We start from the raw sequence: 52315 nt of genomic DNA on the forward strand, positions 1-52315 counted from the left end.
GGTAAAGCAGTCACAAATAATGTTTCTCTAAGTAACAGCATAACCTCACAAGTTAGTTTCGTCCTAAAACTGGTTATGAGAGTTGGTCTTTTGGCTCCCAAAAAGGACCAGTTTGGGTTTTTAATGTGTATTAAATAACAAAAATGGAAGAGAGGTTCATATGAAAAGTATTTTTATTGCACAGGCTTGTTCATGAACAACACATCATTACTTGGTTGCTTACCCGACAGGGTTTTCTAATTGAGAAGACATCAATGTTTCAATGAAAATCATATTTATGACAAAACAAGGAGAAAATCTGTTTAAGAGACACAGCTAGCCTCTTAGCTCAGACTCCCATAGACTCTTGTCCCCCTTCATCTGACTAGATGTGTAGCAGGAGGTTGGAAGGACGAATGTTTGATATTGATTGCCTCTAAACCAGCTACATTGACTAACCCGTAGGAAACATTGCCTTGTTTTCTAAGTGTAAGAATCAAGTTTTATGTATGTGAAAATTTTGTAGATAATTGCAGCATGCAGGTCTACCTAGAGCTTTAACATGCCAACTGTCCTCCATTCCCCTTGATTCAAGAACCACTGTTCTTTACTTCCTGTCCATGTCATCAGGATAACTACCTATAAAAAGTCCCCACTTCTTATGTTGGTAGAGACTTTTATTTTAAAGAAGCAATATCAGGAAATGAGTGTACACTGCAGCAATTTGACGTGTGTTATGTTGCTTCTAATGTTGGTTTGGGACTCAAACACTGGACAGATCCATCGGAGTAGTCCTCCTGTTGTAGCATTTGTCCGTAGTTTAGTGGATTACCTTCTACTGCACCCTAAATGGATATTACTTTCTTGACTACTGTGGATACTATATTACACTACTATTTTTTCATGATTTTAAAAGTTAGTCTTATATACTTGTTCTGTTGTTCACTTAAATTCAGACTGGTGGGTAACAACACAGCCTTCTGTTATACAAAAAACCTAAAATACATATTTTTATTGCTTCACAGGGACTTTTTACTGACTACCAACGCCCTGTCACTTCTCTTCAAGGGAGAACCCAACAAGTTTGCACCAGTCTGGAGGATCCTATCAAAACCAGTTTAACTGAAACTTTGTATCTTGATTTTAATGGCACCTGCTTGTCTCTTCTCTTTCACTCATTTCACGGTACGGGTTGGAACAGGCCACCTGCTCCAACATCTAAGTCCAGTGACTGTTTCTTTAGGAAGCAGTGATGAAACAGTTAACCTCCCTATTGCTACAGTAGAGGTTGAAGGAATGCCGGTGCACCTGTCAGACTGAATTTACAAGACGGCTTGTTATCTGCACAGCTCGCTTTCATATGGGAGGCTCCAAGCTGCAACAATTTCCTTTTGAGTTGAAAGAAAATCAGAAGTCTGCGTACTTGTTACCGTCTAAAAAGTAGGCCAGAAAAAGGCAATCAAATCACTTGTTCAAAAGTTAGAATGGCTTTATTTGATCTTTGACTTAAAGACTTTTTATGAAAGGTTAACAGTCAAATCAATAAAGAACCTGAGCTTAAGTTTCTTTATTACATGGACGTTGGAAAAGTGGTTGATCATTTTGTTTTTTATACATCATCTCACACCAAAGACCAGAGAACATCATATGGTACCATTCAGTGAATTTATTCAGCGTCTGTGTGATTCAGATCTTATTGAAGGCAGCCACATCCACAGACTGAACATATTCCTCAAAGGCGGTGATGGCCTCCTCCAGCAGGTCTGTTCCCACTTTATCATCCTCCACAACGCATCCTATCTGCAGCTTCTTGATACCATAGCCCACCGGGACCAGCTTGGACTGCCCCCACAGCAGCCCATCCATGCTGACGCTTCGGACGCACTCCTCCAGCTTGCCCATGTCTGTTTCGTCGTCCCAAGGCTTGACGTCAAGCAGGATGGAGGACTTGGCAATGAGAGCCGGCTTTTTAGACTTCTTGGCGGCGTACTCTGCCAGGCGCTGCTCCTTGATTCTAGCAGCTTCTGCGCTCTCTTCCTCATCATCTGAGCCAAATAGGTCAATGTCGTCGTCGCTGGTGTTGTTTGTGGAGGCTGGGGGAGTAGCTGGTAGCACAAACTGACTCTTAGCTGAAGGAAGTCTGCTTCGTTCTCTCTGGAAGGACTTGATGTGGTTATACCAGCGCAGGAGGTGGCAGAAGGTCGGCGAGGGAGCAGAAGGGATGGCATCAAATACTGCAATGTCTGCCTGAGATGCCACAAAGCCCTCTATGTAGCTTTTATCTGCCAGAAAGTCATTAAGAGCTTTAAGGCCGGTGGGTGTGAGCATGTCACCAAACACAGTTTTTGTGGACGTCAGGCAGGAGGATGGGACCTGAGAGGAATCTTCTTGCGTGGGGAACTTGTGCTTGAGGACTTCCTGCAGGGGGACGTCATGTGTGAGGGTGGTTTCAGCAGTGTGGCCACTGGAAGAACCAAGGCAACAAAGCAACAGGTAATGAGTCACTGAGTTTAATTACCATGCTTCAACCCCAAGGCACAAGAAAGCTAAATTAAGAACAGGCATGCATGTACAAGCCCCCACACAGATGTACACCATTCACTTCAGGAACACAAAGAAGTCTTGTTAATCTTTAATTATTCAAACTTCAGCAAAAACAGCTTCTGATTTATAAAACACAAAATGTTTGCAATATTTAAGCTTAAATTTGTTTTTTCAATTTTTTCATGCACCAGCTAAATTAAAGCTTATCAACGTTTTTATCTTTTATTTTCTTGTTGACTCTTACTGACTCTCGGTTTATCTATAAAATAAGTATTTTTGAGTTAGGGTTTAAGTTCAAGAAGATGAAATCACAGGAAGGGCTCGATGTCTATCTCCAGGGCCGAGCAGGGCATGGTCAGCTCAAAGCGTGTTATGACGTCTGGGTGGAGGACCCCAAGACGACCCACACTTTTACCACAGACGAAGATCTCTGCACAGCGACCAGGGAAATAGGTGGAATCTGGAAGGAAAAAGAACAACAGATATAAATGATTACTGAATAAATTGCACATTAAAATATTACTTTGCTAAAGTATTTAACAATGTGCAACAGGTAGATCCAACTAAGTACTCTGATTGGACAAGAGGCCTTCCATTAGTAAATGGACATGCCAAACAGACTGTTTCATATATCTCCCATCCATCCATCCAGGCAACTGCTCATATTCTGTTTTTGAAGGGCAGAACCACTGAAAAAATCTTGGAGGATGAAAGTTCTGTCTGTCTTATTCATTAGAGCGACAAATTACATAGTGGGCACAGCTCCAAAGTCTGAACCTGACGCAGTATCCACTATTGTTGTCATCTGTTAGTTAGTGAGGCCAGTTGTTAAGACTATCTCCCACTAAAGCCAGTTGGGAGAAACACAAAAACATCTATTCTACCAAGAAAAGCTTCAGTGTAGTTCTTTACTCAAGAAATGCTGCCATTTCATGTAAAAACTGCCGCTATAGCTACATCCAGGCCAATAGCTACACCAGTCGCCTTTGTCAGATTGCAGCTCAACAAAACTCTGTCCATTGCTACCCCCTCTTTCTTGAACACTTCTGATTTGTCCAGCAGTAACAATAAACAGTACTTGTATTATGAGCAAGAGTCACATGTTGGTCATGTTTAACTGCAGTGTAAAAGTAGCCTTACATGCTTCTGGGTCATTTCCCTTAGTTAAGAATCAAAAGGACTATTTGATTCATCCACTTATATTTCATTTTCAGAGGAAATTTGTTGTAATTTCCAGCATTAGTTTTCTTTAAATCATTTCAAAGTGGAATAATACCATGACTAACAGTTCTGTTAATGAATGAGCTTCCTATGGTGCACCAGAATAGCAGATTAGAGGAGAAACAGCAAGAGGAAACATAACAAACACAAGAGTTGTTGAACTCTGCATTAGCCTGAGTGTCTTCTTCAACCTGACACATGGATTGTTCTGCTGTTGGCTGTTACAATCTAAGGGGACGTTTGCCATATTATAGGTGAGTTAAATGAGTGTTTTGGTTAGCTCCCGTCTCAAGGGGGTCTGAACTTGCGCCATGAGGAGGCAGAGGCATGGGGTCTACCTATATACAGTACATACAGTTAATGAGCATTATGCTCGAGTGGTTTTTGCATATTGTTCCACTGATTATGAGTCAGTCACAGAGAGTGGGCAGCACCAAGCTGCCTCTCTTGTTTCTGGATTTTCTTTTGACAGTCATTTATTCACCCACACTGGAATAAACGGATCATTGTGAACTAAACAAACCCTAAAATGGAACCATGTCCTGTTTGCCACAAGCATTTTTCCCAGGAAGTGAATAAAAATCAAAAGCTCTAATGGTCAGGGAATAAGCTCTCTCTCTATTGTTTAATATCAATCATTGGTAGAGCTGCTTGGTTTATGTGAAAATGTCACAGGTCATTACTCTTGAGCGACTACCTCCGCAGGCCATTTGGCTATAATTAGATCTTATGTATCCATCAATTTCAGACACACACTTCCTCTATTAAAATCTGATGCTCCACTGTGTCAGTGTCATAAGAATTTAAGGTCACTCCAGTCCAGAGGGAAGACGACGCTCCGACGACAAAACGCTTGTCATTGTCAGAGCTGTTTTGCTCACTATGTTCAAAATCACTGACAGGCAGAGAGACAGACTTCATAGAGATCTAACAAGATACAGAGGTTGCCGTGACAACAGCCCCACACATGCACAGACATGGCATTCTCCCATAGTGCAACGCTTCTTCCCACGCTGCTTTGCTAATGGCTTCCAGAGCCCACTGCCTGGATGTTCACTCATCACATTGTATGAAGGCTTACAGCACACATGGGCTGTACTTTGTGTGGGCTCCTAAGCAGGGATATTCTACCACTTAATTTGGTTGCCTCTTCTGTCTCCATCAGGGGAATTAAATCAACAACAATGAGCTCGTCTCCAACCACATCATCTAAATGTACCATGAGCGTGGTGTCATGGAGACCATATAAATAGCTCACTGGTATATCCTCAATAACCAATCAGTCAATGAAAATGCAACACTTGAGCCAGGCCACTTTTCGCCCACTCTTGTCCAACTTTGAGCTTTCAGAGCAGTTGGAGAGTTACATGGTTGTATCAGGTAACCCATTTAGCCGGCTGATATTGCCATAGCAGCCAAGTGGTTGGCAGAGGAAGCAAGCAGGAAACAATACAGAGTACATCACGTTCAGTCTGTTCCTTTTTCTGCATTATGAAATGATAATAATTGACTCCCCTTGTGTTTTTTGTTTGAAGAAGTGACTTTTTAAATGTGAAAACGACATTGGATAAACACACGGCCTCCAAAGAAGCTGTTAGTGTTTTAACTCAGTGAGCTGGTAGACCTTCAGGATCTGTACTGAACAGAGTTAAACATTGTGGTTATCTGGGATTTTATACTTCAGGGAATATTTCAGTGTTTTTCAAGTTGGGTTGTGTAAGGCACTCATTCCCAAAGTCTGGGTTGGGATCCATGGCTTGGTTGTGGGAGATTTTTTTGGGGTCGCCAAATGAGTTTTCAGAATTTCTTTGCTACAGTATTTGACGAAAGATTTATATCCGCAGCATACATTGTAGCCACATAGGCGACACTACCCTTTAACACTCTGCAGCATAATAAAACAGAAAACAAGGCTCTACCAGCCACTGGGTGGCAAAAGAGATAAAGTCACAGTTATGGATGCTTGATTAAAAAAAAAAAAGAAAGTCATTGTTCCAGACTGGACCGCCACTGAAAGCCCAAGAGGACAAGAATTCAAAGAAAGCCATGTGACGGAGTAGTAAAGCAAATTGAACTAGACGTTTCAATCCCCTCGGATAGTTGGCGCTCTCGATGTTAGCCGTCGGACTTGCGTGGTGAAAGGGAGGGTAGGTATATCATTGGGGTCATCAGGTGGGCACCCTGCTTCATCGATGTTGCGTTAATTTAAGCCACGACGTCTCCAGAGGGCTTAACGGTGTACCCAGCATCCCAGGTACACCCCCCTCCATGCCATACCCTCAAAGTCACTCGATGGACTTTGCATGGCAGGGGTGTCCTTTTCCCTGAGCCAGGTGTACACCTGGCTGCATACTGCCTGTTTCTACTTTTTTCCCAGGCGTTGTCATTCCGCCTTATCCAGAGCCAATTGCTGCTTTTTTTTGGCAGCACTTGATAAGGCTTTGATAGCCTGTTGGAGGCTATTTTTCTCAACAGACAGGTGGTGGATGTAGCAACAAAGCCCCTGCACCCCACCTCTACTGGGAAGATGACTGTTTTCCAGCTGTTCTGAGATGCTTCTGCTGCTAGGTCAGAATATTTGTTTTTCTTCCTCTCAAAAGCTTCTTCAACACCGTCTTCCCATGGTACCGTCAGCTCCAAGACATAAGCCAGCTTTGCTGTTTGAGACCACAGGACCATGTCTGTGGAGTGCTGTTGTCACTATCTCTGGGGGAAACACAAGTTTTTTTTATTCAAGTCCACTTCCAATCTCGAGCCGCCTGCAGAATGCTTGCATCCTTTGGTGATGTTTGGTGCTCTTGAGGATGGCCTGCTGGTATAAACTGTCTGAAGTGGACCTTGTCTGATGTTTGTGGGAGAGCATTTATGGTGGTTCACTTCTCTTCCAGTGTTGACGCCAACTCTGAGTACTTGGTTATGTCGCCAAGTGTAGCGCCCTTGGGTGAGACTGGTAGTGCACCCTGATAGAATGTGCCTTAGGGATGCTGGTGCTTGACACAGAACAGGTGGGATCTTCTCCATACCACAGTTTCAGATTTGGGGGGAAAGGTAGCAGGTCGTACATGGCCCTGATGATAAAGGAAAGTAAAGTGGCCCCCTCTAGGCTCATAAAAATGGAAAGCGCCATGTCAGGACCAGACTGAGCCCAGAATTAATGTTATTCAAGCTAGCACTAGCCATCAGCTCAACCAACCAGCCAAGGATGGTTCAGGAGGCAGACTTGATAAGCAATAACATACAGAAAACTACATTGTTGGGTCACGATGGCTTGTGCCTTCTAAAAAGTGGATAAACGGAAAAAAAAAAAGTTCAGGAAACACTGGTATGAGGCACCTGGCAACAGTAGTGGCAATCAGGGGTGGAAAGCACTCTGGGTCATAAAAGCATCTACAGTAAGTGGCATGTCATCACCACTCAAGTTGAAATAGATCATTTTTAGATTTGCTTTATTTAAGTTTATTGTTTTCTTCATCAATGCCACAGACCCATACAGCTGATCAGGGGATGACTTTGCCCTGTAGCAGGAGAGCACATATCTGACAATTGCCTCACAAAATACTGTCAAAACATTCAGTTCTTCGAAGGCTTTCCACGAGATTTTTGGAGTGTTTTGCTGTGGTTTCAATGGGGTTGAGATAGGGGTTTTGTGTGGGCCAGTGAAGTTCTTCCACAACTCATCAAACCATTTCTTTACAGACCTTGCTTTGTGCATAGGCGTGCAGCTATGTTGGAACAGGAAAGAGCCTTTCTTAAACTGTTGCCACAAAGTTGGAAGCGTAGCCTTGTCCGAAATGTTTTGGTATGCTAAGCATTAAGGTTATCCTTCACTGCAGATAAGGGGGCCTAGCCCAAACCATGAAAACAGTCCCATGCCATTATCTCTCCTTTGCCAAACTTCACAGTTGGCACAATGCAATCAGGCAGGTAGCATTCTCCAGTCATTTGCTGAACCCAGATTCACCTATCTGATTACTAAACAGAGAAGGGTCATTCGTCACTCTACAGAACACATTTCCACTGCTCTACAGTCCAGTGTAAGTATGCTTTAGACCACTCCATCCGATGTTTGGCATTGGACTTGGTGATGCGAGGCTTGCATGCAGCTGCTTGGCCATGGGAAGGGGAACTTCAGCTATGGAATCAGCAGAGTGTTATCATCTTTTACGCACCACGCACTTTAGCAGTCGTTGACCCAACTCTGAGATTTTACACGGTCTTCCATGGCTGAATCGCTGTTGTTCCTAAATGCTTCCATTTTCTAATTATATCACTTACAGCTGACTGTGGAATATCCAGCTGGGATAAAGTTTCACGAACCATCTTACTGCAGAAGTGGCATCCATCACAGTACAACACTTGAAGTCACTGAACTCTTCAGAACAACCCACTCTGTATCACAAATGGAGACTGCATGGCTAGGTGCTTGATTTATACACCTGTGGCAACAGGTCAGATCAAAAACACGTGACTGTAACTACATGGCCAAATACTTTTGTCCATATAATGTAGACTCTGCAGGACTGCCATGGCACAGGAGAACACAGATGTGACAACACTCTCACATGCTGCAATAAAATCATTTAAAATATAACCAGTCCAGTCTTGCATCCCACCAGTTATTTGAGGTTGTATTAAACATCAGTACTCCTCTTAAAAAACACTTATGAGGTGGAACACTTGATGTCAGTTATTGAACAAATGACCACATATGAACTTCAGGTCTCTTTTGTAACAAAGGCTATCTGGGCCAAGACTTTACATTGGACACAGTTGTTAAGTGAAACACAGGCATCTGTCTCTTAAGTGGTTTCTACTTCCACTTCTGATCCCCTGACTCGTTATTTCATCCTCTTCTCCCGCTGAGTGGAGGAAACTCGGCTAACGTGTATTCCCTTGGCCACTCTCACTCTGTAACGGTGAGTTAGTCATAGTGCTGATGGACACATCCTGCGGTGTTTGAGTCTGCTTCAGGTGAGCTCTCAGGCTGGGGTCATGGCCTTGTAATGGGGTTAAGGACACGCTGACATATGTGGGGAGGGGGGGGTCAGGCTAATGGTGCATAAAGTGTGGAAAAAATAGAAGTGAAGGTAGACTGAGTGGGGGTGCGTGTCCAGTGAGTTGTGCATTAGAGCAGGCACACAGCCCATTTTAGCTCCCTTTTAGGTGTTTGTGTGTCAGATGGACAGTCTAAGCACCCGTGGGTGGTGTTGTATGTGCCAGCCTGTCTTGCTGCTCAGCACTGCAGTGTGTGACGTGACTCCCATGGACTCGTCCACACTGCAGATTTTACACGCTCTTGTAGCTCTTTCCTGCTTACACCTCCAGCCGTCACCCTGTCTCTCCCCACACATCCTCCCCAGTCTCATCCCTTCTTCCTCTCCACTTTCCGTCTCCCCCCTCTCCTCACTGCCCTCTTCCACTGATACTTGAGCCCATTGATTTGCAGTCAGAGTGGGCCAGCAGTGGATATCCTGAGGCGTGACCTTGGAACATGCAAGCCAAGGAGAGAGAGAGAGCGAGAGGAAATGCAGAAAGTGGAAGGACTGAGCAAAATCCAAGACTGGAATAATGTATGAAAGTCTCTCTGGGAGTGTGAGAGTCAAAACGCATACAGATCGACCTGAGCGACGCTTCAGAACATTTCTGGATTTCACAGCAGATCAGATGCATCACAGAGATAAAATTGAGTCTAGGCCTTTGAAGAGTAACGAAACAGCCAGACAACCTATTTCAAGCTTATACCCAAGGGTATTTAGTGCTAGACCTATGCCGTAATACCAGAGTTAACTTCAGTGGTAGTAGTCCACTTTCAGGGGAAAAGTAAACATTTTTATGGCAAAAGCAAGCTCCACCAATCAGAGATGTAGATGTGCTATTGCAGGATTGTGGCTGAATTAGTTTTTTTCCCATCATGTCACACTCAGGTAGCTCATGGCTAACCTGCAAATTCCAAATTGCCCATTTTCTGGGCACATAGCAATTTGCTCGCCTATTGGATGCATTTCTAGAGTAATGCGTAAATGTGGCTTTTTTATTGAAGTATCGTAACCCTTGGTTAAATTTATAAAATACTGGCGCACAGATGGTGGAGTGGTTTAAAGTGCGCACCACGTACATGGGCAGCCCAGGTTCGAATCTGGCCTGTGGCCCTTTACCGCATGTCTAACCACACTCTCTTCCCTGTTTCCAAGTCTATCCACTGTCCTCCTCTTTCTAGTAAAGGTACGAAAAGGCCCAAAACTAAATCTTAAAAAAAATTTACAAAATATCTTGGCACATTTTGGCATTGCTGTGACAAATAAGCTAACAAATGCACTCCAAAAAATATAAAGTCTATTTTTTCCTGCAGTTAAATTATAAAGTAAAACTGTCATATATTTTAGATTCAACACAAAGTAAAATATTTCAAGAGTTTCTGGGGTTTAATCTGGATGATTACAACTTACAGCCCACGAAAATCAATAATCCACCTTCTCAAAAAGGACAATATTACAAAACAATCCAAAAGGATTTATAAAACAGAAAGGTTTACCTTAAGAGAAAATTCTGCTCTGCACTCAGTTCTTGGTCTTTGTTTACCCAGATTACATGATGTCAAGCCAATCAGTATGTGGCACTGCTGGTGTGTTTTGAAGCCCAGGTTGCTTTGATAGTAGCCTTCAGCTCATCTTTATTGTTCAGTCTGGTGTCTCTCATCTACCTCTTGCCATTTCCCAAGAGATTCTCAATGGGGTTCAGGTCAGACTAATTGGCTGGTCAATCAAGTACAGTAATACCATAGTCAGCAAACCAGTTTCTGGTAGTTTTGACTTCACTGTGGACAGGTGCCAAATCCTGCTAGAAAAGGACATCAGTTTCTCAGCAGATGGAAGGATGAGGTGCTCTAAAATCTCCTGACAGATGGCCGACAGCATTGACTTTGGAATTGAAAAGGCACAGGGCTCAAACATGCAAGCAGATGGAACGACACCCCAAACCATCACGCCATGGAAACTGAAAACACTTGACTTCAAGCACCTGGGATTTTGTGCCTCCAAGATCCTTCAGACTCTGGAACCTTGACTTGCGACGGCCCAGTTCTTTCTCCTTAGCCAAAGTGAGACAACGAAGCTTTCCTAAGTTCTGGAATCTGCGTTGTTTGACAATCCTCAGAAGGCTGTGCTCATTCATCCCTGTTGCCTGTAGGCCTTTTCTTAGCACACTTTCCCCTTCAAGTCAACTTTCCATGAATGATTGTGGCTGTGTGAACTGAACCAGAGTGAAAGAATGAAGGCTCAGGAAACCTTTGCAGGTTTCTTGAGATCTCAGGTCGACTAGAGCTCTTCTCAAGACTGAAATAACTGATAAAAACTTAGACTTTTCCACCATATTCTACTATTCTGAGATACTTTTCTTTGATTCTAGTGATCTATAAACCGTAATCAGGATTACAACTTCACTTTGGGTGTCTAGAATACATGCAAATTCACTCTCTAAATTAAGTTACTGGGAAAAAAAAAACTTTTTTCTAACATTTTTAGATGCACCTATATACTTACATCTGTAATAAGCCAGTATCATGCTTAACAATACAGTTTAACATTATATCAATAAAATCAAATGCATCACAAAGTAATGCATCTAATTTGTGTCTCAGCCACTCAAATCTTTCCACAGCTCTTAATCAAACTGACTTTGGACGCTGTGTCTAAATCTGAGTAAAAGAGAGAGTCGGTATGTCAGACGATGAACAAAACTGCGTAAGATGCTCCAGTAATAACCAAACCCAAGAATGCAAATGCTGCTCATCACAGACAGGATTTACATAATCTCAATGAAACCAGCCCTTCAACCTCTCGTGACCCAGACTCATTCATTTCACCAGCATGGTGTGTAAAAGAGATGTTCAAAGTTAAATCTGCCCTGGGATTTTCCAGATGCTGTATTAATCCAGTCTTAAGATATTTACTAGTAGAGCAAGCTTCTGGATGTATACTACTTCAGATGTTATTGTTGGTTTCCATGCTCTTACCCTCTGCTGCCTGGATGTGGTATCCTTCACCGTTGGCTGGCTGCACCTCCAGCAGCTGCATGGTTCTGTCCAGCAGGCCGTGGATTACCTCGAAGCCCGGGCTCTTGTTGTAGTAAACGGCACAGAAACGCCGGCTGTTCCTTGCTCCCACATCTGGTCATTGGGATGAAGAGGAAGGAGAGTGGGTGTTCAGAACAAAGCTACACCAGTGACTGATAAAAGATCTGATCTTCATAGCCCATCTGTGTTAAAATAGTCATCCTGATTTGGGGCTGGGAATTTTATCAAGTCCAAGATTCATCCATGCATTTATAATTGAGAAAGAGGACAAGACAGTATTGTTTATATATACACATATATATGTATAGATAGAGGAGAGAGTTTTATATAATATTTAGTAAAAGAGTCTGTCTGTCTTGATATTGTTTAGTAGATAATCTATTGAAAATTGATTTGAATGCAAAATAATCATTCAATTTATTGTATGTAATAAAGGAAGCACATACATTGTTAGTAAAAATCTAATGATATTGATAACTCATTGATATCATGGCATCATATCAAAGTCCCAGACACTCAATATTGTTATTTCTTAGTATCAGGTAAAATCCTGCATAATGTCTAAATTGCACAAATATGTTGGAAACATTTGGAAAACTGGCAATGAGCAAAAGGATCACCAGTTCCCTCCATTTTTCCAGATGTTTCCAACCTATTTGTGCATGTTTTTATACAGTGCTCCTTCTCTTTTTTGGTTACAAATCTGATTGAAAATCATAAGGTTTCTGTACTTTATGATACCAGTGATCATTAAAATAATTGGGATTAAATCACTTTGAAACACATGATATTTAAGAGAACAGAAAATTTAAAATCTCAATATGCCCAAGTGTATATTACATACACAGGCTTAATGCTTTAGACCTGTCTGATTCACCTCTTTGTCTCCAGGCTGATCAGGAGTTAGGCCTTTTATAAACACGTAGATGGCTATTTTAGAAAACAGTGCATTTTTTTCTGTTTTAATGTGGACAAAGATGTTTTTTAGGATGTAGCACGTGCAGACAGGATTATTTCTGTAAACGCTGGAGGACAAACTCCATTTTCAACAATACCAGTTTACATGTGGACTAGAACTTAGTTTGAGAGTGTTTTCAGTATATTGACAGCCATGGATTGGCTTTGAAATCCCCCTTCATGAACAACAAAGCCTGAGTGACCAAAAATGTCAGTCACCACTCTGGCTTCTTCATCTTATATTTTTCTAAAGTCCATGATCCTGGTCTACCCTACGTACATCATGCAAATGTTTGCCAAGTGTCATTCTGTTGCATTTTTCACATTATTGTAATTCTGAGAGGATTTAGATGTCAGTATCTTAATCAGTACAAATGATGGACATCCATCATATTTCTATGTAACTGTTTAAAATAAAGTCCGTCAAAGACAGAAAATTTTTGGTAAGCAGCCAGGTATGCTCCAAGCAGGCAGCACCCTGAGGTTCACCATGAGAGCATCAGAAATATCAGAAATATTCAGGCTTTTAAAACTACTCATAGTGCTCAATACTGGGATGAATTCCTTGATCTGTTTTTGACTGATAAAAACTGAAGAATCACCCTGCAGCCCCTCCTCAAACCCTTATTTTAACATGCAGCTGTTTACTGTTTTTACCTTACTTATCTAACCACATTTAAAGTTTCTAAGAGCATGTAGTAAATGTATTTCTAAGTTACAATTAAAAACTAATATTTGAAAACATATTGTCCTGATCTATAATAAAACATTTGATTTAGATGGTTCACAAGTTCATATGTTTATTATCTAGCAATGATTTACAGCTGTAGCATTCCTATACTGAACCAACTGTTTAAGGAACTACACATTATTTTATTACACTGTTATTAAGGTATTCACCTCTTAAATCAATGGATTATTAGTAGCATCTCTCCAGAGTATGAAACCATTGAAAAAGTTTGTTGGGAACAGTTTGGAGGCGTTATGTAAGACTGAATGATTTCCTCCTTCACTTCACACATGCAGACGCCCACCTTTGGTCTCATCCTTCAGCACCACATCAGAGATCTCGAACAGTTTGAGAGGAAGGGGCATCTTCCTGTTGGCAGCGATGGTTTTCAGCAGACCTGGGAGCAAGGAGGTGCGCGCCACCTGGTGGTGAAACAGAGCGGTCAGGCTGGATACTAAAGCTACAATCCTTTCCGAGAGGAAAAGAGCGCCTTCTGCAGGAACAATTGAAATATCACTCATCACTCAGGTGACATTTACAACATAGTTTCTCACTGGCTTATAATTCAAGCAATGTTCCTTACTAAAGCTCACATATAAAGAGGGTTTGTTTTTCAATCACCTCAGTCATTTTCAAATACAATCAAGTGTTTGCATGAGTTGCAACCTTTAGCTGTCATTAGAAAATATTTTTTAAAAAGCAGAATATTTTTGTTACAATATTTCATGTATGTTTTCTGGATTAAACATTTTCTTAAAGATTTTTTTGGGAGGGGCTTATGACTTATTGACAGAGGTGGACAGTGGACAGAATCAGAAACAAGGATGAGAGAGCTGGGGAGAGACATGTGGGAGAGTGCCACAGGTTGGATTCAAAGACCACTAGGCCACCTGCGCCCCAAAATATTTTAGCATTACAGGAAATATTACTACAAAGACAAACTTCAGACTCAGACTCCACTAAACAACAGAAACTTTAGTCTAGAAGGGATGGAGAAGGCTATCTAGATTACTCTTTTCCCAGAAACAAAGATTTTCTGACACACTGTCCTCATGCTGGGTGATTTTTTAAGTTGTTTTCCAATATATTAATATATTTTTAAATAGAGCATGTGGTAAAACAAATATCTATGAATATAATTTATACATTGATTTGAAAAGAAAAACAGATTCCAGGCCTAATCCTTACAGAAATGACTGGTTACTGTAAGTAGCACTAACAATAGTATGCTTATTGACCACAATATAAGAGGAACACGGAGGAGGAAGATCAGAGAGCATGGGTAGGTGTGAAGTTATGAAGGAGAACAGAGAGGCACAGGAGCGATAGGTTATGAAGAGCCTTAAGGCTAAGAGGAAACAAAGGTCTCAACTTGAAGCAAGAGAAACTGCCAAGTTGGCTGCTGTCGTGCACTTTTATTCATACAATAATACTTCTGCCTTCATGCAAACCAGAGAAATGAAATTTAAATCAGTTAAATTCCATGCAGCATTTCATTTTGGTTTCCCGTTTTAGCTTGCATGACCAGTGTGCATGAATGGCAATAAGGTAATGGGTTAGGAGTTTTTAGGTGTAATAACAACAGTGAGAGGGTTCTGAAACAATGCTAAAACCTCATGTGAATTAAAATCATCACAAGTTTAACCCATTAAAGCCTGAAAACACAAATTATAGCCAGAAAATTAAAATTTTTTAGAACTGAAATGTTTATTTCACTTTCTACTGAAATCCAAAAAAATCCAGATATCCATAAAATTTAACATATATAATTTTTTGTATCTCATTTGATACATTAGGTGATCTTGGTAACTGATAATCCACTTGAGGGCATTTTTATCATTTACCAGAATGTATTCAGAAGTCTTTTTTTGTAATTTGTGATCATATTGATTAGATAGAGATATCATAAAAGTATGTATCAAATATGATACAACAGGCTTTAATGCGTTAAAAAAAGACATTCGACAGAATCAAACACCATAATACAAATAAAGCCTTAAATATAAAAGCCCCAAAGAGCTTTGTTTGGTCTCATTTACCTGGAATTCAGCAGTTTTAGGGTTGGAGATATGAACAGCCTTGATGTCTGAGATCTTCTTCCCCAGCTTGTCTGCAATATCTTCTTTTGAACACTACCGGAAGAGAGAGAGGACACTTTGAGTTGAGAATATTTGGAGGAAAATCATTTAATTTCCTGCTGCTGCTAAGCATTAACCTGCCTTCAGAGGTGATGCATCAGTTGAGGAGTCATGTAAAAAGATTATCAGGTTGATTCTGAAATATTACATCCACCTAACTTTTAGCTATTATTAGTGGGACATGTTCATACAATGGTGTTTTCATGGGGGGTTACATGTTTACACATAAATGGACATTGTTTTCACTCCAATAATACTCAGTCTTTTTCCTGCAAGCCAACTGTAAATGCCCCAAGTTGGATGAACTTCGTGAGATCACAGCACGAAATATTCAAGAAAATTCACCAGGAGCAAGCATGAAGGAGGTTGCAATCCCACTAAAGCAGCTTCATACTTATCTCTGCCCACCAGCACATTTTAGTAATGACTTTTTAAAGATAAAGGCTTTTTAAGCCTTTATTTCTAGAGGGGGACAGTGGAAGGAATCAGAAACAAGGATGAGTGAGTAGGGGTGAGACATGCAGGAAGGGAGCCAGCTTGACTTGAACCTGGGCTGCCAGCTTACATGGAGCTTGGCCATCTGAGCTCCCCATTGCCAGCACATTCAACTCCACCTGTTTATTCATCCAGTGAATACACCCAGTTGAACCAAGTATTAATAATAAGGCCCATTGAAATGTCAGACTGTCACTTCATCTGCTGCTGTGACTTCTGCAGCATCTTTTTGACATTATGTCCTGCCTCCAAAGACTCCTTTCAGTCAACAGTGCAAGTTTTGGCTCAACTCAATTTTTCAAGAGTCAGGCTATAAGGACATTTTCTTAATATTCTCAGGAGTGCCGACTAGACAGAATAAGTCTGCAGCAGGTTTTGAGTTGAGCCATGGGGGATATTACTGCTCCGGAGTACACAGTAGGTTTTAATTTTCAAGCAAAGGATTGTTTCATTTCTTGCTTCAATGCAAGCACAGACCCACTAAAACTTTATTATTAGAGTAAGTCTCTACCCACCAGGGCAAAGTTGAGGGCCTCTGTGAATCCAGCAGCTGCCAGGTCTTGTCTCAACAGCTCTGTCAGTTTATTCAGAGGAAACTGTGGAAATAAAAATACATAAATATGATCGTACACCTCTATCAATGCCACACAACTACAACCATGCAGAAAACTCAGGTACCTGGTTGGCTATGGTGTAGGTGCGTGGTGTGGTGCGGGTGATGTTGTTGAATCCGTACGCCATGGCGGCGTCCTCCATGATGTCACAGGCATGGATAACATCAGAGCGTGTGGGCGGGATCTCAACCTCGATCTCATCACCGACACCGGTGGCCCGGGAGCGCAGGCACATCCTGGTGAGGAGCTGGGCAATGTTCTCCGTTGATTCACTGGCAGGAGAAACAAAACAAACACTCTTCATGAAAACAATGTCAGAGGCTGATCCGACTGTTAGCAGCTGTTTGGCATTAAGCCTGCGTAATATTCTCAAAAAGCTAAAACACTCACAAGTACATAAATTTACTTAATAATATGGAAATAGAGGAGTTAGTTTTTATCCAGAAGTAAAATAATAAAAGGAAAAAATTGATCTACCCCATCATGGATGGGTTAGGGTTAGGCTTAATCCAAGCTCTAAGGGAGATTTCTGGGTTTTCACAGCCAGCCTTAAGTGGACTCTTGGGAAACTGCATATTTCTGCACTTGATTGCTTCATAACCCAAAACTGTTTTGTTCCAAAAATAAATCTGAAAATGATTCTATTAAAAGTCACTTTAAATTTGTACAACTGAATTTGAGCTGACTCAAAGTTTATTAAAGGCCTGAATGACTTTAATTCTGTTCCCCTTTGTTTTCATAATGTTGACTGAGATACTTGGCCCAGATGGGGGGAAATTAATAACATTCATAATAACATCAGTAACCACAATTAATCTAAGAAAATCATCACAATCAGCTATTGGACAAATCTGTATTTTTTAGTCAGAAACAATATCAGCACTGATTTTTCAATGGGCAAATCCCAGGACAAAAGAAGAACACATGCACACATTTCAAACCAAACAAAATAAATTGCCTGTAGTTAAATTGTTACACAGAGTGGCTCGATATGACTTACTTTATGCCAACTTTTTTGTTGACGAATTCACTGGACAACCTCTCTGTCCTGTAAGCCAACTCCTAAAAGAGAAATCAAAAGAAAGTTGAAGAAATTCATGATAAATGAATGTAGGTGTTTTTTCCCTCAATCAGTTTATCTACAATTTGCCATAAAATAACACATGAAAGGACGAAAACTTTAAAAATTAAAAGCCTTCTCTTTTTTGGCACTATGTTTAGTTTCTACCACAGGAACTTTCCATAGGGGATGGAGATGTTTAAAAGAAAGTTTTTACAGCTTCACTGCAGAGACCAAAGTCTAAATTAAGTCTAAGTATCTTCATCTGACTCCTCAGAGATGTGTGTGCCTTGGGTGTGATCTAAATTTATATTCTGTCTCTGTAACAGTTTAGTTCAGTATTTCAGGGATGCACCAGCCATACAGAATAATAAATAATGACAAATGTTTTTATTAATGTAAGAAAATGGCAGTGAGCATTATACCGGGTATTTGCAGATCCTGCCATCTGGGTAGACCACTTCAGCTTCCTCAACCCTGCAAGAACACAAAAGAGGAAAAAATCTGACCTTCACTGAAATGCATATTCTTTAGAACACTGGCTCCCAACCTGGGGTCCAAACATCTCGGAGTAGGGGGCAGGGGGTCCGCTCAGAAGTTGTACACAAACATCTTTGGGTATGATAAACATAGAACTATCTTCTTACAGTTTTGGCCATGAAAAAATTATGAAAACTGATGTTGATTTTTGACAGCTTTCCAGTTATTTTTTATTTTGTATGGATCTGGGGGGGGGGGGGGGGGGGGGGCTCAGATTGGGTTAGATACAAGTAGAGGGGGCTCTAGGGGAAAAAGGATGTGAACCACTGCTTTAGAAGACTGTACAGCTCTTTAATTTTACTTAAAAATATATGTAGCATAGACATGGATGAATAATGTACCTTTGTATTTTAAGTTTTTAATTCATGTTTATTCCCAACAGTCAGAGTGCTGCTTATATTTGATTTGTATTATGGACTGATCTCTTTATCGCCTTCAAGAACAAAATACCAAGAAAGATTGTTTTCATGTGTAATTCTACTTGCAATAAACTTGATTCTAACTCTGACTGACTTACATTACTTAAAACATTTTAGTGTTTGAGTTTGGTATTGGGACAAGATTTAAAATTGTGAGAAAAAGTCAAATATTTCCTGAATGTCTTTTTCTGTTATTTAAAGAGTAACTAAATCTTTACAACAATAATTCAGCTAAAAACCTGTTCATATGGGTATTTGGTAGTGTTGTTCATCACTTAGGGTCTAGACCTAGACATGTGAGTGAAATGAATTTTAATTCTGCATTTTGTGTTAGAAATATGCATAGTGACTGCCCCCCACTGGTTGAAACCCAGCTATTACAACTGACTTTTTCTGTTGGCAGATTTTGTGGCGAGTGATGTTTCTGATGCCTGCTATCAAATAGCCAGCTTTATAGCTCACACTGCTGTTTACAGCTAACAGCAGGTTCCACTAAACAATGACATCACTGGAATACTCTAGGATTGTGGGTAGTGGGGCTGCTTGATTATGGCAAAAATCATTATCACAATTATTTATATCGGTATTGAGATCATGGTTATGAAACACAATTACGCGTGCATTTTACAACATCTGCATCCCATGTATTGATAGAACCTATAAACTTTTTTAACTTTGTTAAAAAAAAAAAATAATAATAATAAATGAAAATAAACAAGTGGAAAACTCAGATATATAAAAAATAATGCTATATAATAACAAAGAAGAAACAAACAAAAACTTTTGTGGCCAAAATATGACAACAAACACTGAAACATTTACCACCTGACAAAACCTGTGGACAAAACAAGTGTAACAAAAATATCATAATTATCTTCTTTTCATAATTGTGGGAAGCCAATGATTTAAATTGAAACTGGATTAATTGCCCAGCCCTAGTGAATAGCGTAGGGTATTTTCCCAGACATTACAAATAAGCCATGTTTTCACAAAACAAGGATGACGGCATATAAACTCCAAGTGCTGAGCAATTAATCCAGTTTCAATTTCAATCACACCTTTGGCATTCCACAATCAGGAAAAAGATAATTGTAAATAAAAGGTTACTGTGCCACGTGCTGTGTTATTATTTTGTCAATGTGGTGAAGGTTTCAGTGTTTGCTGATACTTTCGGCATGAAGGGGTTTTTTCAGTTTATTCATAGATATTGTGTATCAAAACTTTACATATTGTTTTTCTCCTATCTATATTTATTCATTGCTTGTTTAAGTTGTATGAATGCATGTGAATCAGAAAATGCACATCAGTGAGTTATCGAGTTTAATAATCCTGATCCCAATACAATCAAAATAATTGTGATTATAATTTTTGGTGTAATTAAGCTCGTGGTAAGTCTACTTTGGACTGTTGAGACATTATAAGTGACTATCAAGTGCACAGGAGCAGCTGATGAGACCAGTAGTCAGGAGTGAGCTGGCATGTCATATCCCTCCCAGCCCTGTCAATGATGTTCAAATAGTTTTAAATTCCAGCGTAGATGCACCTCAGCTGAAACTCTGGGGTGGTTTTACTCTTTAAAACTGATTAATGTTGGGAATTTACAGTGCACTCAGAAAGTATTCAGACCCCCTTCACTTTTTTCACTTTTCTTATGTGGCAGCCTGATGCTATGGTCCTTCATAAAAATAATTCCAAGATTGTGGTATCAGGCTGTGGCATGACAAAACAGAGAAAATGAAGAGGTCTGAATTCTTTCTAAATTTACTGTAAGTCTGTTATAGAAGTATACTGATGCAGACACAACCTCATCAGTGATGGCAAAATGAGACTGGATTCAGCTGGACAGAGCAAAGAGGAAGTTTATAAGTAAATAAGCAAATCTTTGAATCTGGAGGATGAAGCAAAACTGACAAATGATGGAAAACAGCTTCTGTGGATGGTTTTCTAACTGTAAAGATAAGCCAATAGTATACTGTGATTCACTGCTCAAATATTCCACAATGTGTAAGTTTTTATCTATGAGCAAAAACACATGTTTGACAGTTTAGACTATCACTCACATGTTTCTGTGATGTAAAATGTTGGATGTTGTGTTTTCTGAAGACACATTTCTCCAAACTTTCCCATGAGAGGTCTGGTTCACTTAATGTCATCATAAATCAGAAAGTTAAAATCTGAGTCTCCTCTGTAAAGACATCAGCTGGGGGCTGCTGGGAAGAGCTAACAGTGCATCTGCAAGTCTTCAAACCATCCTTAAGTCAAAGCAGTACATCCTAAAAAACCAAGATCTCACTGATTAACAGCTAATCAGTTTAAAAGTCAACAGACTGCAGCGGGTCTCATATCACTCTTAAAGGGGACATATTATGCAAAATACACTTTTTCAGGCTTTATAACAAAAATATGTGCGCCTGGCCTGTGCACAATCCCCCCAAGAATCAAATAAATTCACCCCCTCCCCCCTCTCTTTCTGCATCTTTCAGAAAATATGTGCTGAAACAAGCCGTCCTCAGATTTTCCCCTCATTATGTCATGTGGGGAGTAAGCCCCGCCCCCAGGTTTGAGTGGCCCTCCCAGCTTTGAAGAAAGTTCCGCCCTCCTTTCCTGATCAGGAGAGCTACATCCATTAAGCCACATCCATTTCCTGAGATGGCCGGAGTTAGGGGCGGAGTCAGACAGCTCATTAACAATTAAAGCCACAGAAACCGCTAATTCTGAACAGGACTGAAAAAGAGAGGTTCTTAGACATGCAAAAATCCAATACTGGATTGTTTTTTAAAGCAACAAACTTCACAGGCATGTTTTGGGGACCGCTGAGACCAAAATAAACTTGTCTTAAAGGGGTAAAACATGTGAACTTTAAGGGTTGGATAGATGCACTATGTATTCCAACAGAATGGTACCCAAAAAGTCTCTTAAATCAACATTTCTCCACCATTCTGATGCTTGGTTCAAGCTTTAGCATATCATCTGGGACAAGTATACTTAATGAAAAGGTTAATGAGTATATTTAAGGCTTACGTGAAAGGCTGTGCACAATACTCGCTGAACATGGTCACCATCATGTCCAACACAATCTTTGCCTGGAGAAAAAAAAAGGTGATTTTCAGGTCACTTTTTATCTCTTACACAGAATTATAAACATGAGTCCGTTTTCTGTCGTACCTTTGTCTGGTCCGTGGCTGTGCACTCAATGAAAACGTTCTTTGTGTTGAGGGTAATTTTTGAATGATTGCCTGAAGACATGCAAGAAACAAGGTTAAGTTATTAACAGAAATCTTTTATTGAAGGTTGGACCTTTATTTGTTTCAGTTTAAATAACAACACATTCATTTAGCATAACATGTCCTACATTAACACAAGTTGTACCATAAAAATCTTGCTGGAGCGATGGTGAAAATATTTATTTACTGTTATTTCAACCTTTAATTCTATCTGTGAAGCCAGAATAAACAGCCCTCTTCAGTCAAGTCACTGACTGACACACATTTCTTTAGCCTTCATCATGGTCAGCTCACTGTGATCCTGAAAAATGCCGCACATCCTATTAATTCATTGGCACAGTCATCTCCACCCTCTCTTTCTTTTATGGGGACCGATTTTGAAGCTCAGCTTTTGTTTTCCTCATATTTCTTAACATCAGAGACGTGTCACTGTTGATCATCCTGATGTTTGTTCTGTTGACAAACTTCCAAGTACTGATTTCTCTGCTAAGCCAAAATGATGCGAAGATGTAATGGGTGGGTGGCATTTGAGTAATAAAGTGATTTTACAGGCATTTATGTGCTCAGTACTTGGTTGGAGCTCTTTAGCACAAATGACTGTATCTTTGATGCAGCATGGCATGGAGCCAATCAGACTGTGGCACTGCTGGGGTGTTGTGAAGGCATGGAGCCAATCAGACTGTGGCACTGCTGGGGGGTTGCTCTGATAGCAGCCTCAGCTTTGACAATGCTCTGAAGGCTGAGCTCATCCCTGTTGCCTGTGCACCTTTTCCCCTCCAGTCACCTTTCCATGAATATGCTTTGATACAGCCTCTAAGAACAGCCTCCCTCTCAGCAGTGACCTTATGAGTCTTATCCTCCTTGTGAAGCGTGTCAGTGATTGTCCTCTGGACATTTGTCAAGTCAGCAGTCCTCCCCATGGTTGTGGTAATGTGTACTGAACCAGACTGAGAGAACGAAGGCTCAGGAAAACCTTTGCAAATTGGACTGCATTAGTGTTTATAACATTCTCCTTTGTGCACAGACAAGTGACTGCAGAAATGATCCCTGCATATGCCTCTGTTTGATTTTTCCCCAGTATATTAAAATATACTCAACATATATGAATCAAACAAAAAAATTAAAGAGATACAAACACAGCCATGGATGCACTCAGCAGAAAGGCACCAGTTTACATGGTTACTAGTTGAAGTTGGACATGATCTTTTTTCCAATTAGTTTTGCAGGTCCCTGTGTTGACTTCTAACACAGAATAGTAGTTGTAGTTGTGTTTTGAAAGATTGTACAAATGTGAACAACTGTGGAACTGGTTTATCTGCGTCATAATTTATGCCATTGTTGTTCCTGCTGTTACTAAGTCACATCTACATTTCCTCTGTCTCCACATTCCTCTTACTGCTAATGAGTACTGCATCTTGTGTAAGTATCACGTTACTTTCTGAAAGCAAACACATCCGCTGTGCCAAACCAACACAAGGGATGCCTGGCAGCCAACATGCATAGGTATAGTAATTGGCAAGTATATCATCAATGTTTCCTTATTTACAATGTTAGACAATAGTGGAAGTACATTAGAAAACAAAGCTTAAGATACACAACAAAGGAGATCAAACCAACCGTTGATGATGGGAGGCATGGACAGGACTACACCATTGCTGTCATAGATGATGGGGTACACGGGCTTGTCTTCAATAATGTGAAGGTAATGCCTCAGGTGACTGTCCGTCTGTGGGAGCAAAGAGAAACACACATGGTTAGGTACATTCACACAAACTGCTCTTTTCACCAGCATGAAGTCTGTTAACTTCTCACCTTGTAGAGACTCATGAGCTCAACAGCAGTGTACTCTTTGGTCTGGTTGAGGGGTTTGAAGCAGATTTCACCAGGAGGTTTGGCTGTGTATGTAAAGGGACCACTAATGGTGTCCAGATCATGAGTCCCAATGGCTACTAGGCTCCTCTTTCTATACAAAAAGAGCAATTATTTCCAAACAGTTAGTTTAAAACTATGTGGCGTAGTGTAAGCAGCAGATACAACTGGCTATTCTCTAAAATGTAGCTTTATGCATGTTAGAAAAAATACATGAATGGCTATTTCATGAGTTTTCACTGTAAACTACACAAAATATGTGTTTGCTGTCCGTTTTTCATTTCCTTTCCACAGACGACTGTTGGTATAAAGAGAGGAGAGCTGCAGGTGTTTGAGAGTATTGATATGAAAACTGCAGCAACAAAGATGAGTGAGTCAAAATATACACATACTGAATAAGAAAGAGATGAAAGCATAACCAAACACATATAACTAAGGAAATTATCTGACCTGCAGATGTTTTGGTGGAGTTTCTCCTGCAGCTCGATGAAGCTGTCATAGCGCTCCTGTGTGAAGGTAATATTCCTCAGCACGGCTGCCACAGCATGAGGTCGCACTGCTGCAGTCTGCACAGAACAAACACATAAATAAACAATTCAGTTTCAACCATTTTAATACACAGATCTATTTAAAACAAAACTAATGGTAGGTACAGGCCTGAAATTGTTTTAAATGATTGAAAATCATGAATATTTAAACCAACCTCCTTTGTTATAATCAGCTTTTGAGTCTCCCCACTGGCTGGGCTAACACGTCTGTAGCGAGGCGCCTCCAACCTGAAACACAAATACAATGGATGTAGCTTCAGTGAAGCAATAAATCTAATGTTCAAAGGCTGTGAGAAACCATGACAAATACGTTTTATGCATTTGTTATACAACAGAAGACTGCTGTTCACAGACGGGCCACTTAGAGGTAATGTAAAATTGCTAAATATACATTTAAAAAAAAAGCTTCCAAATCATGCAGTAACAAGCAGTAATCCCAACTTAGATGTCATGGGCTTGTTCATTGAATATCAAAACCAGACCCACTCAGGGAAGTTAATCCCCTTCTCTTTGAGCTGCTATACATTGTGTTTTAGTATGATTGTTAGGATTGGTCTGGTTGTATTCTGATTGCTGAATGCATAACACACTGCCCTTCACAGGGGTAATAAAGTGAACCTTAAACTTTTTATGGGAGGACAAAATTATGTCAAGAAACCTCTGTGGATCACTGAAGTTTTCTGTGGCCGTGCACCCAATAAACTGAAGCTAAAAGTGATGATAATTCAAACAGTTATTGGTCTTTTAATTACATCCCTATTTGTCCAATATATTCAGTGTTTCAAGAACAATTTCTGATTTCGCTTTATACTGACTTGAAAAGAGAACAGTCAGGCATGCCATCTTTGGTTTAATGCCATCACAGCACAACTGTACCTTTTTTCATTCCTAAAAATATTAACCCTCTGGACTGATGTACAATCTGGACTGAATATTTTCAAACTCTGCATGCAGGCAACAGATATACTTGAATTCAGAGTAGTGTTTTGAGGTTTAAGAAAAAGGATACCACTCACTTATTCTTGAAGACCTGCAGCCCACGGACCAACCCCTCCAGACACAGCAGGTCATAGCGATTAGCTGGTACATCGATCTTATACAGGATGACGTCAGATGCTCCAGATGCCTTAGAGTCACCCTGCTCTCGGCTGATTATCTCCTTCTCTGAGGTCTGCAAGAAAGATCAGAATTTAGCTGCCTGGTAAAAATTTCTTGTGTTATGTCTGAATTCTATATTTTGAAGTATTTACACTGTCTGAATATATATTTTACAACCTGTGGTAGATATAAACACTTCCCAATCATTTTATTAGGTACACTGATTCAACTGCTTTTTAACACAAACATCTGGAATGTTTAAAGCCAGTTGAATCTTCTCTATTCTGATGCTTGGTTTGGGCTTTATTTTGACCATGTCTTCATAACTAAAAGCATTGGATGCTGTCATGTGATTGGCTGAATCAATATTTGTGGTAATGACTAGCTGAATAGGTGTACCAAATGAAGTTTTTGATGAGTGTTGTGATTTGGTCCCTTTGTGAAGTTCACTTACAATTTCATCCAGCTCCAGTCCAAACTCAAAGCACAGTTCGTCGAACTCCTCATCGGCTAAAACAAAAGGAAATGGTAAATTATTCAAAAGGGCTTCATGTATCATTTATGACAGGCTTATTCTGGATTCTGAAAATCATAATAATGAGTACATTGATTCTTTTCATCAGAATTTTATTATGCCATCTCAATGTTTTGTGTGTGTGTGTGTTTGTTTTTAACGAATTATTGTCTACCTCTTAGGTATAATAAACATGTAAACAATAACATACTCGTTTTTTGTGATTTAATAATATTATTTAGTTTATTAATAGTTCAAGAATTAATCGTCTGTTCTCTTCAACACCAGCCTACTCAGGTTTAAAGACAGGAGCCGGTGTTTTGGCTTAACGGGCTACCGTGTTTACCAGTGGCTTTTGGCCGACTGCGTCCATCGTTGTCATAGTGACAACAGCTGTTTAAAACATAAAGTCTTCATAAATGCCTCTTTGATTAGTTAATCATTAAGACATTTAAATATACTTGTAAAATACGTCTGTACTTTAAAAAATAAAAATGAAGTGATATTATTGCAGACTTATCCTTCGCCAGCTCGCCATGGACTGTAGCTAACACGGTCACTCGTTGAACCGAAACACCGGCGGAAATGATGCAACCACGTTGACAGTTGAGTAGAGAGATGGTCACACTTCAGCATTACTTTTTCTTTCATTCAACAATTATAAATGAACTTGACGAAATCTAAAATTGAAGTATCACTTTCATTGTTCGAGATAACAGTAAACTCGATTAAAAAATGATATAAGTTAGCTGCTCGGTAGTTACTGTTGGATCACCGTTGGGCTAATTGGTCTAAACAACTCTGACTCCGCATTTAAAAAGACAAAGGATCTCTGATAAGCTTAAGGACTTCTTGTCTATTTCTTGGATGTGCAGTGAATATGACTTACTGTAAGTTCTTCCCAAAGCTTTGAAAAGGAGATCCCTTTTCACTCCTACAGTCGGCATGTTGGCTGCTAATCCTCCTCAACCCTGTGGAAAAGGACCCCAGCTGTCGATTCCAGCTGTCTGAAGCAGTGCCTGAGCAAAAACCAGCTAAACAGAGACGGCAGAATAGATACCACACTACTACTGTATACTATGGGACTCTGTGGGGACAAAAAACACAAGAGGGTCCTCCAATCAGTGTTCTAAGGAGCCCAGAAGGGACATGGAGGCAAAAAATAAAAATTATAATGGCTCCGTAGTATTCATCACCTCATGATCTTTAAGTTTAAAATAGCCTGACCCTGACATTAAAAAGCAAAATGTACATCTTTTTTTCACCAACCAGAATTCACATTACTATTATTCCAAATGTTACTTTAAAAACCTTGTAATTTGAAGTTAATACAAGGACAACCCAAATAATAAAAAAACAAACACTGTTAAGTAAAAGGAAGTTATTCAAGCATGAAAACTGCATAACACCTACAGGTACTGTCACAGGTGTTAAAAATGATCTTTTTCTTGAATATCATGGTGTGCCTTTATATTTCATCTCGATCTTGGGTGTTTGAAAACCCTTGCTCTAGTGGGAGAACTTAACATCAGCATGAAAAAAAGATGAATAGAGAAAAACACATAAGTGACCTACATGAGTTATCAGCTCATGACTAGATCATGACTGATGAACCACCATCATCTACATATTTGGGCATTTTCCAGCCAGACAAAATGGTCAGGATTCTGCATAATCTGAGGAAGATGGTGCCCCCCAGCTCAGCATGCATTGCAGCATGATGCCTCATCCTTACAGTCGCTATAGAGCTACTAGAGTTTTTTGTGTTCACATTTAACCTTTTTTATTCACATCATAAATAATCTTATAACCAGAGTGCAGTAAGTCTCTATCTTGCTAGCACTAAGTTTTCTATTAACTTAGTAAAAAATGATGTCAGAGAGGAATGAGCTTTACAAATGTCATGTTTATTGCATTATTTTATTGATTTTGTACATGTTGTAATGTAAATTTGTCCACCCTCAGTTTTTATGATGAAATGACTCATGCATTTACAGAAAGTCAAGATAGTTTCAGTGAAACATTTTTTTCTTCATGACTCCTTATATTAGCTTTCATTGTCCATCTATCCACTGTGTATCTCCTGAACATTAGGCTAAAAGATTAAAACCAAGTAGGGTTTTGAATGGACAGATTTCATGGTATTTTGTGCATAATGGAGGTTGTACTGTAAACATCAGTGTAGGCAGTGTTCAGGAAAATAAGTCATGCCAACATGAACATAAGGTTCATGAAAAGAACTGCTGATTTAAAATATATTAGACGTTTTCCTTTGGCTGGCTACACACCAGATTATTTTAAACTCAAACTGCTCCCCTCGAATGATTCAGGGGATTTTTCTGCTCCTGATCAAGTCAGAGCTTCCTGGATATGGAATCATAAATATCATTTATGTTTCATGCATTTTTGCACTGTTTTTTCTAATATAAATATATCTTTACACATGTTTGTGAAAGTTGTGATACTTTGATTTCAGCTTGGGGTGACAATGACAAATAAAATATACATCTGCCTTATTATCTTTGCAGAAACTGCAGAATGAAATCTAATCCCCACTAGACTGAAGAGTGTTAAGTTTCTTAGTCCCAGTCACTAATGCACATGTATTCTGTAGCTGGTTTAAGAGATGATATTGTAACTGTTTTAAAATGCTGCAGAATTAGCCTATGCATTGAGTTAACTACTACAGAAAGAAAAGTACAGTACATCTTAGCCAGATGTTAGTGAAGCATTAACAAAATAAAAAATAAGTAGATTAATGTAATTACAGTGCAAATAACTGATAAGAACAGGAGCATAAAACATTATTAGGAATCTTTGCTGAATATCTGCAGAATTAAAATGAGGTTTACAGACTGTTGAAGCTTTACTTTCCAAACAAAAACCTACTATCATAATCTGCTTTTAAGGGCCAACACCATCCAGCAACTTCTCAACAGTCTCTTTTCTCTTTGCTGAAAAAGCTTTTCAGTTTATCACTCTTCTTTTTTGGGCTCTGGAGCCACCGATGCAGAGCCCCCCTTGGCTGCAGCTCCTTTGCTATCAGCACTGGTCTTCTCTTTCTTGTCCTGACTGTCGATCCTAGCATGCTCCCGCTTCACCAAGTCTTCAAGCTCGGCCTGGAGAGAGGAGGATGACAATTGGTATGTTTGTATTACATCCACAAATCAAATTTCATTAGTTAAATGGAATTTAAATGCTTGTTCACTTTACATTTAAGGGTTGCAAAGATGGACTCCAATTTTAATTTTGTACTTCGCATGATTTGAGACACAATGCAGTTAGTTAAGAAAGTTAGAAATATCTCATCCAGCTGTAACTGGTCAGTAGAGGGTGCCAGAGCTTCACCCCACCACTCTCCACAAGGAGAATGACAGGCTTTCAGTTCACTAATTAGTCATTAAAACATTTTTTTAAATATGAAAATACATAAATAAAAAAAAACAAATCTAAATGGATATAGTTTAAGAGTACAGTGTGTAATGTGCAATTAAAAAAATATTATTGATGTTCTAAGTGTTGAAAGTTACTTCCAGTTCACATTTTCAGCAAGAGCAAGAGCAAAAAGATTTTCTGTCTCTTGCTGTAAGTTTTATATCTGCATTTACTTCTAGTCAATACAAGAGCTCCATGAATGCTAAGAAAATGAGGGCATTTCAAACCACCTACTAGCAGGTGGCAGCAGATACACACCATGAGTTAAGACATGAAGAACATGCAGAGTCAAGAGATCAGAGCCCAGACTTTATAGAAAGATTAATCAAGGAAGCAGACTAGCTTAGGATAACAAGTCAGTTATCATAACATGATATTGGTATCAGCAGATCTGAAAATCTCTGCCAATATTTACAATATATTGACTTTAAAAAGTCGATATATAAAGTTTTACCATTACTTGTATGTAGAAGTATGTTTTTCGAGTTTTAGGCAGGTCCAACAGACCAACAGATATCGGTATAAATATTGGTATCAACAAATATAAATTTGGAAATATTACATTTTTGTCAGTTAAAATAACGCATTAGATCAAATAGCATTTTAAGGCATTTTCCATAATGTGCTAGCGTCAAGCTAAGAGACTAAGATTGTGCATCTGTGAGAAAAAAGGTAAGCCTTGTCTTATCATTATAGTCTTTGCTCAACATTCTGGAGTATTTGATAATCAGAGCAAACTGCTCATGTGACCTCACTGTTATCATACTTCAGGTTAAAATAATAAGTCTATTATAGAAGACTGTGTAACTCACCTTCCATCCCAGCAGCTCAGCGAGAGCCAAACAACCCTCATCACATGTACTGATGTGAGCTACATCCCTTAAAGACAATAAAGGCAAATAAAGTTCAAAACTTGACAAACTGCATCTTCATTTCAGAATCAGAAATATTTGTCAATCCCTGGGGAGAAATTACATTTCATTACAGTTGCCCTTAAAAACACTAAAGCAGCTGAAATACAGGAATATACATGAAACAGCTATGTATGATCAGAGCTGCCTGGTGCCTCCATGAGCTATACAGTTGTCAAACAGTTAAAGTGGCCTTGAACCTGTACCCACTAATGTATTTGTTTTTTATTCAGTCAGAGTGGACATTTGAGTAAAGTTAGAAGAAAATCCTTCAAAGCATAGCTGAGATACTTCATTTACAAGCAAGGGATGAACATCAAAAGCAATGACTTTAGCATTTGACCTCCAAAAGTGCATCCCTAAACCTGAATGGACATTCATGCAAAGTTTGAAGAAAATCCCTGAAAGCGTTGTTGAATTACTGAAGTCACAAGGACAGCCTGGACAGACAGACTAGCCAAAAATATCATGCCTCTAATCATCGCCCATGTGGAGGTATAATTCTTCAAAACCATTCTTATATACAGTAACAAAGATGTATGACCAAAGTCAATTCCTCAGATGTGCTGCCATAAAACTGTGTCAGAGCGATGGCCATAATCTCACTGCTGTTTCCACTGTGTATGCTGTAATCTGTTTTGGGGATTTTAGAGGGATTTTGCTAACTTGCATTATCTAAGATGGTAGTCTGCCAGTATTTGCTATACAAAAAATGTCATAATACTGACAACAAAGTGACTTTGGGATTACAAAGTAGAGTGATTCAATAACTGGCGTCACATATGATAGCGATTTTAGTACTGCAAACTAGCACAGCACAAATGTCTTTGCCTGTATTGGTTGGGGCTTTGACGCCCTTAAGAGGTGTAAAAGTATACCGATGCCAAATGAAGCTTATACACAGAATATATGTATGACTCTTATATGGAAAACATAAATCCAAATCATTCATTTTGTGTCATATTTCCTGAATTCATCTTGACTGAATATGAATTCCTACAGATCAGATCTTTTCTCACGTATTACTTTGAATAGGAGAATGAACATTAGTTTACCTGTATGCCTTGTCTGAGTCAAAGTCCATCCCCCCTCCAAACCCCAGTAAACCAAACAGAGGATCAGCCTGCATAAAAACACAAAAAATATACACAAAGATCCTAACTATTAAGTCCATGAAAAAAGGCATGATGAGCATTGATGAAAGGTTGAAGACTCACCTGTCCTGCCTTCTCCATGTTAATGAGCAGCCTGGGGCAACTTTTTGAAACTCTAAATGATAAAGAATCAAAGGACGATTAAAAGAAAGGGATAAACAATACTTTCTTAAATTCTTAAATCCACAAATAGTTCAAAATGTGAGGGAAAGACAAGATTAATGCTGTCATCAAGTCAGAATCTTTAATGCTGTAGGACAGTCTAGCTGGCTGCTAAACTGTAGAAGTGTCTTTGCTCTTCATTCAGCAATCTTACCTGCCAACTAGACCTGCGAATGGCTGGACCTGAAGAGACGTTCCCATGACGATGAGAAGATCACAGCGAGGAAAGTCCTGGCAGGTGAGAAAGAGGTGCAAAAGAGTTCATTTGTAATGCAGTGTTACATCAAAATCTTCCTTATTTGTTTAATGTCAATCTAAAAATCTTTATCTCCCATTTATAAAACATCAGTGCACAATCGTATGTAATTTTACTGATCTCTTAAGCAGCTTCATGAATAGCATACAACCACTGACCACTTCATTGGGTACACCTGTTAGTATATTCAGTTGCTCAGTAATACAAATATCTAAGAAACCATTCACATGGCAGCAACCAATACATTCAGGCATGTAGACATGGTCAAACTGAGCTATAGAAGAAGGAAGAGGGATGTGACTTTGAACGTGCCATGGTTGTTGGTGGTTGGAAGACTTTCATGTTGTTTACGTCACATTCTGACCCAACCATATGAATAGCAAAAAAAGGAATCAAGATTCATCAGACCAGGCAATGTTTGTGAAACACTCGGACCAGCCTGTCTGGCACCAGCAAACATGGCACGTTCAAAGTCACTTTAATCACTTTTCTTCCCAAATCTGATGCCCAGATTGACTTCTGCAAATCATCTCTGAGTTCAGTCAGAGGGACCATCAAATTCTTGGTCACCTCTCTTACTAAGGCCCTTCTCCTCTGATTACTCAGTAAGGCTGGGCAACAAGCTCCTGGAAGAGTCCTGGTTGTACCAAACTTCCTCCGTTTGAGAATTATGGAGGCCATTGTGCTTGCAGGAACCTTGGGAATCAATTCTGCAGAATTATCTTGTTGCTTCACAGATCTGTGCCTTGCAACAATGTTGTATCTAATCTCTGCAGGCAGTTCCTTTGACCTCATGGTTTGGCTTTTGCTCTGATATGCATTATCAGCTGTGAGGCTTTCTACAGAGAAGCGTGCGTCTTTCCACAGATGGACTCCAATCAAGGTGTAGAAACAGCTCAGAAAGATCCAGAGTAATGTGAGGCACCTGAGCTAAATGTCTAGTGTCTGAACTTTTGTATTTTGTAATTTCAGTTTGTTAATTTTTTGAAAATTTGTAACAAATTCTAAAATTATTTTTTTTACTTTGTCATTTTGGAGTGCTGAGAATAGATAAATAAGAAAACAAGTTTTTTTGTTTTTTTTTTTGCTGCAACAAACCACAATAGAAAAAAGTGGAAGGGGTCTGAATACCTTCAGAATGCACTGTTTTTGCATTAATGAGCAGTTGAACCAGACATTCAGGATGTAAAAGTGATCAGTAGGAGTGTATTCCTGTGTGCCAAATAAATGAATTAAAATTTTAGACAATGTGCTCACCATCTTCATTGAAGTGAAGAACCGGACAGGTAGATTTTCCCCAAAGAAGACAATATCTGGGTGATAAGAAACATGGAGGACAGTGAGATATGTGGGAATACAAATTACTAACAGTTATACTGTGGAACTTGGAAGGATATAAAATGTCAGATAGGTGCGTTTCAACCAAGCCATCTGGTTTGGTTCAGCACAGTTTGGTACAGTTTACTCTGATCTTCTTTGTGTTTCCACAGCCATCCCCACCATTACTCGATGGGCAAGCATGTAAGCTGGATGGTGAGAGCTGTGTCAGCTACAGAACAGTGTGACGTTATTGCCGTACAACACAGTTTAGCCTTCTATTCAATTCAAAGAAGAAGAACGCGGCACAGTAAACAAAGGGCAGCATTTTAATTTCTTTCTTTGGCATTTGGCTACTTATAGCATGAAGAAGTAAAACCTTGTTTGAGAGAAGGCAAAAGCTGCAAGAAACCCACAAAAAAGCAAGAAGGTGATAAATAATACTTTGGAGCTTGGATGGAAAAAACGACTTGGTATATTTTCACCACAGTGTGCGTTCATTTTAGCTGAGCATCTTTCCTCTGTTTTGATTCTGTTGTTTTGTGTCTGTTTGTATCTCAACATCATTGTAAATGAGGGAAACCTCAATGATTTTCGAGACTAAAATAAAGGTTAAATAAATAAATTAGACGGCACTTGCAAAAATTTTTAAAATACCTCTGAAATTCAAGAAATCCATGAACTATTTCCCATGTTTATTAGTCTATTCCTACTGCTAACCCCTTGGTGTGACGATTCTTTGAACAATCAACCAGCTGCAGGGGTGAGGTTTAACTCTTAGGGGTCTGATAGGAACGCTCTGTAGCCCAAAAAATTTAGGTCAAAAAACAGATCAGTACAGATCAGTTATTTTGGTACTTTCACTTTTGCCAGTGAATGCAAATAATTGTGCACTGCACTGAACTGAACTGAACCAGTTTGGTGGAAACTCAGGAATAACAGGTGAAAACAGACAGGAAACGGAAGGAAATTCCCTCAGAATTTAAATATAGAAGAGAATATCAAAATAAGAAAAAGAAACAAAGATCCTCTGACCTGGCTTCACCAAACTGTTGCATTTGTCACATCGAGGGATGTCATCAGAGAAGATTTTATCTACAAAGTAAAGGAGGGAGATTGTGTTTTAAATGGTTGAAATAACATCAGTTCTATTTCCTTTGTCTTAAATGCCAACAAAGCTAAAGACACCTTTCATCCAGTCCAGGTTGTACTCTTTGCGGCAACAGAAACTGACACAGTGGGACGTGTAGAATGTGCCATGAGCTTCGATTAGATCCTCTCCCTCGAGCCCGGCCACACGCTCCAGGGTGTCAATGTTCTTAATAAGCACACACATAATGCCAAAATAAATTCGGTAAGATTCTGCACACAGAGAGCAAGGTGGAGATTCTGGTTAGGATTTACTTTTACCTACCTGTGAGTAGCACCGTCTGAGGAGTCCTTTATCCTTCAGCAGCTTCATGAAGTAGTGACAAATTGTCGGCTAAACACCAATAAAAATCAGACACAAGAGAACATAAACATGTGAAGTTATTCAATGCTCTATGAAACTGCAGTTCAGATTAAATATTTAGATACTTTTGCAATTTTACAGATGTCTTTGTACCTTAAACTGTCCTGGGTAAAGCTCCTTGGCCAGGGCAAAGAAAGGTTCTGGATGTCTCTGAAGAAGAGCACAGAGGAAGGAGTTTTACTTGTGGAAAGTCAAAAGTTGCATCTGGCAGAAAAAGTGGCTCAGTGTTTGGTCGGTAGTGTCTTTGCTCCTAATTCTGGGCAGGAGCTCTGACTTCTGATGTACAGATCAACTCTGACATCATTTAGATCAGCGATTCTCAACTGATGGATAGGGACCCAAAAGTGGGTCATGAATGTGTGCCCAGGGAAAAAAAAAAAAAAAAAAAGGGTTAAAAAGTCAATGAAACGTCCTTGATGGACATGCGTTGGCATGTGTTGGCTTGCAAATGGTTAACTAACTATTTTAACTGACAGGACTAAGTCAGTTGTCCTTAATGGTACAAAATCACCCTATACGGTAACTGGTACAGGGGTACTTCATGGCTTTATTGTGGGACCACTTCTATTTCCATTTAATATCAATGACATCACTGAAACTACACAAAATGGTAAAATTAATCTTTATGCTGATGATATGATTTTATATACTTGTGCACTGTCATACAGTCAAGCTTTCCCTCAGCTGCAACATGATTTCAATTCTTGTAACAAGCTCTAATTAATCTAAATCTCACACTGAACCCTGTCTGTTTTTTTCCCAGACGTAACAGGATTTGTCTTTTAAATCACACATTTCAAATTTAATTGTAAAAATAAGGCCCAAACCTCGGTTTTCTTATTCTTGAAGTCACATTTTAGTATTGATTCTGAACCACACCAGAGATGATACCATTAACATATCAGGTACAATCCCTACTGGAAAAATGAGTAGAGTCGAGTTGAGTCAAGCCAGTACCACAGAGTAAAAAAGCACCATTAGAGGCCTCAGATTCCACTTCTACACAAGAGGCTCTCACCTTCACGGTGACCTTTGACTCAAGAATTTAAACACATAAACCAGGAGAGATAAATGGAGGGACAGTTCATTGAGACTGTCATGGACATGATATATCTTATTCTATGATCTGAGCTGTATTCACATGCCATCCTGCCTTCATGCACGTGCTTCCTATTGTTAAAGACCAATAGGGGGAAAAGAATTGTGTAATCTCTCCCCCACTTCTTCTCTCTCACCCTTCAGGAAGAATGGACTTCCACTGTTAACAGGAAATAGTGAGACTTCGCTCACATATTGGGAAAACACAGTATAACGAGGTGTACTCACTCACATCTGCATCACTCAGAACTAAGAAAGGCTTTCTTTAACTTACACAACAGAAAATCAGAACAGGTAAAAACTCTCTGAAGGAAACCGTCACCTTTGTGGTATCCTTGGCCTACATATTATTTCACATTCATAAGTATTTACCAGAAACACTAAAATAGAGATCAATCCAGAGATAAATCATTTTTTCTTGCCTTACCTCTATGTGTAAAGTGTATAACAATATTTAACAGCTGGTTCTAGTCACATTAGCAAAATACTCTCCCTGGTGAGCATATGACCCTCAGGGCATTTCTCCCTTGACAACTGAGGTTTTTTTAAGCATCTGGAAAGTTACACTGGGCAGGAGGACAGGATCCGACTAAGATCACAGGTTAAATAAATTGCACTGGACTCCAGATGGGTATCCTCTCCAGGAATCCTCTTTCATGAATCAAACGATGAACCTCTGAAATAAATCATTTAGAATAGCTCCGAAAGGGGCGCAGGTTGCCTAGTGGTTCATGGCACGCCCTGTATACATGGGTGGCTGAGGTTTGAATCCGGCTGGTGGCCTGTTTCTTACTCTTTCCTCTGTCCTCCTCTATCAATAAAGGCACAAAAAGCCCCAAAATAAATCTTTCACCTTTACAACCCAACAGCTCTCAACCAGATCTTAACCTGTACAACTGGAGGCACCCCTGGATTGAACTTTAATCTGCACATCACTTTAATTCCACTGCTGGATGGCTTGCAGAGAAGGCAACCTTAAATTATAATATATCTTGAATTCATCTTACTCTAGATCAAAAAAAACACCTTAAAGAATTTTATCAAATTAGGACATAAAAGACTGTTATAATAATAATATCATCAAATATGTTACTCTTATTGAAGATTTATGAGCCCCCTGAGAAAGCTGCAACATACCATCTAGGTTTGTCTTTAAACTTTTAAACAAAGCAATATTTCACTCACCTTAAAGTAATCAATTTGGAAGATGGCCTCTGGGTGTGGAAGATTATATTTTTGTAAATTTGCATACAAGCCAGTTCCTGGTGAGCGGAAATCTGGAATCCCAGCCGCTGTCAGGTGAGATGGTGAAGAGGAAGAAAGATTAAAAATTTAAGAAAAAGATTCAATCAACTCGTTTTTGGCTAGGTTTAAATAATTTTTAATATTTGTTCTGAAGTAGAAAAACTGAGGCACCCACATGTGGATATTCCTGCTCCAACCATGCAGATGATATTTTTACCTGTGTGGACGAAGAGAACCTTTACATAAATAAACAGTAATAACTGCATCATGGCAAAAGGCTTTAAAGAAAACAGACAGTTGAAAGATAACAGGCAGAGACTCACATTTGCCACTTTTGATGTACTGAGCCACTCCATCCAGAGTCAGCTCATCCAGAACTTTTTCCGGGGAGCTGAGACCAAGGGTGCTGGAGAAGAGATTTCGCAGAAAGTCCACTGGCAGGAGCACAGAGGGAAAAGCCATCTCAGTAAATTTAAGCAGTACAAGTATAACAGGCAGGCTGATAAAATAAATTAATAAAGATTAAAAACTGCCAGAAGTATTGGGCAGGCTCTCTCATTTTTGCACGCGGTGTTTCCCATGCATCCTGCCCAGCCTTCTAATGTATTTTTAATTATTTTGTATTTGTATTACTGCTTATTTTAAATATTTCACTTATTACTCTGTAATCATAACAGATGAGTTAAGTGTTCAAAAGCTTCTTGTTAAGACAGAATATCGCAATCATCATCCTAGAGTGATGGACTACAGAATAATAGCAAAAATGCCAAAATGACAGCATACAAAGCTTGATTTTTAACAAGATGTCGCACCTCAATCACTGTATTTATAAGATGGTGAATGTACTAGCGGCTGTTTCTTTTGTGCACACAGTTTGTGATTATACTCACTGGCCACTTTATTAGGTACACCAGTTAAATAGCTTGTTAACACAAATAGCTAATCAGCCAATCACATGGCAGCAACCCAATGCATCCATGTAGACATGGTCAAGATGGCTTGCTGAAGTTAAAATCAAGAATCAGAATGTAGAAGAAAAGGATTTAGGATACTTTAAACATGGCATGCTTGTTGGTGCCAGACAGGCTGCTATTTCAGAAACTGCTGATCTACTGGGATTTTCACGCACAACCATCTCTGAAGTTTACAGAATGGTCCAAAAAAGGAAAAATATCTAGCGAACATCAGTTGTGTGAATGACAGAGGTCAAAGGAAAATTGGCAGACTGGTTCGAGATGATAGAAAAGTAACAGAAACTCAAATAACCACTTGATATACCATCTCTGACCACACAACACTTCAAACTTTGAAGCAGATGGGCTACAGCAGCAGATGACCACATTGGGTGCAACTCTTGTCAGCTAAGAGCTGGAATCTGAGGCTACAACTCACACAGGCCCACCAAAATCGAGCAATAGAAGACTGGAAAAACGCTGCCTGGTTTGGTGAGTCCTGATTTCAGCTGCCACATTAAGATGGCAGGGTTAGAATTTGGTGTACACAACATGAAAGCATGGATCCATCCCGCCTTGTATCAACGGTTCAGGCTTAATGACCACAGTGTACCCATCTTCTGATGACTACTTTCAGCAGGATAATGCACCATGTCACAAAGCTCAAATCACTCAAACTGGTTACTTGACAATGAGTTCACTGTACTCCAGTGGTCTCCACAGTCACCAGATCTCAGTCAACAGAACACCTTTTGGATGTGGCGGAACAGAAGATTTGCACCATGGATGTGCAGCAGATTAATCTTAAGCAACTGCCTGATGCAAATATGTCAGTATGGACCAAAATCTCTAAATCAAAGGCAAAAGGGGGACCATCCCAGTACTAGCAGGGTGTACCTAATAAAGTGGCCAGTAACAGTATATGAATATAAAGGAAAAATAGCTGGTAGATATATTTGTGTCTCTTGTTTAGGATCATTTTGGGGGCTTTTTTCCTTAATTAGATAGGACATCTGAAAAGAGGAAATATGTGAAGAGAGCAAGTGGAGGAAGACATGCACCAAACAGGGCCAGGATCCGGATTCAGTGCTGTGACCAGTGTATTCAGGACTGTAGCCTCAGTATATGGGCTACTGCTCTGCCAAGTGAACTAAGGGCCCTATACTTGTGTCTAGGAGCCATATTTTTGTATCTGATACTAAAACAAGGGAAAAAAAAAAAAAAAATATATATATATATATATATATATATATATGTTAAAAGGTTGTACATACTCTCTGTGTCACCTGCAGCCTCCTCCTCACTGCTGTCATCAGATTGCTCCTGCAAATAAAAGCAATATCACTCACAGTACACCCACTTTATAGCTTCAGATATGTGAGTTTTTTTCACTAGAAGTCTGCGTTATTAAAACCAGCTTCGTCAGACAGTGGTTGCGCTGATATTAACAAAAAACCCATGCATCTCAATAATTATTCACGGACAATCTATTAACAGGGGAAATGACACAATGACACCACACACATGTCTTACCTCTGGTTCAGACGTGACCTCCTCCTCTTCTTTATTAGGGAGTTCTGCAGATAAAAACATAATATGATATGAAATCCCCGATGTTATGGTTTAAAGAGTTACCGTGTTAAGTTAGTACCGTTCGTAGTTAACGGAAGTTGAAAACTGAAAGGTGTCCCAGAGAATGCCCATGCTTGGATTATCTTGTGTTTTTTATATTTCATTAAAAATAACCAACGGCACGTCTCCGTTCTTAACATCCGTGGTAACTACAACCACAGGCGCATTCAGCTAAAATCACCAATTAACACGGTCAGCCTTTAAACCGTAACACCAGGGTTAGCAAACCCCTGTCGATTTAAATGTCCAGCTAGACACAGCTAGCCAGGCTAGCTAGCGCTGGTTAGCACAGTCTGAATTTCTAGATTTTAACTCTTTTATTCATATCAAACAGTCATCCTACCTGATGCATCAGACATTTATCCGTCTACTGAAACCCTCCAACCAGAAGGATCCGACTGACAACGTATCTGAACCCCAGATTTCACAAAGTTAGGACTTAAACATACAACACGGATATCACTTGGAGGTCTTGTTGTTGTCCATCAGTACCACAGTCCGTGTTCGCTAAAGCTACTCACAATGGTTCCCACCACAAAACAACCAACTGAGGCAGGCTACACACTACAGGATTTTAAGCTCGGTTTGAGACAAAATTTGCCTCCCCTCTCGATCGTGGGGGCGTATCCCGAGTGGAGCCTCGTCGCAAACGATTGTTTGCCTTAATAATCATCATGTGTTTTGTGTCATCACAATTATTTTGCAGCTCCAGTAGCCTCCCAGACCCCGAATCCCAAATATCAAACACGTGTGATATTTCATATCATATCATTGTTTCTGTGAGGGCAACACCAGAAACAAAGAAATTAACATGATTTTTCAACAGCTTACCATTCAGATGCAAAATAAAGAATAAGCAGCCAGTAAGTTCTGTGAAGGCCTATATTTAAACTTTCAAACTGACGTTGAGGCGCATTTCAGTCGTTTCCCAGTTGTCTGTCAGTTGTCTTCATCCGCCCTATTCAGCAGGATTGGCTCACACTGGATTATGGGCTTATGTTTTCTCACATAATAAGCCTCTAAATGAAGATTAGAAATCCTCAGAGAAGTGTGACAACAGTTACCACTGTCTCATAATGTTCAAGGAAATATAATAACTCCCTATATACAGTCAGAATGTCTATTTTGAGGCTATATTACGTAGGTAGGGTAATTTGGTGTAAAACTTTGCCATAGAAAGTATTCATTAAAAAAAAAGCAAGTGACTGGTAATAGACACAGATGTCTGAAAATGCAGAAATTATAATATCATTGATTCATTTATTCTGCAGTATGTGATTACGCTTTTAGAAGCAAAAAAAGAGAAATGAAATCGGATTCTTTTTAGTTTGGCTCATAGGGTGAAATTTCCAAATACTGATCAGCAGGGACAGTTTGTTTATCATCATCCAGGCATTTTTGTTGTTGCTGTTGTTTTGTTTGTTTGTCTGTTTGGTTGGTTGTTGTTTTTTTTTTGTTTGTTTTTTGTTTTTTTTGTTTTGCATTTATCAATCATAACACTTGACGATGTCTTTTTTTTCTATACCAGATCCAGGGCTTTTGAGAAACATTAAGGGGATAAGCCCCATAAACCACCCCATGGCGCCACCTCTGACCTATCCTCCACACAGGATTTAGACATTAATGCCAAAACAGTGTAAAAGGGCAGGGTTATAAACACACTGGGGAAGTGATTGCATAAATATTTCAAGAGAACCTGTAGAAGTTTTTTGAGGACTTATCCTGTTGAGAAGAGCCGAGTAAGATCGGGTCTGTTATATTTGCTCGCACTTAAACTGTTTAAGTTTGTCGAAAAGGTTCAGTCTGATAATTCATTAAATGCACACAGACACCTATATGAGCATTCGCTGATGTGCATCGTGACGCACAGTAGAGCAACTGGGGCCGAGCCACCGTACTATTGCAGTGGCAGCCTATTTGAGGTAGAAATACCTTCTTTCCATAAAAAATGGGCCTCTTTCCATAAGGCGTATTACTTACGGACGGGGACAAGAACAGAAAGGGGCAAACAGAGTCAAAACTTTTGGCTGTAAAACACATGTGTAACATGGCTCTGACGTTACTATTATTAATATAGGAGGGGATGACAGGAGCAGGCGTTCATGGTCAGAAATCCAGGAGGAACGGGCAGGTAGGATGTTAGCAGTCCCACACAGGGCTCTAGCTCACCGTCCAGTCCGTTCAGCACAGTTTGAACGAGGAAGGAAAAAAGTAAAAAGTAAAAAAAGAAGTTTTTCCTCTTTCAACGCCTGGGCCCTAAGTGCGCGTGCGTGGGCCCCGGGCCTGGGTTACCATAGTGACATGTAAACTTTCGTTAACGGCGGAAGGTACACAGCTCTGCTGGGTAGACAGTCTTTCAGATAACGTTTAAATGATAAACTTTATCTTTAGGTTTGAGGTTTTCATCCGGAGTGAGTCGTCGACATATCTGAGTAAGGTACGGTGTTGGTCTGTTACAGTGTCTTTTGTCATGAAGTGAGGGAGTCGCATGCAACACACGCCCTACACGCTGCCAAAGGTTGCAACACCAGACGTCTGTTATGCTAACAATTATGCTAACAGTGGCTTTAAGATTAACCTAACTATACCTAATAGCTGAGTGACTGTTATATTTTATTGTGCCAAAGTCTGTTAAATCTAAATGGAGATAATGAAAAACAAACAAAAAATAAGATAAGCCAGGACGTGTTTCATGTGAAGTAAGATCAAAACTGTATTGCGTGTAATACATTAAAGGCTACACCAGCTAACTAGCCTAGCCTAAAATTTGACCAGGACTGAAGCCTCATCCTCCATGCACCTTGGAATTTGGTGAGGTTGTGCCAGTTAACCGCTTCAAGGACAGGAAAATAAAGACAGGCTAGCAAGGGCTAAGAAAACTAACCAATAAAATTCAGGCATTGCTTTTGATTTGTGAATCATTTTTAAAAACAAACGAATGAAACTGGCCTGAACTAAAAGGGTGTTACCTTTAACTTAATATTTTGTTGCACAACCTTTTGAGGCAATTGCTGTAATCAAGGGATTTCTGTAACTCTCAATGAGACTTCTGCAACTGTTCACAGGTATTTTGGCCCAGTCCTCAGAGCAAACTGTTCAGAACAGCTGACTATACATGTGCGGCTACTGATTGCAAACAAGATTTGTTACTAGCACACACTCAAAAAAGAAGGCCTTAGGAGCGAAGCTGAATTTTAGACTAAAAAACTGTAATGAACAAGAATTCTATCACAGGTGATTCCAGTGATTACTTAACAAAGAAAACCTCTTACCATTTCATGCTGTCAGCAACGGCACCACAATGAAGAGAAACGTCAAAACTTTGAAAGACAATCGTTTCTTTACACAAAAAAGGTGAAGGCTATAATAAGATCAGCAAAGCTTACTTATCAGTCAGGATACAGTAGCAAAAGTGATGCCAAGATTGAACAAAAATGGAGCTGCAACCATATCACAGAGATGTCCAGGCTGTCTACTCTTCAGCAGGAGCTGAGGAGAAGGGCTTGGAAAATCGATGTGTAAGTTCACTGCAGTTAGCTGACTGTTTCCTGTGACACAATAGGGCATATACTGCAGAGGAATGGCATGCATGGGTGTCATCAATGAAGGAAGCCTCTCCTAAGGCCATGCATAAAAAAGCCCGTCTAAGATTTTCCTGACTTGCCTTGACTTTGCACATGTACTGGTTTATATTGAAAGAGAAGATGCAAACATCACTCCATGCCCTTGGTTGTTGTGCACTCTTCCAACATGAGAATGATCCAAAACACACATCTAGGTCAGTGTATTTTCTGTCAGTTCCTGGTTGAAACAAGCCTCAGAAATCAGGAGAAACATTTGTTATTCTGTTTTTTTTTCATTTTTAACAGAAAATGTAAAAAGAAAGTTTTTGTCATTTTTGACAAACAAGGGAACAAAACTGAAAAACAAGTCATTTTCTCATCATTTCATTTCAGTCACAAAAAAACAGGAAAACATAAAATTTTATAATTTAATAATTTTGTAATCTTAGTTTTATTATTAACTCTACTTTCATGTTAAACAAATGTTGTTTGAAACTCAGTTTTGTCAAAAAAATTGTTTTGTGTTCATTGAGATATTGTTTAATTTCTTACTTTTCAAAGGGATGTGTTCTCATTTATGCTGAGCATTATATACACACACACACGTCTTGATTTTTTTACTACAAAATATAAACTATTAAGGTTCAACAAACATGAGATATAGTTAAATACATTTTCTGAGAATCTCTTAATTACTAAATAATTATTTTAAAAACTTTTGAACCTTTTTGACAGTGACCAATGTTTTCCACAGAAATGCCCACTGGAAACATAAACCTGCTAATTTAATCAAACCTCCTCTAATATCCACAGGATGTCTTTATCTCTAACTCAGAGCCTCAGACTGTCATCAGGTCTGCAGGATTGCTCAGACCAGTTGGACATAGTGGGACAAACACAGCAGATCAGCAGTGACAGAGGCAGTGCAGCAATTCAGGTGACCTCACCTGTAATGATGCTGTAATGACTGTGAAAAGCCAAACATGTCTGATGTGTGATTTGTGTGACTTTTATTAAACCACATGTATGTGCTGATGTGTGCTTATTTGTGCTTATAGGAAACAGGCAGACAGACTATGCTTAAAAGAGACTGGTGAGTGGTGCAGACACAGGTCAGTATTTTTATTTCAAACATTTCTAACAACTAAGGTATTCTTTTCCATCTCCACAGTCAGTTCATCTCACTGCACATTTCTAAGCTATGCACTGAGCTGGAGGAGAAAAATAAATTCATTTCTCTTCAGCAGCTAGTGGAAGAGGATGAGAAGGCTGAGAGTATAAGAAGGTTTGTCTGTGCAGAATTGCTTGCCATGTTAATCATCAGTATACTGTATGTTACTAAAAAGGTAATTTTCTTCATAATCAAGCATGCATTGTGTTCTAAAGAAACAAAATGATGATGAGAGGGGGGGAAAGCATGTATCAGCAATTTCATTTTATCCACAGAGAGGAGAAGAATATTATCCAGCAGGAAAAGGTGCATTTAAGGAGAGAAAAAGAGGAGTCACAACATAAAGCAGAGGAACTGAAGGTGAGAAATCAGTAATCAGAAAAAAAAAAAGTTTGGATAAATGATTGTTGGGGGGGGGGGTCACTACTCTCTTCTGCTGACTTTGTTAAAAACTGAAATCCAGGATGTATGCCAACTTGCCAAAGACCTTGGGCGTCAACTTTACGAAAAGTCCATAAAAGTGGCCAGAAAGAAGGCAGTTGTGGCAAAAAGCACTGAGGTGCAGCTCCAGCAGACACAAAAAGAGACCATTCAAACTGAGCAGCAGCTGGAGGAGCAGTTAGAGGTGGGTCCAACATACACCAGTGTATCACAGGGTTGTTTTCTTTGAATTTATGGGCCACTATAGGGGCCATAGTGTAAACAAAGTGAAATCTCATCCCATTTGTCAGTCACAAGCATTTTTACATATGGTTGGATTATTATGGCCTGAGCACCGAGAGGACCTAATTGTATCTGCAAGGATAGTCCGAACACATTTGCCATCATTGTATGGACTTTCAAGGCCCTGACTATATTCAGGTTTGTAGAAAACTTTGCAGGGGTATCCGGTCTTGCAAAAAGTTGACAATTTTATGTGTCTCTAATGCAGCCAATCAGAATTGCCTCAATAGAGCCCCCCAACAGTTTTTAAATAGCTCTCCTTTGACTTTGTCGTAGATTTATGACATTTTGTGGGCAGGTGCGGCTTGGGGAGATCTACAAAAAGTCCCTTGAGCCGACACTCTATTGCCTACAGGTCATCCACAGTTTTTAATAAATTGGCTTTACTTTGCCATTTATATTAGTCATATCTGGATATCTGGATCCTCTGGGAATTTAGCCTTCGTCAAAGAGTGTGTCTTTGGCAAGGCTTCAAATTTGTTGTTTGAAAAACAGGAAGTAGTGTGTCACTCATCTGTGGATTATCCAATCTGATTTATACTGTTCAGGGTATTTAGAATCCATGCCTGTACACATTCATATGGTCATACTTTATACAGAAAAACCGTGGTGAAGACAGGATTATGAAGATTTGTGGTGCAAGCTGCTCTTTCAAGATATCTCAGATATATCAAATCTGTGTCAGGAAGGCCTAAAGAAGTTGGTTCAGCTCTGTTTAAAAAACTGTAACTTTCAGCATGGCAACAAAGTCAGAAATCACCATTTTGTCTCATTATACATTTTAAAACTGTCTTAACCCTTGTATACATTGTCCTATCTGAGACAAATTACATGCAAGCAAGCCATATTTTTTCACAACCCTGACACATGCACAGAACACCAATATGCATGATGGTGCAAGGACCCCTTATTGCTAGATAAGGCTGGATTGATCTCCTGCAGTTTTTGGCCTGTTAAAGCCTATAGGTACAACCTAACAACTCCCTGTGAGGAGAAGTAGGTGTGGGACTGAAAGAGCTGTCTAGAGAAAGAGAAAGATTGCAAAATATATAATGTATATATTTATACATTATGGATATATATGGTATACATAGTGCCAAGGTGTTGAGGTGATAAACTCCTAAGATCAGAAATGAGCATCAAAAGTTGTGCTACACTGTGTGTATCTTTAATCCAAGTGTAAAATAGGGCTCTGAGGCTCCAGAGTTAAATGTTTTTATAACATGATGTGATCTCTCTTTCAGCTGCTTCAAAAACAAATACAGAGGAAGATCAAAATTCATGAGGAGTTTGAGGCATTCCTGCAAAACCAAAATAAGGTCGGTACAGAAAAGACCCTTCAACATCTGATCAAACGTTCTTGTAATGTGTTCTTTTGGAGGCTGTTGTGTCTTAACTACAGCAGCAGTTAAAGCTTTAAAGTAATCTAAACCTGTTTCCAGAAGCAAAAATCAATAGACATGTCAACAGAAATGCATTCAAGTATCAATTTTCAGTCCCTGTAATCTAATGGAACTGCTATATCAGGCTACTCTTTATCTGAGGTTGAAGTTTAAAATGTTGAAAAACTAGGATTTTTACCAGATACAGGTAGAATGACACGTCCTCATTCGAAGCCTACCTTTATGCAGCTCAAGGCAAGGTTAGAATTCTCAGCAGCTGTTTGGAAACACAAATTTGCTGTGCTTAACTAAACAAAAACCTCAATAAAAAATCTGCAGTATGTTAAAAAAAAGAATACATTATGAGGTTCTTTTGATAAACTAGGTTGCTCAGTAACCTTTTTGATGGTCCATATGAGCAGACTTTATCGGCGCCAACCAAAATGGCTTAAATGATATTCATCGTCCTGCATATATAAAAGTCTTTGTAAAGTGAATCATAGGTTATTAAAAAAACAGTATAAAGCGCTTAACAAATTTATTAAACCACCTGTCATATTTGTCTCAAAGACCATCCAGCATCATGAAGTGCTTTAATGCAGACTCTTGCTTTTTCAGTGAGCTCTCCAGGTTTTACCATTTTGAACAGGAATGAGGAATTTCAAACTTAATTCACCCAAATTTGAGTCAGCTCACTGGGCTTCTCTGGGAAGTCAGAAATGAATCAGACATAACATTCAACCACTAAAACTCATTTTTCTGTTCAGGAATGCAAGTAAATAACTATAATTTGACATATTAATCAAGAAATAATAATGTGCTTTACTATTTTTCAGTTTTTTTGTAAATCAGTAAATTTGAAAATTCATGGATAACAATAGTAATTATATTTTAGCATCATAAGATTTCAGGAATGCATGGGACCCTGTCTGCTCTAACCTTTTCAAAATTAGTTGTACATATTTTTTTTTTTCAAGGAAAATAGCTCATGATTAGAAATATATTACAAAGAGGACAGAGGTTCTGTTAATGTTTGAACAAAAAAGGGAACATTTTGAAAAATAAAGAGATTCTAAACTTTTGTATATTTACATAAAAACAAACTCAGAATTTCAGAATTAAAAAGTCATAAAGTTGCAAGAAAAAAAACTTGAAGCTTTCAAGCTTGCACAGCTTTAAATGTTAACATTAAACCTCAAAGATTTCAAGTTTTTTAATATCATAAATTTATAACATTGTTAAGGCAAATATTTACAAAAATCCAAACTGAAAACAGTGGTTGGAATTTCAACTTTTGACTTAATAATCCCCAAAACTCAAAGTTTTGGTTCATGTACATTTACAGCTGTTAAAGAAAAAATATCAAATTTTTGTCTCGTAAATAAACTTTTTAAACTTGAGGATTTTGAGTTCTTTCTTGAAAATTATCAGATCGTCTTTATCATAGTTATTATTTTTAGAGTGGTTTGAATATGCTGTTATGGTAATTGTAAAAATGACTAGTTTACACATAGATCTTTTTTCAAGAACAATTGTGTGTGCACCTACTGTGTTGGGATTTTGTCAATGAAAGCAATTAAAATGAATGTGTACTTTTTCCATGTGGGTCCTGAGGGGGCTTAGCTTTTCTTAGATACAAGTAGGAGGTACCTAAGGAAAAAAAGGCCAGGAATCACTGCCTAATACTATGATTTGAATAAGAGTTACTTAAACCATAATCTAACATTGAAGCAATTAATTAATTTCGGTGTTAAATTGCTGTTAAGAAGATGGAAATTGTCTCAAGAGGGATGTGTTAATTTCCCCCACACACTAAATCACTGCACAACTGTCTAAACTATTGGCTTACTACATTAAGTGACCCACAGGCAGGTTCAAGTGGATTTTTAAGGGCAGTGTTTTGCATTAGGGTTGAATGTGATTTAGTAGGTTGAGTTGGTAATCTTGCAACTGGATGGTCATGAGTTCAGTCTCCAGCTGCCAGAGCCTCATGTCGATTATGTGTCATTGGGCAAGACAGCCATCTGTCCACTTTCTACTCCACTTATCCTGAAATTAAAGAAATTAAATTATCATTTATTTTTTGCTAGTTTCACCCTTTATAGACCTGCGATGTAAAAGCACTCTGAGTGAGTACTCGGACAACTAGAAAACAAGCTCAAGTCCATTTACCATTATTTATGATTGTTGCAACTGTTTCATTCATCAACTGCAGGTGCATCTTACTTCTTTGGTTATTTCAGGAATTAAAACAAAAGCTGCAGCAGTGGCAGGAGAGCGAAAACCACGCAAAGAGAGAAAAGGAGCAGCAGTGCTACAATGTACAGCGCAAAAGAACAATACATTTGGACAAACTGATGGAGAAAAAGAGAAGGGTGAGCTGCTATTTCTGTGTACTTGACATGATTCACTTATCAACACTGTTCATTGATTCAGGTGCATCACTGAGTATTCAGTCACTTTGATAAACTGCTGAAATTAGGAATTGTTTTCAGTTCACAGAGATGAAACAGGTGGTGGTTGAGGACAGGGAGAAACAGGAGGAGCTGCGGCTACAGCAGGCAGAGGCCAGAGCTGCTATAAAGGTAACATTCATTCAGAACTGTGACAGCTGTCAGTCCAGTCTTCAGCACCATGGATTGTTCCATATTAACACTCATTCAGCCCAAATATTTACAAACCCAAAGCTTTAAACAGTGATGCATTTATCTACAAACACAGTATATTAAAGTGTAATTTACACTGTAGAAATGTAAATTATATTCTATTTTAGTATTTCACCATCAATATTCTAATTAATTATAAAGATGTCATAGCACAGCTAAATAACAATAAGATATGAGCTTGTCTGTTCTTTTGGCCCTAGCAGCTCATGACTGACAATCCCTTTGCCTCCTTTTCCTCTTTCTTTACCTGTGTGATGCAACCAAGAATATCTTACTCTTAGTTTTCTATACTGTGGTCAACGCTATCTCTTTGCTGACACAACTTTAGTTGATCCTCAAGCAAACCAAACCTTTAAGCTTTGTCTGAATAGTGTGTTTTTCAGGGACTTCTTGAGTTAGCGGACTTTTGGACTTAATAAGGTTGACATATACAGGCAGCACAATCTGCGAGTTTGTCTGTCTCCAAACAGTGTGAAAACAGTCTGGAACAGTCAAAGGGTTCAAACATAAAGAGGCTGATTTTAAATGTTTTTTTTACCTCATTAAGATCTTTTTCTCAGTTGAAAATTCTTATTATTAGTTTATTTGAGCTTTGTGGTTTCCCTTTATTTATAAGATAAAGTAGAAAATAATAAGCAAGCAAAAAGGCAAGTACATGTAACAAACACAACAGTCTGTTCTATTTGCATTTTAACTTTTTTGTTTGTTTGTTTTTTTGTTTGTTTGAAATCAGTACAATGACGAGCCATTCTGATTGGCCTGAACTGCCCCAAAGCTGGGTGCCCCTTCTGGCATTTGCCTTAAACCAAGATGGCCAGTCTTTCACTACACAGTCTGAACTTTGTGAAGAGTAGTTTCTCCACATTCTGCCTCCTTTCTTTCTTCTGGGCACCCGGATTAAAGTGTTGAGGCAGCATCACTCCTCCAATTTACAGTCACCTTTCTCCTCTTCTCCAGGCTCACTCTGCCACCCAACACTTGGGGTGGACAAAAAATATTTTTACTTTTTTATAGGGAATTTTATTTTATCTTACTCTATTTGATTCACCTTTCAATTGACCAATTCATTGAGTTGCTTTGATTCAGTAATGACAATAATTACTAAGAGAAAAAAATGTAAAAAACACTTTTCATTCCAGACTTCTCAAGCACCCCCCTCGTGTACCCAGGTATCCATGCCACGCCCCTGGTTCACTTGTCCTTCTTGAATATAAAGTATATAATCAGTTTGCAACCATCAGACCTAGTTGTACAAACTAAAGTTGAAACATGTTGAAATGGACCCAAAAGCATTTAAACATCAAAACTGGTAACAGGCGACAGTCATTGACTTGTAACATTAGTCAGCAGACTTTTTAAAGCTAGGAAAGGAGCATGCCAGTTTTTCAGTTAGTTATCATTATGCACAATTATCCCATCATTATGGACAGCTGACAAGAACATAGAAAATATTGCTAACAGCGCTGGGCAAATGGGAGATCAGTTTAGCAGCCAAAGCAGCCATAGATTTGTCATTTTGTTTTGTTGTTTCTCTTGTCCCTCTCCTCTTCCTGCCTTTGCTACCAACCCTTACCCTCCTACTAGCCCTTTCAAACCCCAGGGCAGCAGAGGGTTGTCAACATGAGTCTGATCTGCTTGACATTCCTGCCCCTAAAGGGAATGTTTTTGTCACTAACGGGGCTAAATACTGCTAGTGCTGTTCTCATGATAATTATCGCTGGTCTTCATTCTAATAGGCCACAACAGAGAGTATGGCCTAGACCTGCCCTCTTTGTAAAGTGTGTAGAGATAACTTTATTTATGAACAGGTACAATACAAACATTGATTGATTGATTGATTGATTGATCGATTGGCACAAATTTTTTAACTGCAGCAATGAGTTTGCACTGTGAACGGCATACAGCTGAATACATTTTTGCAGTAAAAGCATCACAGTAGAAATCAAGCTTAATTAGGATGTTTTAACTGCTGTTTAACTGATCTTTTTTTTTTTTAAATTTGACTCAGGTTTAAAAACAAAATAACCCTGAAAAATAATGGTTGGCATGTATACCTTTAGATCCAATGTACTGATCCCTAACTCTGATTTTGGTATATTTTTAACCCTGCAGCTCCAAGCCTGGTGGAGAGGCTGCATGGTTCGCCATGGCTTAAGTGGTTTTAGAGAACAAGAGGAGAAAAAAGGCAAGAAAAAGGAAGGAAAGATAAAGAATAAAAAGAAGAAAAAATAAATGATGGATGTCTCATGAAAGATTTGTACCACTGTACCATTTATGTTGCTGAAAATAGAAAATAAAGTCTGTAAACATGATTTTGATATTACTTTTAGTAATATTAACAGTGATAAAATCAGTCTAGAGTGTCAATGTCTAAACAGTTTACTCATGTGTGGAGACATCCAGAACTGTTATGCATAACAAGGACTGTCCCGTACCAGATTGAACAGGTCCCATGAGAGTTATAAACAGGAATTGAGTGATTTAATTAAAAATAAGCTACAGCAATGATAGTGATAGTTTAGTGCTGTCCTCTCTTGGTCGTTTTCGCGCAGCTGAAGTAACACTCATTGCTGCTGCTAGCTGCATTAGCTACAAAACTAGCCTCAGGTAACTGAGATGGACCTCTTGCTACTTATCTAAAAACATCAAAATCATCCTGGATGACATGGTTCTGAGGTGAGAACAACTCCACTTCATCTAAGAAATGGCCATTTTACTAGTTGTGGTAATGATTTTGCTGTAATTTCACTTTTGTCGGCCTTTTAGGAAAACAACAGGCCTATGAGCACACTGTGTGCATTTGAAGAATTTTCAAAATAAAACACTTGATACTAATCCCTGCTTACAGCTGATGCACCATGCTGCTGCTGACAAAGCTTAATCTCCTAAAACCCAGCCTCCTCCTTTATAGTATAAAGCTTGTTGCCACCTTATATTCAGATTCATGCTACTGTGGATTAATTGCTTTTGAAATAATTTCATTGTATTCAATACAGAATGTAATAACTATCTATCCATATGGGGGTTTCTAGTTATGTGGTCCCTACAAAGTCAAAGCATATCCCCCCAATACATGTATACATATCAGAGGTGAAGCCTCTCACTTGGCTTCC

The 52315-nt window shown here is 39.1% G+C and overlaps 3 protein-coding genes across 3 annotated transcripts; 1 reads left to right on the top strand and 2 right to left on the bottom strand.

Moving 5' to 3' along the window:
- Positions 1-1630: 1630 nt before the first annotated feature.
- farsb (phenylalanyl-tRNA synthetase subunit beta) lies at positions 1631-27034 on the bottom strand. The gene is made up of 18 exons (XM_041809627.1): positions 26911-27034; positions 25962-26017; positions 25426-25580; positions 24565-24637; positions 24312-24427; positions 23805-23955; positions 23610-23718; positions 21934-22004; positions 21790-21851; positions 18235-18286; positions 17750-17811; positions 16814-17021; positions 16651-16731; positions 15542-15634; positions 13807-13924; positions 11756-11908; positions 2836-2983; positions 1631-2443 (listed from the first exon to the last, which is right to left on the bottom strand). Exons 1-18 carry the CDS (start codon positions 26966-26968, stop codon positions 1666-1668), a joined length of 2544 nt encoding a protein of 847 aa, XP_041665561.1. The 5' UTR covers positions 26969-27034; the 3' UTR covers positions 1631-1665.
- An 888-nt stretch (positions 27035-27922) lies between these two features.
- sirt2 (sirtuin 2 (silent mating type information regulation 2, homolog) 2 (S. cerevisiae)) lies at positions 27923-40214 on the bottom strand. Its single transcript, XM_041814248.1, has 16 exons — positions 40041-40214; positions 39599-39642; positions 39340-39388; positions 37436-37546; positions 37288-37329; positions 37053-37159; positions 34863-34919; positions 34671-34739; positions 34445-34574; positions 34292-34351; positions 33197-33252; positions 31838-31914; positions 31585-31636; positions 31423-31490; positions 30269-30335; positions 27923-29140 (listed from the first exon to the last, which is right to left on the bottom strand). Exons 1-16 carry the CDS (start codon positions 40054-40056, stop codon positions 28997-28999), a joined length of 1149 nt encoding a protein of 382 aa, XP_041670182.1. The 5' UTR covers positions 40057-40214; the 3' UTR covers positions 27923-28996.
- A 1787-nt stretch (positions 40215-42001) lies between these two features.
- iqcg (IQ motif containing G) lies at positions 42002-51483 on the top strand. Its single transcript, XM_041812210.1, has 10 exons — positions 42002-42134; positions 44074-44197; positions 44319-44353; positions 44432-44545; positions 44707-44791; positions 44895-45056; positions 46399-46473; positions 48780-48911; positions 49032-49121; positions 51315-51483. Exons 2-10 carry the CDS (start codon positions 44075-44077, stop codon positions 51432-51434), a joined length of 936 nt encoding a protein of 311 aa, XP_041668144.1. The 5' UTR covers positions 42002-42134; position 44074; the 3' UTR covers positions 51435-51483.
- The last annotated feature ends 832 nt before the right edge of the window (positions 51484-52315 follow it).

Source organism: Cheilinus undulatus, linkage group 2 (assembly GCF_018320785.1).
Source record: "Cheilinus undulatus linkage group 2, ASM1832078v1, whole genome shotgun sequence".
Taxonomy (NCBI): domain Eukaryota; kingdom Metazoa; phylum Chordata; class Actinopteri; order Labriformes; family Labridae; genus Cheilinus; species Cheilinus undulatus.

Coding starts and splice junctions, on each gene's coding strand:
- iqcg (XM_041812210.1), top strand. CDS start 44,075: ATGTCTTTATCTCTAACTCAGAGCCTCAGACTGTCATCAGGTCTGCAG. Junction 44,792..44,894: donor ATAAAGCAGAGGAACTGAAG/GTGAGAAATCAG, acceptor ACTGAAATCCAG/GATGTATGCCAACTTGCCAA. Junction 49,122..51,314: donor AGGCCAGAGCTGCTATAAAG/GTAACATTCATT, acceptor TTAACCCTGCAG/CTCCAAGCCTGGTGGAGAGG.
- sirt2 (XM_041814248.1), bottom strand. Junction 34,575..34,670: donor TCAGACGGTGCTACTCACAG/GTAGGTAAAAGT, acceptor GTGCTTATTAAG/AACATTGACACCCTGGAGCG. Junction 29,141..30,268: donor CTGAGCTGCTGGGATGGAAG/GTGAGTTACACA, acceptor TCCTCTCTCCAG/GCCGAGCTTGAAGACTTGGT.
- farsb (XM_041809627.1), bottom strand. CDS start 26,968: ATGCCGACTGTAGGAGTGAAAAGGGATCTCCTTTTCAAAGCTTTGGGA. Junction 25,581..25,961: donor GACTGGAGCTGGATGAAATT/GTAAGTGAACTT, acceptor TCTTTCTTGCAG/ACCTCAGAGAAGGAGATAAT. Junction 23,956..24,311: donor CTCCACCAAAACATCTGCAG/GTCAGATAATTT, acceptor CTTTTTGTATAG/AAAGAGGAGCCTAGTAGCCA.